The following is a 71,149-nucleotide window of genomic DNA, read 5'->3' on the forward strand; positions in this document are numbered from 1 at the left end:
TGCAGCATTATTCACAATAGCAAAGAGGTAGAAACAACACTAATATCCATCAATGGATAAGTAAATTTAATAAATGAAATCTATTTATGCAATAGGATAGAGTAGGAAGGAAGTTTTGACACAAGCTATAACATGGATGAAACTTGAGAGCATTACGCTAAGTGAAATTACAAAGACACAAAAAGATAAATACTGTATGATTGAACCTATCTTTAGAGTAATCAAATTTATAGAAACAGAAAGTAGAATGCTGGTTGCCAAGGGGTGGGGAGTGGAAGGGGAGTGGAGAAATGGGGAATTTTTGTTTAATGAATATACAGTTTCGGTTTTGAAAAATGAAAGAGTTCAGGAGACTGGTAGTACAACAATGTAAATATACTTAACACTTCTTATGTGTACATATAAAAATAATTAAGAGTGTAAATTTTATGTTTATAAGCAGTTTACAAAAATTTTTTAAAGGGGGGGTTGTTTCTGGATATTGAAGGAAGCTTTTAGTTGAAGAGAGCATTTAGGACATAATCTAAATTCTGAGGCTCCCAAATGTTTTCTTCCAACTCTCAAACTCCAAATTTATACTCATATCCCTGCCTGTGTACATCTCCACTGGAATGCCTAACAGGCATATCTAACTTAGAACATCCAAAGCATATTTTGGTTTTCCACCCAAGTCTGTTCCTCCCCATCCTTCCAATACCAGGAAATGGAGCTACCACTCATCCAGTTGCTCAGACTGAAAATCTAGGATGCATCCTTCACTTCCCTAAATCCCCATATCAGGTTCATCTTCAGGACTTGTCAGTTCCCTGTCTAAAAATATATTCATTAGCTTTCTTCCACTGCACTGGGCCAATCTGCCATCACCTCTCCATGAGGCGGCACTGGTGCCTCCTGCTTTCCCCCTCCCTCCCTTTCCCCACACACAGTCTCTCCTGTGTGCCTTTAAAAATGTGGATCAGATCCTGTTGCTTCTCCTGCATAGTTTAAAAGATGACGTGTCTCTTATAGAATAAAAACTAAATCCATTCCATGGCCTAAAACTCCCTTCCTGATCTAGCTCTTGCTTGCTTTTCCGACCTCATCTTCCCCTTGTATGGGGTGTCCATACCTGTAAAATGGGTATAGCAATCATATCTCCCACACTGTGAATGCCAGCTGTGTGCTAAGCCAGGCACCTTACACACAGCATCTCATATTGTCTCGCTTCAACCTAACAAGGTAAGTGTTAAGAACCCTAAGATCAAATGAAAGTGTATGGTGCTACAACACAGCAACCAGAGCCGGAAGAGTGAGTACTAGCTCTGGGGTGGGGATGGGGAGTCACAGGTTGCAGAAAGAGTTAATTAAGACACCTCTTCCCAAATCCTGGCCCTCCCCATCTCAGCATCTGCCCTTGTGGGTTTAATGAGAAATCCAGGCACTTCGAAGAGCCTGTACAAATAACTTCTAGGTTGCCACTAACTTATTGAGCAGAAAGAAACCCAGAGCTGCCAATGCTTCAGGGAAGATAGTGAGTGGAAAGAAGGTGGTTTTTATAGCGCCAGGCGGGCAGGATTTGCGTAGTTGAGTGTGGGCTCCACCCCTGAGGCAGAGCTGAAAAAGCCAGGATCCTGGCTCCTCAGCCCCTCTCTTCACAGTATTTGATTAGGAATTTGGGGGCGGGACCCTGGCCTGGCACAGACACTGACACTCTCAGTAGACACTCTCACTCCTCTCTCTCATACACACTTTCTTCAACCCAAGGAGTCCACAGACAGAGAGACGTGGTCACTCTCTGAAAGGTTCAGCTCCAGGTAAGTGTAGTCATTTTTACTTGTTTTCACGTCTTGTAGTTCAATAAAGAAAATAAAGAAGTGGGGCTGCTGGGGAGTGGGAAGAGGGAGGACTCATTCCTCATTTTCTGTGGACCATGACCCCAGGATGCTGGACGGAGCAAAGAGGAAGTAAAAAGAAGGGAGTTTCCAAATACTACCTTTTTCCTGCAGCTCTTTTCTGATTTGGGTGGGGAGTTGGGGGGAGGCTCCAGTTATCAGGCACTAAAGCGAAAGAAAGCCAGCTCTGCCCTACTACTACCCATAAACGCTACCAGCTTAGCCCCGTGTCCCTGCTGTCTCTCGTACAGAGGCTGTGTGAACTAAACACTACTATGGAGGAGGGGAGTTTTGCAAATTGTGTCTGAGTATGTGGGGTGTGTGTGTGTGTGTGTGTGTGTGTGTTGCTGGGGTAAAAGGGAAAGAGAAGTTTTGAGAGCTGATCATGTCCAGGGAGCTGTGAAGTATGGGTCTAGTCCAGGAAGGGGGTGGGTTCTGATTTGACTTCCTCCACTCTGACAGAAGGAGGTAGAGTGGTTCCCTAGAGAGGAGAAATGAAAGAACAGCAGTAACCCCTGAGTGAGCTTCCCCACCTCACAGAGTGCCTGTCCTGGGAACTTTCCCCCTCACAAAACTCTGAGTACAGGAGGGTCTCTAGCATTAGGGAATAATTTAAAAGTAGACAATCCTGGTACAACATTGCTAAGAGATAGTGGTGGGGCAAGAAGAGGCATAAAGTCTCCATCAAACGGTGTCAGAAATCAGGGCTCCTAAGGAGAGGCAAAAATGGGAAGGATGCATGCCCCTGGAAAGCTGTGTCTTGAAGGGGAAAGTGGTGCTTGTCTGCCAAGGTACCCAGTCTGGAAGGAGAAATGGAGACAGAGGCTCACTGTGCCAGCCTCCAGACAGCCACCTTGATCCTGCAGCAGCCCAGAGCTGTGCATGGAAAAAATGCGCTGCTGGCAGTGGGCCGCTTCATCAGTCTACTCTCCTGGCCAGACCTGGGCCCAGTCAGTAAGCCCAGGCAGTGGGCAATTTGGATTGACTTTCTGAAACACTATGGTTTCTTTGTCTGAGGAGGCCTCAGGCTGCTTGAGAATGAGCCAGGATGACTCTTCTCTGCAGCCCAGAGGCTGATGGGATGAAGCAGGCTTAAAGAAACTACTTTCAGGGGTCAGAGAGGTCTGGGAAGGGTGCTGGCCACAAAATGACTATATTGTCATAGATAGTGTCCTTCCCATTAGTTCTTCGGATTTGATGGTGGCTTTTAGATACCTGTCTTTCCCCTGTTCACAGGTACCAACCCCAGCAAGGCCCAAACAGCAATGTGAGAGATATATGTTACTTTTCCAGAACCAAGAAAGGTTCTGAGGTTTCGCCATCTAAGGGTGACACTCACACCTCTAGGAGGTACCCATTGCTCATAGGGCTATGCAGTGCTTTGCATGTAGGTATTCAGAGCAGGGTGTTCAGGCCTGATATGTAACCCCCTGGCCCCTCTTCTTCCATACCTTCAGCTTCCCCCTCAGATGACACTAAGCCTACCTCTCTCTCTAGGACAGCCTGTTCTCATCTCACTAGCATCCATATAAGCTCAAAAGCTGATGCCAGTGTAGGGGTCTTGATATGGAACCTTGTAATTCAAATGTCACCACAGGGAACTTGGGATGGGAGGGAGAATGCCAGAATCCCATTCTAAAGCCACGGTCCCTTGGGCATACATGAGATTCTTCAATTCCTAGTCCTTTTTTTAGTGTTCCTCAATTCATGGTTCCATGTAGCTCTTGCATATTGTCCGTGGTGCAGCATGAACAGTGCTAACACTTTACTAGACACCACAAAAGACAGCCAAGTGGACTGACTCAGACTCCATGTACTCAGCCACTCTAGAAGACAAATGCCATTCTTGGGTGCCAGTGTCCCCAGTCTGGAGGGAAGCTCTAACTCTTATATGAAAACCCTGTGCCTTCCAAGTTGCATATGTAACCACAAACTGCTTACCCAAGAGTTTTCTTACCCAGCAGAATGTCCTAGATGTTGGCACTTTGGAGGGTAGCCCAAGTCTCATGGTGGCTGCAGAAGGACCACACCACTTCACAAAGACTCAAAACCAGACTCTCAGACTTCCCAAAAGACCAGAAGATCTTTCCGAAGTAGTTCAAATCTTCCCCTTTGAGGTTTCAAGCTACTGGCAGAGATTTCCTGAGACATGGGAAAAGCCACAGGGCTTTTTCCTTGGACTCCTGAAAAATATTATTTCCCTGGGGAGTCCAAGTTGGACATTAATTCAGGCCTGAAAAGCATCCAAACCCCATTGCACAGGGATTCCTATGGGCTCTCCAGCTGCCCCAACAGAAACTTCAGGTTGCGATGAATCTGTCCCTCCAAAAAAAATGCAGCAGCCCCTATTCAACTTTCTCCCAATCTCAAAGACTCTGCCTCTGTGACTCTATGACCAGGGGAGCATGCACCTAGGTCTTATCAGGTAGCAAGCTCCAGCTGGACCCAGTGTGCAGAGTCAGCCAGGGAAAAGGCATGGAGAAAGTGAGTGCAAGCTCCTATTCTCAGGTGTTTGGCACTATATCAAGTCTGCTCAAAGCCTAAGGCTCGCCCATGCTGCCTCCCTAAAGCCTCACTCATGCCTGCTTGCTCTGTTCTCTTTCCCTTCTTGCAGAGAGACAAAATGCAGTGGGCCTCTGTCCTGCTATTGGCAGGGCTCTGCTCCCTCTCCTGGGCTCAGTATGATGAAGATCCCCACTGGTGGTTCCACTACCTCCGAAGCCAGCAGTCCACCTATTATGATCCTTATGACCCTTACCCCTATGAGCCTTATGAGCCTTACCCCTATGGGGTGGAGGAAGGTCCAGCCTATACCTACGGCTCTCCATCCCCACCAGATCCTCGAGACTGCCCCCAGGAGTGTGACTGCCCACCCAACTTCCCCACAGCCATGTACTGTGACAACCGCAACCTCAAGTATCTGCCCTTTGTCCCCTCCCGCATGAAGTATGTCTACTTCCAGAACAATCAGATCTCCTCCATCCAGGAAAGTGTCTTTGACAATTCCACCGGTCTGCTCTGGATTGCTCTTCATGGCAACCAGATCACCAGTGATAGAGTGGGCAGGAAGGTCTTTTCTAAGCTGAGGCACCTGGAGAGGCTGTACCTGGACCACAACAACCTGACCCGAATGCCTGGCCCTCTGCCTCGATCCCTGAGGGAACTCCATCTCGACCACAACCAGATTTCACGGGTCCCCAACAACGCTCTGGAGGGGCTTGAGAACCTCACAGCTTTGTACCTTCAACACAACGAGATTCAGGAAGTGGGAAGTGCAATGAAGGGCCTCCAGTCACTGATCTTGCTGGACCTGAGTTACAATCACCTTCGGAGGGTGCCTGATGGACTGCCCTCAGCCCTTGAGCAGCTGTATCTGGAGCACAATAATGTTTATTCTGTCCCTGACAGCTACTTCCGGGGGTCACCAAAACTGCTGTATGTGCGGTTGTCCCATAATAGTCTCACCAACAATGGCCTGGCCTCCAACACCTTCAATTCCAGCAGCATCCTTGAGCTTGACCTCTCCTACAACCAGCTGCAGAAGATCCCCCCAGTCAACACCAATCTGGAGAACCTCTATCTCCAAGGCAATAGGATCAATGGTGAGACTTTGGCAAAGGGGCATGGGGAGTGGCTGTCTATTTCATTGAAAAGATCCTATTCTGAGTGCTAGTAGCAACACAAAAGATGTAGCAATAGGGTAACTAGAGAACAAAATGAGGCAACCTGAAAACCAAGCCTTACACTTAAACTAAACAGCAATATTAATAAAATTCGGTGGGGAGTGGATTGGTAAGAAGACTTCCCCAAAGAGGTAAGTTTCAGTCTAGATCTTGAGAGATAAGTGGGCAAGGGTTAGAGGAACTCAGGACAAAGCCATCCTGGGAAGACAAATAGCCACTAACAAAGGAACCCAGTCATTGAACAAGTTGCCTGTAGGAGACAGCCAGGAAATTCATGTGTCTGAGAGGAAGGAGTCTTAAATTGAAGAGCAGTGAGATATGATTCTGGAAATGTTTGGGAGTGGCAGTTCATAGAGAGAAGGGATTTAAGTTGAACTCCAAGAATCCACCCTAGAAGGAAGTGGGCTAAGAAACCATGGCATATCTGTAACTACTCTCTGACCCAGAAAAGGATGAGCTTTCTGTTTCCACCCAATCTTCTCCTGCCTCTCAAGCCTGGTCTTGGGTTTAGGTGTTTGTTTTTCAAACATAACAGCTGGTGGACAAGAATATGCAGCCTCTCAGAGCTAAATGTAGTACTTGTTCTGGTCAGTTCTCTCTGGAGTTCAAGGACACCCTGGAAGTAGGGCAGAGGTCTCCCAAACGTAACATGAACCCGACTGAATATCACAAAGCCCTGAAGCAGAGGGCAAGGAAACTCAGCTTCTTGTTTTCCAAGGACTTCCTTGTAGGTGTCTAAAGGAACCAAAAAAGCTGCCTCTTTACCTCTAAGAACTGAAATACTTATTTTAGATTGGATTACCCAGTTGCTTTTCAGCTCTTCCTAAGAATCTTGTGTTTAGAACGTGCTTACATTACTCCAGGGCCTCTGATGTCTTAATCCTAGCTCGAAGGCCCTGAACCAGCATTTAACCTTCCTTACTGAGTCAGAAAATTTCCTCTCTCCCAGGGGAAAGAAAGACTCACTGATGACCACTAACAAAGGGTTTGGAAAAGTAGAGCCTGCTGAGAGATAACAGCATAGATAGGGATTGTGTCCCTCTGTTTCTCTTGATCATTTTTCTCCCTGTGCTCAGGGAACAGATGAGTCATTTGCCAAGATGTTAATGAACTGGATAGCTCTCTGAGTGAGAGAGACATCAGTCCTAGAGAATGACAGTGGGGCTGGAAAGGTGATGAGGTGTTTGGTACTTTAGTTTGAAGTGCAAGACACCATGTGCATTGCAAACTGTTTTGTCTTTAAAGTCTCTCTTTCTTTTGGGAATTTTCTCATTCCAAGGGAGGTGGTTTTCTAAGATGTTTCTAAGATGTTTCATACCACAAAGTATTTGACATTTACTGGTAGCTGTCCATCATTCCACAAATTCTACATAATTCCACCCAGAAGTCACCACTACTTACCTGCCACCCATTCTGAATCCAGGAGGATTGTCACACCAGAAATATCATTTTGTATGAAGCGCTTCATCAGAATTTGACCCTGAAAATGTGACAGCAAAAAACAGCTGTCACGGGAGAGAACCCGTTCGTTATTCCCTAACTGTGCAATCAGAGAAGCTTGGTGTGGAAACAACTCTATCACAGCGTCAGTCACCACTCTGCCCTCTTGCAGAACCACATCTGCTGCTCAAATGTTAGGTAGCCCACTCTTTCCAACAGCTCTGATGAAGATAAAATTACTTTACTAAAGTGTCCCAAGGTCTTACAAGAAAGTTCTCCCTTAAGTCAAACAACCTAAAAAATTGCATTGTCTACCCCAAAAGCCAAATCCTCTTTGTATAGTTATTAGTCTCTCTCCTAGTCTTTTCTATAGGCAAAACAACACCAATTTCTTATTTTTCTTAATTAGTGAATTAATAAATGGAAAGTACTTGGTCCACGGTCTGGCACATAATTGAAAAAGCAATTCACAGTTACTATTGTTAGCTTTGCTTCTTATTACCACTTTGAAGTTAACAGGCATAATTTTGTTTTGTTTTACTTTCTGATTGCAAAGATGGGGAAACTGAGACACAGAGAAGGAAACACAGTCTCTCCAGGTCACCCAAACACTGTAGGACAGCATCCTGAACCCATGCTTTTAGTGTCCAAGGACCTGGAACCAGGTGTCTCTGGATGAGAATATGAGGAGCATCTCTCTGATTCAGACCACCAGCAGAAAAGATTGTTGCCCTGCACAGAAAGTCAGGGACCAGGGGTCAAGGAGCTCTGAGGGAGGATCCAAAAGGGCAGGAACTAAATGGTGTGCAGGGGAAAAGCCCTGTCCCCTCTTTCCTCTTCCTTCTTCCATTAGCATCTTCCTCAGTTTTTTCAGCCTGGTAAAAGCAAGGGAACACAGCTTGGACTGTTATTCAGTAGCTTTGGGAATCCAGGAAGCAGGGCGGGTACAGCAGGAGGAATCTGGAAAGACTTATGTCAGTTTTAATGTGGGCTGGAAAGTGTCTTCAGAGTCTCCAAGCAGAAAAGCCCTGTCCTATTCATGAGCTTGGGGAAGACACATGAGTGTGTGTGTGGGGGGGGGGCGGGGGGGCGGTGTTGCTCATAGTGCCCAACACACAAGTAGAATCAATATACACTATGTGTCCAACAGCCCCCAAGGACCCCCATATTTATATATGCAGAGTTGGGATCCAGAATTTGAACAGATAGTCTGAGGGCTCCAAGCAAGGGTAGAGAATCTATCCTAGGATCTCCAGCACAGTCCCAAATAAGGCTGGAAACAATACTTAAGCCGGGCCACTTTACTTCTCCCCAGTCCACCCCATTCCACTCCTTCTGTGCAGACACCATAGACCCAGCCCCTGGCCCTTGCTCTGCCCCCAGACTACCCATTGGAGGCCATTTGATCTGTTTCCCAGCACCAGAAAGGAAACAAACAAAAGCAGTTCAGATTTTCTCTTAGCACTCTCCAGAGAGGGGTATTTCTCATCGCTCCACTGTGCCCAGTGTCTCATTATTCTTGTGGGCTGGACCTTTGCAGTATAAGTTAATTGGCTGCAGCCTCACCCTGTCTCCTCTTGGTCTGTTTCTAACAGAGACTGAAAATGATTCAATGTGCTAATTTAAAAACACGTTTTTCATCAACCTATACGTTCTCTATACTGTCTTCCTTGCAACCTTCATCTTCATCCTCATAAACTCTCCCTCTGCAGTGTCCTCTACTGTCCCCCCTGGGAAGGGAGTCAGATAGCCTTTCTCCCACTCCTGCTGCCCAGCTGCAGGCCAGCACAGTTCCTGACCACTGCATCAAGCTGAGGAGTGCCTCTGGTGGATGCAAAGGCAAGCCCTGCTCTGGCCAGCCTGTGTGATACAGCCCTTGAGGTGCACCACGTGGAACCTGCCCTTAAGACCGGAGCTATTGGCACTACCACTCACACAGAGAAATTCCTGAAGCTCACACACCACAGCGAAGGAACCAAAGAGGCCTCAGAGCTTTCAGTGGTGACTTTTGTTGTCCCTGCTGGATTTTTAACTGAGTACTTGGGATTGCTTCTTTCAAGTTCTTGACCTAGGTGATCCCAGAGAGAGGTGGTCGATTTGTCTAAGAAGACACCCAGAGGGATAAGGGGGTGAAAGGTAGCAGCAGAATGTATTAAAACCAAACAGAACTATTGTACCTATTAGGATTATATGGTTTGTGGGGAAAGCTTCAAAAGGAGAAAATTCTTTTGAGATGTTTAAATAACAGATAAACCATAACCACACAAAATGCAGGAGGCAGGGAAATTGTGTACTTTACTTTTGTTCACAGCAGCCTTATTTGTGGATTTTTGTCTCTGTGAACTACAGAGACTTGCTTGCTACTCCAGCAGCGATTGGAACGGAGCTCTGCCTCAAAGCTCTGGCACGCACAGACGTTTGCCCCTCTGCCCAGGATTTCTTACTTTAATTTCCTGCCACTTTCTTTATCTGCAAAATGGCAGGGGATATTCCATTTTCCTAGTCTTCCATCCCAAAGCAATTTAGCAAAGCCCTCTGAAAAGCTATCTATACTTCAAAGCTCCTAGGGTTGACCTTTGATTTCTTTCTGCTCCCTCCTACCGTACACAGATGGGAAGAGATGAGGTCCTGGCTGGAAAAACACTCAAGGGCGTTTCAGGGTGTTCAGGGTAATGTCCAGGCTCGGGGTGGGAAGGAGGCAGAGCGGCAGATGCAGTAGAGGTCCCGCTCGGTCCCTAGTTTTGCCTCCCAGGGGTGAGAGTCAGTATGACTCTAATCCTGTAAAAAGCTGGGTCCACCCAGCAAAGTTCTAGGCTTAGAGACTGTGTGGCTTCGTTGTGGATCCGGGTCGCTGATCTGGCCTTCTCCCACCCACTTCCGCCCTTCTTGTCCCCACAGAGTTCTCCATCAGCAGCTTCTGCACCGTGGTGGACGTCATGAACTTCTCAAAGCTGCAGGTGCTGCGCCTGGACGGTAACGAGATCCAGCGCAACGCAATGCCGGAGGACGCGCCCCTCTGCCTGCGCCTGGCCAGCCTCATCGAAATCTGAGTGGCCCTCGCATTGGGTGCAGGGCCCAGAACCCCCGCACCCTGCTGCATTTGGCTTGATGGTTTGGTTTGGCTTTTGTTGGAAGGTCTAGGACAGATCATGTGACAGAATTCCACGGGCTCCCCCTGTAGTCTTCTCCCCTGTAGGCAGGGTCCGGTGGGATGGGAGGATAGGAAGATTTTCTGCTGAGGTACATGGCCCAAACTCTTTTCCAGGACAGAAATGGCATCAGAGGGAGTAATCCCTGACAATGCCAACATCAGAAATCTCACTACCCTTAAGTTCTTCCCAGTGATCCTTGAGTGTAATACATAACCTACTTCAACATTCCTGATTCTGTGAGCAGTGCCTGACAGCTCTCCCCCCTGCAGGGCTGGTCATGCTGTCCCTCTGGGCTGGCACTTGCTGATCCTCGGAATATACTTCTCATCCAGCTGCCTCCTGCTAACTCCACCTCATCCACTCAACTTGCTCCACAGACAGTTCTTCTACACCTTAGGCAGAGGCAGGAAAGACCCCAAGGTACATGGGCATCTGCCTGCCAGAGAAACTACACCTGTGTCTGAAATTGGAAGGACACCAAAAGTCACCTCTGGGCCTCCCTAACCTCACTCCTTGAAAGCCACCAAACTGGAGGTCACCAGTATGATGACAATATTCATGGCCTGATGTGAGAGGATACAACTAACCCTTGGCTTCGATACGTGTATTGGGCTATATAGCAGTCAAGCAATTCTTTGAAGGTAGGTCACACTTCAAAAGAGGAAAGATCAGACTGATTTGGCTGGTCTGAGGAGTCTCCCCAGTAGTTCTACTCTTGCCCTGAACTATCTGCATTGCCAGCAGCTCCCAACTAGGGTCTTTATCCTCACAGGGAAAACCGTGTAGCTCTCAAAGCATGAGATAGTTGGTCCAATCCTCTCATCCAAGCAGGAAGGCCTACATCCTGATGGGAGAGACAGGTTCCAACCAGCCCTGCACTTGCCTGCTAGCCCAAGAAGAAGGCTGTGGCTCACCTGTATTGATTGATCTGTCCTTAAGGCACTGTTCTGTAGAACCAGCTCTGGCTGAAGATGCTTACTGGGTCTGTGAAGCTCAGGCCAGGCAGCCAACTCTTGCTTCTGCTTTCGCATCTCTGAGGTACGCCCTCATTACTGAAGGTGGCTGTGGCTTCACAGCTTGGTTGGAGAGCATTTCAGTCTTCCCATTTCTGAAAAGTAATGTTGCCTGGGCCAAACCCCCTTCCCTTTGGGGCACCATCAGGATGAAGACATCTGAGCAGCCCAGAGCAGGAACTGCTGGAAGAGAGATAGCCCTACCCTTGCCCCTGCCCAGGTGCCATTATGTCCCCGATACTATGTGTATTTTAAAGCAGCTTCCCTGACAAGTGAAAGGGGTAATCCTTGGACTATGTTCTTGCTTCCAGACCCTGAAATCCACAAAAGCCAAACCAGCTCATTTTAACAAAGTAGCTCTGATTTGAGGGGTAAGGCTGCCCCCTGCCCCAGGGCTCTTCAGAAAGCATTTGCATGTGAACACCATCATGCCTCTATAAAAGATCCTTGTTACAGGAAAAGCATGAGTGGTGGCTAACCTGACCAATAAAGATATTTTACGATTGCATCTGTAGAAATGGAGTCATTGAAAGCAGACACTTTAAGGGGAACTTGTCAGTCACATAGGTCTCAGACAGGAAGAGCTCACCTCATCTATTCTTGGGAAGATGTAGCTAAAGGGTTAACAAATTATCTCTCTATAAAAAATCTTCTGTATAAAAGTCTCTAGTTAGTATACTTTATGCACTGGAAGTTCTTCTGGAAGTCTAACTTCAATCTCTCAAGCTACATATTTCCTTCCATTTAGTCCTCAGGAGATAAAGAACAACTGACTTTTTTCAATCATTCTAACATTTTTCTTCTTCCACCATCCTTCCTTATCAACCATCCTTCCTTATCAACCTAGTAATTCTGAGTCTCACTGGTCCTCAGTATTGTTGTCTTAATCTCTCCTGCCCTCTAGTGACAACTGTGCAGAACTGGAGACAGTTAAGTACTGCAAAGTCCAATTGTGCCTAGAACAGGAAAATAAGCATTCATGTGCCCATTCAATCCTTCATTCATTCTCCCCATGCATATTTCCTAAAGGCCTTCAAGTGTCAGATGTTGTGCTCGGTGCTTAGCAAATGTTATGAAGTTAAGAGAGCAGACTAGGATTGCATTTTCAGGATGATCCACTGTTTTCTAATAGGGAAATAGTTTATCAAGCACTAATATATTCTGTGAAATTCTGTGCCAAGTATGTTACAAATGTTATAACTCCATCTGGAGCCAGAGTAAACTAATTTGATTATAAATCTCTGGAGCAAGAAGTAGGTAGGGATCAGAGGGAAATCATGACTTTAAGCACAGGCCTCTCTGCAAGGACAGCATGTTCAGCACATCCTGAGGGAGGTGGAGACGTGAACACATAGGCAGGGATCCAGCCAAGTTATAAGGAAGGATCCTCTGCCTCTAATTTGTGCTTCTTACTGGCTCCCATGAACATCCCAACCAGGACAGAGCAGGGGGAAGAATGGGAGCCAGACCCAGCCCTGCTGCAAGGTTGCCCTCTTTTCTACATCCAGTGCTTTTCAAGAGGGTAGCAAGAGTTAACTCACAACCCCTTAGGCTCAATCGGCTCTTTTTTCTTTAGGTACCATTTGATCCGTACCTACTATGTACTAGGTGCTTTCCTTGTGCGACTTCATTAGCATTCCTAATCATTCTATGCCAGAGGTACTATTATTTTTCATTATTTTACAGATGAGGAAACTGAGGCACAAAGAAGCTGAGGTCACCTGGAAAGGAAGCATTAATGCCACTGACCCCAGGCCATCTGTCTCCTGGGCCTGTCACTCTGGCTATACTGTTTCTACTGTGTGATCCTGATGAGCCCTGTGTTACTGGGGTTAGTAGGACCTCTAAGAGTATGGAGAGACTTGGCAGTAATCGGGGGTGTTATAGTGGAGGGAGGCCATCTGTCTTTATTTTTCCTGAACCTAAATCCATTCTGCTCACATTCACAGTCTCTTTATGAATTTTCTGATTCAAATTCATTCTTCATTAATAAGCGTATACTGAGTGCACTGGGGATACTTCAGAGAACAAAAGAAATAGCCCCTGCCCTTGAGGGGTTTATAGTCTAGTGCAGTGATAAACAATAAACACTAACAACAAAAAATATCATCCCTAGGAGAATGAGTTGCTAGCACAGAAGTACAAGAGAATTAACGAGAGGCCTGTCCTAGACTGGAGGTTCAGGGGCAGAAACTCAGATATGGAGAGGGAGTATAGTTATCCCAATGAGGAGATGGGAGAGGCAGTTCAGCAGAGATAATAGCATGTATTAACACCCTAGAAGGAGGAAGCTTCGGGACACTGAAAGAGAAAATGGCTGGAGCACAGAAAAAAAGAAAGAGATTTTCAAGCGGTAAGGCCAGGTCTGTAGGCAGGAGTAAAACCAACTATTGCCTTTATCCTCTATTGTCAGACATACGTACCAAGAAAACTACCAATCTCACAGTTCTACCTTCCAACCACTAGGAGGCAGCATTTCACTTAGCATCATCAAAGGCTTCCCCCACCCGGCAAGCCAGTGGTGGTTCCTGCTCTGGGTATCAGGTTACACGTTCAGTTCAGAGAAACTCCTCCAGTAGCAAACTATAGAAATGATCTCTGAAAGTACAGTCTTAATCAGAGGCTTTCTGAAACTTTAAAAAGGCTTCAGGTCGCTCCATGTTCTTCCAAACCTGCTCTAGTTAGCGCCCAGCCCCGCTGAACTCTGACCAAAAACCAAGGCCGCAGAAGGCACAGTGTAACCAGGGATCTTGACTGTGTGTGCAGTGAACCCCTTAGGCAGTCTGATGAAGCCTATGGACCTCTTCTCAAAGTGTTTTTTTTTTAAGTATTTTATTTATTTATCTTTAGAGAGGAAGGGAAGGAGAGAGGAAGAGAAACATCAATGTATGGTTGCTTCTCGTGCATGCCCTGCTGGGAACTGGCCCCAACTGGGAACTGGCCTGCCACCCAGGCATGTGCCCTGACTGGGAATCGAACCGCGATCATCTGGTTCACAGGCCCGTGCTCAATCCACTGAGCTACACCAGCCAGAGCTCAAAGTGTTTTTAAAGGCACAAGATAAAGTGAGTAAGTTTACAACTGAAACCAATTACATTTAAGTAGTTCTAAAATACATAAATGTTTACATAGTATATGTATTTTTATTAATGCACTAAGTTAAATAACAAGATCCAGCAACAGGTCTAACTAGCTACAGTCATTTTGAAGTGCTGATGAATGTAAATGGCATTTCTAAGTATTTTCAATAACTAATGTGATACAAAAATACCTATGATTTCAGTTGGAGACAAAGCCTCAGGTACTGCTAATACTGTTGTGGTTTGTTACCTTCGTCATAATTGACAGGAATACTAGATTTCAGTTGACTGTGTGAAAAATAAAAATACAGTCACAATTCATCACAATTCACACACTTCTCTAAGTTAAGCCATAAAAAGACAGGCAGAATCCTGGATCATAAAGAAAAGAAGGCAAGTCGTGATCTTTTCTCTCTCTGAGTATAGCTCAACTGTTCTGCACCTTTTAACTGTATGCAAAACCCTGAGCCAGACAACGCACCACTAGCTGGTATGTTCGGGATACAAAAGAATGAATGTAGACCTCTCAAGTTACTTGCTATGAAGTTTGATGGGGAGAATGATAACTAACATGCATTTTGCCTTAGCCACTTAAAAGATACAGTTGATTTACATAGAACCCTGAGGCAGTTTGATGTATACGTAAGTGCCAAAGGAAATATATGGAGAAAATGTCTTTCCATTCTTTTTGAAGAGGAATGAATGATGAGGGCTGAGGTGGTCAGCAGAGCTCCGAGGGTAGACCCATTCACCCTTTTCCTGGGGGTCTGAGAACCACCCCTTCATTTGCTGGCTCAAGCCATTACCACAGGCACTCAGGTACAGGGTCCACAGCTGAGGTGTGTCATCAGGATGCTCAGAATCCTGTGCAGACTTCCTCAAACTCTCTGAGACTTCTGCCTCAAACAGACTGATGGAATCGCCTACTACTAGCTGAGCATCCAGGTGACCCAGGTCGCCATGCTGTGCCTGGTGGAAGCAAATGCTCAATTCTATGGTGGCCTGAGTTCTTAGAACAGCAATCCTTCTCAGGAACTACACCCTGTCCTGGGGATATAGCCCACAAGAGATCTGAGTAGGACAGACACAGAGACTTACCAAGTCCTGGGCTTCCCCAGGTGGACCAGGGAGCAGAAAAAGGGGGGAAACTAGCATAGGAAGGCTGAAATAGACCAAAGAACCAAGCAAACCCTGACTAGTTATTCAGGGCTCCAACAAAAATTGCAAATGGTAAACCTAAATATGCTGTTTCCACCTACATATCCAGGTTGCTAGCTACACTTAGAAGAAAAAGAATTACACTTGACCCAGTTTAAGAAGTAATAACAGGAAATGGGTCAGAGGCCCAAGAGGAGATAAGTAAATCTACTTGTATAATCAAAAGCATTGGAAAACTGTAAGGTTAGTCTTGAGCACTCCTAAAACTCACCAGCAGAGAATATTCAACCTCAATAATCCCCACATCTCCTCTACAGGCATCACGCAGAGCCACGGGTCTTGGCAAAATAAAACTCTGGAGACAGGTTGGGACAATAACAGGTGCATGCCATTGGTGCCAGGCTTAGCTGGCAATTCTTGAGGTAAATCTTAGTCAACAATTGCAGTTTGCACAGGAAGATGTGGGGAAAACTGTTCCAAGAAAGAAGCCACAAAACCCAAATCCCAAAATGGAACAAGATGTATGTGGTCAAGTGTCAGGGGCACAATCAGCTCTAAGCCCAGGAGGAAAGGTGAGTCAGGATCAGATGGGGATATCATTATGGCAACATGGGAGTTGGCTCAGTGCATCCCTGATGACTTCAGCCCATCCTCACATGTGGCACTTTAAAAATCTGAAAAGCATCTCTCATTGGGCTCGATAATCACATTTTCTGAACAAGAATTATAACAGATTTCACTAAATATGCATGTGTTCATAAAACTTTGAAATAGAACACTTAAAACCATTTGTGTCCTTGGATGTCTAGGCCATGCAATCAATAAGGTCTATTTGGAAGACAGACCATCAGATAGAGAGAGGGGCTATGTTGATTCCAATCCTCTAGCAGTAGAAATTGAATTTAGCTGATCCAAGTAGAAAAGGAATCCATTTATTTGTTCACTTGTTTGTTGCCCCATTAAGGGGATGTCATATCAGGTAGCTCATAGACTCTCTAGGAAGGCTCTAGACCAGGCTTGAAGGAACAATGTTTCTAGGCATTTTTCTAGACCAGCCTGAAACAATGCCCAAGACCATGCCCATAAAAACTCACAGCCACGCCCCCAGGACAGAGCCCTTGGGGCTAGCTCCACCAGCACCACCAGTAGAGGATAGTGGATTCTTCATAAGAAGCACCAGTGCTCCTGCCTATGGAATCCAGATGTATCTGCCATCGATACCTTGTCCTCACCAGAGTAGGTTCCACAGGCCTCTTCTTTGATGCACCCCTAACTTTTAATTCAAGGTTAATTCTTGGCAGAATCAAGCCATCTACTAGTAGTCCAGAGGTAAGTGAGGCTGGGAAAGTGAGCACCAGCATATTCATCTTCAATAGTAGGAGTCAGGCTGTGTCACATGGTAGGGAATGACCCTGAATTAAATAAGAGTTCAGATCCTGAGTGGTCAAGCTAATGGCAGAGTCTCCTTCTGGGAAATCTGAGGATTGGTCTCCACACCTGCTTCCATGGCAACTTTGTGGAGCTGAGTAACAGAACCCCGCAGGGGTGTAGGGTGTCCCTATGTAAATTAGGACTACTGCATGTAGATGCCTCCTCCCTCTTAATCTAGAAATACTTTATTCTGGCTAATACTGCTTCGAGTCTGGTTTCAAGTCTACAGACCCCATTAGTTTCCTAGGGCTGCTGTAACAAAGTATTACAAACTGGGTGACATAAAACAAATTTTAAACTTTACTTCTTCTCTAGAAGTTCTGGAGGCCAGATGTCTCAAATCAAGGTACCAGTAGAGCCACACTTCCTCTGAAGGCTTTAGGAAAAGATCCTTCATGGTCTCTTACAACTTCTGGTGACTCCTGATGTTCCTTGGCTTGTGGGCACATCACTCCGATCTCTGTCTACCTCCATCTTCCTATGTCTGTCTTCCCTCTGTGTCTCTGTGTCTGTCTGTGTCCTCTCCTCTTCTTAGAAGGACTCTAGTCATTACATTTAGGGACCACCCTAATTCATTATTATCTCATCTTTATCCTTAACTAATTTCATGAACAAAGACCCTATTTCAAAATAAGGTAACATTTTCACTGTTTGAGTGGGGACGAATTTGGGGGACACTGTTTAGTCCATCATAGCGTCTAAAGGAGACTTCCCTAAGGCAGACTGAAAGAGCTTCATCTAGGATGTCAGACAGATACTTCCGGGAACTTGGGTATGGAATACCAGCCACGCATTATAGACTCAGGTCTTGCCCTCTGGTGGATGACATTCTGACAACAGCAAAAACAGTCCAAGGTAGGCATCATATAAGCACCAAACCAAACAAGAGAGAGAAAGTGGGGAGGACATCCTTCTGGGTAGGTGTACATGAAATATATATCCTGAAACTTACAAAAACAAAGAAAGCAATATAACAAAGACCCATGTGTTTACCATCCAGATTTACCAAATGTTATCATTGACATGCTTGCTTTAGAGGAATTTTTCAGAAAATAAAACATTGTAATGCATTTTAAGTCTCCTTTTACCTCTTCTCATTCCTGTTTCTTCATCTCCAGAGATAAACTCTTGCTGAGGTTTGTGTGTTGTATCATTTTATTGCCTATTTTTGTATCTAGAAACTAAGTAGAGAGTTGTTTGTGCCTGTAAATTGTATATACTAGTACTTTATATGTCATGCTGCTTCTTTCACTGACTGTTTTGTGTTCAAGATTTATTCATATTGATTCTTGTAGTTCCAGTTAACTCATTCTAACTGCTGTATGCATACACCTAAGTTTATTTTTCTATTCTCCTTTGGAGGGACTAAAATCTAAAATAATTTAGATTATTCTCAACATTTTACTTTTAGAAATAAACAACGTGGTGAACACTCTTTCACCTGTCTCTTTGGGCTTGCATTTGAGAGTCTTTCTAGTGCATACGTCAAGGTTTCTCAATGGTGGTGCTATTGGCATTTGGGTCTGGATAATTCTTTGTTGGGCAGAGGCGGGGAGGATGGAACAGTTTGCATTTAGCAGCATCCCTGGCTGTTACCCACTAGATATCAGTAGCACCTGTGTCCTCTCCAGTCAAAATTAAAAAATGTCTCCAGTGTTGCAAAATAGTCTCAGTTAGGTGGAGGCGGGCAGAGACTGGGGAATCCACCAGGTAAGAGCCACTCATGTATTTGTCCAGGAGAGAGTTGCTGGGTTGTGAAGTATGAACAATTCTCCTTGCCTCTTGCTGTTAAACTGCTCTTCAAGGAGTTGTACGCAGGTACTCATACCCACAATACATCAGCGACCCCACGTCCCTACGTCCCCACAATGCCAAATACTGCTTCAGAACTGAATAATTTTGATGGTCTGATGGGTGAGACTGTAACAGGGCACAGCCAAGAGGGGAGTCACAGAAAAGGATTTGGGATGGGGTCCAGAACTCAGGGTGTCCAGGAAATATTAAGATGTCCTCACTCCCCTCCACCAGGTATCAGTTGGGGAAGGGACAAATGGAGCAGGACCATTGAGAGCTGTTTTGCATAGCAACAGTTTTGCAGCTAAACTCTGGAATGATTATTTAATGTATCTATAACCTTTCACTGGTTTCATAGATATGTTAAATAGCTGTGGCCAAGTTTTGGGCCAGGGAGGAGGGAGTACAGAGGAAGATTGGTGCAGAGATTTAAACCCAGACACAGCCTCCACTGGAGGGAGAGCCACGAGGTTTTAGCAGAGTGAGGACTCCCCTCTTGCCCAGGTGAAAGGGAGCTACTCCGCTTTGCCAGAGTGGGGACCTCTGTAACCAGGTGAAGAAGAAAGCCTTGTGCTTTGGGCAAAGTGTGGACCCCTGCAGCTTTGCTAGAAGAGGCCCATGTGGCTTTGGGATGCTCCTTTTGGCCGCGTGGCCTGGGAAGCAGGAGAGACTTTGCCTGGAAGAAGGGTGAAAGAACTCTGCCTGTGGACCATGAGAAGCTGGCACATGACTTTGGAGTAATTAGAGATCCTGCCTAGATGGCGACCCACCGGATGATGGCAGCAACCTGAAACACGGGCGTGTGCTTCTTTTCCTGAGATACAGTACCCCGAATTAGGGCAGGGGGAGAAGGAAGCACTGTGGGCGTCTGTCGTTATCTTAAAGGACTTTGAAATATCAATGGGAACATTGGGTCACTACTTTAAGTCTGTATAGCTTTGAATAAACCTTTCCTTTCCTTTTCACAAATCTCTGGCATTGAGAGATGTCTTTCCTCTGGCAGCGGACAGATGAGCCCAGTAGGTATTAGTATACCGTCCTTGGGAGGGGCCCCTGTTGTTCTGTAGCAGTTTTTGGCATCCCTCAGTGGGTCAAATATTGCCCCCCACCTTGGACCTCTGTTTGGTAACAAGACTTGGTTTGATTTTTATTTTACTTGGCAATGCCTCACCTTTTCTTTTCAGATAGTACTGAGCTATTCATTCTCAGAATTTATGCTGAGCCTTCATTGGCAATCCCACAAAAAGGAGAGGGCCTAAATCTGCTAACCCAACACTGGGATCTGTGATTGGACTCTAGCTACCAAGCATGCAACAACCAAACTGACCCTCCACCAAGAAGCCTGGGGTAGTCTCTGAATGGGGCCATAGCTCTCTGTGCTGTGGGAAAAGTTGAATGAACACCTTGCATCTTTTCTAGTCTACCTGGTGGGAGGGAGGCAAATGCAGAAATTAGAAGGGCGCACTAGCACCCTTCCTTCTCTGTGGAAGGAAGAAGAGAGGTGACCTCCCTTGTCAAGAACAGGATGAGTGGGAACAACAGCAAACACAGTGTCCCACCTAGGGCCCACCCCAGAGAAGCTGCTGCAGCTACAATAGCTGTGATGGCATTTGTAAGCAAGAGCAGTGAGTGGGTACAGGTGAAAAAGCATCAGGAGTAGGTACCTATATGACTGAAGGTGAAAGGCAGCATCAAAGGTGAGCAGGAGAGAAAGCCCCAGTGAATGCAGGGGTATTTCCCTAAGCCCAGGAAGGCAGCAGTGAGTAGCTTATAAGTTCCTGTGTTCCTCCAAGGTTGGAAAGGGAGAGGTCAGAGGCCCACAACTGTACTGGTTAGAGTGGGACCCATTGCCCATTGGCCCACTGTCACATCACCAGATAATCCTTTCCTTGCAGAATGCAGTAGGATTGGGCGGGGAACTATCACTATAAACTCATAGTCAGTAAGTGCCACACATCAATGTTTCATGTGTTAGTTGAGCAACCTGGTTAGACTGTAAATTCTTTAAAGGTAGAGATCATTGTCATATGATTCCTACCATTCTGGTAGCACAGAGCTGGGTTCATAAGTTTTTAATAACACTTATTGGATCATATAAAAGGATCATATTCTTTTGGGCCCAGTGAAAATACAGGCATGAAATAAATTTTAATAGCTCATTACCTTCCCCACCCCAAACACACCTTTTTTCTTGGTCAAAAAACATAAAATACTCTCAATTGCATGACCTCATTTCTCTTCCTAAAAGATTCATATAGTAAGGAGACAGGTAAGATTCACCCATTTACAGGTAGGGTAATTAAAACATACCACTTTTGATTGACTTGACTATAAAGGCATAGACTCAACACTAAAATCCAGGCCTACTGGCTTCTCATTGAAACATACCCCAGTGCTCTGTGCTCCCTGCCCTCCTTCCTATCCGCATCATCTGGCACCATGGTGGGCCTCAGGTACACCATGGCTTTTGTTCTGAACAGTGCGAAACACCAAGTGAGGCCCCCATCTGACATCAATAGTGCCCAGCAGGTGGCAGAACTGGGCAACCACCAGGGGTCTGTGAGCACGGGATTCTCTCTGTTCACTGAAGATCTGTGTGCCAGTGTGTAATATTAGTGGGGAAGACATAGACTACAGAAGAGAGGAGTCTTTCTCTGGGTGACAAAACAGACTTCAGAAGTTTGGGAAAAACTTACAGTCTCATCACATTGTTAATGTAGGTAGAACACTCCAAAAATCCATGAAAAAGGGAGAATGTGAAATCCTATTAACATGGAATTTATTATAAATCCTCAGGTGCTGCTGTTCTAAAATTTTCAAGAGGAAGAAAAAGGGGAATCCTGTCTTGCCAAGAGATTTCTCCCATGGTAAAACTCAAGAGCTAAAGGCAGGACACGTGCTAAGGTGGGGGCTGTGAGACTGTTACAGAACACAGGCCAAGGTGGGGGGGTACAATATATTATTACGGAAAGGAGCCCCCACTAGGTTCACATTGTGCACTGCCAGAGGATAGACGTCTCTCAATGCCAGGGATTTGTGAAAAGGAAAGGAAAAGTTTATTTAAAGCTATACAGACTTAAAGTAGTGACCTAATGACTTCATTAAACTATCAAAGTCCTTTAGGATACCCACAGACACACAGAGTCCTTCCTTCTCCCTCTGCCCTAATTTGGGGTACCATATCTCAGGAAAAGAAGTAGAAGTCCCTGATTCAGGCTCCCAGCACCATCAGCTGTGTCGCCATCAGGATCTCCAGCTTTGGACCCCAGTTAATCCTAAGTCATGTGGCACCTTCTCATGACCCACCAACAAGAGTCCTGTGGCCCCTTTTCTTCCAGTCAAAGTCTCTCCTGCTTCCTAAGCCAGGTGGCCAAAGGAAGCACTCCAAAGCCGAGGGATCCCCACTCTGCCGAAACTGCATGGTTCTCTCTTCTCACCAAGGCCACGTGGTTCTCTCTCACCAAAGCTGCAGGGATTCCCCACTATGGCCAAAGCCGTGTGGTTCTCTCCCCTTCACCACAGCCGCGTGGTTCCCCCTCTCCATGGCTGCCAAATCAGGGTTTAAATCCCTGAGCCAATCTTCCTCTGCACCCCCATTTCAACTCCTACAATCAGTTACACCTGCCAGCATTCCTGTATTCTTCCAGGTTTACTGGGCTGCCATTGTGAGTCTGGGCAGATGTGGCCCCATGTCATTGAGCCAATCACCTCCAAGCTTTCATGCAGATGCTGTAACCAGGGGGAGCTGCCCCCCAGTTATATCTTGGGTGGAAGTCCCTTCCATACCCCTGGCTGAGGGCATGGCCACAGCTATTTAATATATCTATGCAACCAGTTACAGGTTATAATATGTTAAATGACCATGCCAGAAGTTAGCTGCAAAGCTGCTGCTGTTCAAAACAGCCCTGCATGTTCCTTCTCCATATGTCCCTTCCCCTAATTCATACCCGTAGCAGGGGAGGGGTGTGGATATCCTACATATCTTTCTAATATTTCCTGGACACCTTGAGTTCTGGACCCCATTCCAAATCCCTATTTGGGCCCCCTCTCTGGGCTGCACTCTGTTTTTATTCTGACTTTTATATTGCTTTTCTGACAGGAATTTTAAATGTCCCTAGAATCAAGTGTTGCTCCAGAATGGAGGGCTGTGATTAAATGTGGGAAGGAAATATTCCCTCCTTTGTTATTAATACCTAAAATAATATCATCACTTATCAACCAGCACTGAATGCCAAGCATTCTATCACAGTAATGCTATGGGAGGTAGGTGCTCTTATTGTTAACGTTTTTCATAGGAAGAAATGGAGCTTCATAGATGTCAAGTAATTGCTCAAGGTTGCACAGCCAACGAGTGGCAGAGGCTGGAGTGAAACCCTTGTCACTATTGACAAAGTTCTAATTTTGATGCTACTGTGCTAGGTTCTTTGAATCTATGTGTATGTGTGTGTATGTATGTTTGCATCAAGGTGTATGTATGTTTGTGTGCATCAAGGTCAGGGAATGAAATTAATCAAGATACTTTCTTTTACAAAGCTTAGAATCTATGTCCTCGGAAAACAATGTGAGGCTCGTGCCAGTGGGATCAGTATAATGAAGGGGTCGGTTATTTTGGCTTTTAGAGAGAGGGTGAGGGTTAACGCTGCTATAAGGGAGCATGAGAGCACAGACAAGAATAAAATGAAGAGGGTCCAAGTCACAAACCTGGGGACACAAATGCCCCCAGTTCGGAGAGATTTACGAGAGAGGGCTGGTAAACGTAAGAGGTATAGAAACATGGACCTGTACAATTAATTGCTCCAGAATGGCTGGTGCAGGCCCTGGGGACGGGGACAGAATGAAATAAAGGGTAGGGATGGATAACCGAGTTTTAGAGACCGAGATGCACTGGCAACAAGTGGCGGGCGGGAGGGGCTCCGGGTACAGCCAAGGACCGGCCAAGGTCCTCCTCCTTCCTCTCCTCTTGCGGAAAGGCTCGCCCCTACCCAGCCGCTACGCTCAGTCAGAGCGCGTCCCCTAGCACCAGGTTTCGCCCTCCTCTGCCGCGCCCATAGCGTCAGAGTGGACGTTCACCGGCCTCTCTACCCGAGACCAGCCAATCAGCAGTCTGTTGCCGAGGCGAGGCGAGGCGGGGCGGGGCGGGGCGAGGCGAGGCGGGGCGGGGCGGGGGCGGGGCATGGGCGGAGGCTGAGCGAAGTGAGCTACCTCCGGGTTCTGGCCCGCTGCTAGGGCTGGGACTGACTGATGTGGAGAGCCGGTGGCCCAGGGCTCCCCCTTCGAACCGCATCCAGAAGGGAGGCACTGGACACCTGGCGGCCTTAGCCCCGAGGCCGGCCCTTGCTGCTCAGACAGGTTCCAGGCGGCCCGCGGTGGGGTCACTTTAACCTCAGCTGTCCTGGGCTGAAAGGCGTAGCTGTCGTCCCCAGGCACGTTGAGTCCTGGAGAGCTGCTTCCGTTGGAAGCAGCAGAAGACAAACCCAACCCGCCGCCACGTTCGGGGCATATAACACTAAGAAATGAAGATGGACAAAAGAAGATGTCTTGCAGTGCGTGACCCACAGTGACCTAGTGATTACCTCATGCGGGGTGGGGCTAACAGAATGGGAAAAGCCCCAGGTAGCAGAAGAATGAAATCTTAAGGCCCTAGCCATTTGAGTAGGTCATTCCATCGGTAAAATTGGGCTAACACAGTGCCAAAATGGCCACAAAGCAAGGTGTAGGAGCCCAAGGCCCTAAGGCTGCTGGGTCAGTGTGATGGAAATACCAGCAGGGTGCAGATGGGAGAGTGGGTTACCCGAACAGGACTACTCTTGTAGGAACAGAGAGTAGTCAAATCAAAAGCTCATTACAAACGGGAGAAGGGTGGGAAGCCCATCTATACCCCTCACTCCATCCTATCGTCCCTACCCAGGCAAATTCTCTTTTGGCCTCATACCCAATTCCCAAATCCCTGTTTCTCTGTTTCCATTGTGTGGTTGGTAGAAATGCCTCCCAATCTGGTGATGATGGTGATGATGGTAATATTTAGTAACATAGTATGTGTGTTTACTAAGAGCCAGGCACTCTTCCAAGTGCTTCACATCTGCTAATCTTCTCCACAGTACTGAATGGGAACTGTTTTTCATCCTCATTTGATAGATGAGAAACCGAGGCATTGAGAAGTCTGGTAAGGTACCTGTGGTAACAGAGCTGAATTTGAACCCAGGTTGTGGGTTTCTACCCCATCTGCCTTTGCTCTTCAAGAGGTAACGCTACCTGCAATATTGTGTGAGAAAAGGGCTTCAAATGGGTTACCTTCTGAAGCAGCACGTGTCCCCAAGAGCAGGGCCTCCAATTATCCACCTTGTCAATTTTCCCAACAGACTTGTTGTGTGGTCTTACCAAATAATTTGAAACCAGATAAAATGATGAATTTCATGCTATATGAATTTTACCACAATTTAAAAAAATGAAGCCACAGAAAATTCTCCGACCTGTCTGCCCAGTCCTGGTCACCAGTAAACCAATTTGGAGCATCCTTTAGTGCCAGAAGACAGGTGAAAGAGGATGACCCCACTCCCACCCCATTCCCACGTCACGGATTTATTATTTCCAAAATGGATCTTGCTTAGGGCAGGCAGGACTGGTGAAGTTGGAGAGTGGTGGGCTGGCACCCTGCCACCAGCTGGTGTAGGGAAAGGCCATCTGCAGGGCCTGCTTGGGTCTGGGGGGCAGTGTCTGTTTTACTTCCATCCTCCATTCTCTTGGTTATCTCTCCCTCCTTTTACCACCCTCATCCTCACTTACCCTGAAACCATATCCCAGCTCCTTGGGCACACCATCTGCCTATGCCCCAACCCCTTCCCCAGAGACTTAGCTCCTTTTATTGAGACCTTTAAATAATTAAATATCCCAAAGCCTCTCTGACACTGACTGCAGCCCCTGGCCTGGGGTGCTATTCAAAGACCAAGAGCTGTGCTGGAGGACTGCCAAACCCCCCCCCACCTCTGTTTAGCTCCTTTCTTTTCCTGTTCAGCCCCCTGGCAGCTAATGAGCTTTTTTTCCCCTACTTTGGCCCCTCTGCCTGCCAGACCACAGAAACCAAACAAAAAGAGAACAGCTGTAAAGGATTGATGGGGGTGGAGAGAGCGGAGGACCCCAGGCACACCTACATTGGCAAAAAGATGGGGACAGAGAGGTCCAGAGCACCTGTCCTGGTCCCCATCCCTGTGGAGGGGCTAGGGCCACCTTCGCTAATCTGGGAGTTGTTTGGCTGCAGCAGGGTGTGGAATGGATGTGAAAAGAGGAGAGGGCTGAGGTTGTCGATCACTTGAATGGTCTGGGGTTTGAGCAGCTTCCTAATGCAAATTATACCAGTGAGTCACTGAAAGTTTGTTACAGACTCAAAGAAACTGCTTCTGTCACTCTCTACCTCCCTTCATTTCCTACATCAACACCCCCTCCTTCCCAGCCAACTAAACAAAAGGCCCAAGCCCAGTGGTGCACAAAGTGAATGGTCCAGACCCTCCAGACAGATGGCAACAGTTGCCCCACACAGTTGCAAGCCTCCTTTCATCCATCTCCCAGTCAAAGGACAGCGGCCCCCATCTCTCCAGAGCCTATTGGCTCCTCAGAGCCAGCCCAAAGACAGAAGGGGTAGGAGGAGACTGCCAAAGAGCAGGAGATAGGAGGGGAACTGACCTGGATGTTAGGCTGGAAAACAAAAAGTTTGTTCAAAGCCCTGGCTCTCGCACCAGCATGCCCATCTGCCATTCTTTGGGCAGGCTCTAGCCTGTGCTGCTTCTGGGCTCATGGCCAGCTCTGTGCATAGCCAGGACCTCTGGGAGGGGAGACCTCAGTTTGGAGCAGCAATGCTATGTTGCAGTAGTGTGGGGCATTATATTTTCAGGTTCTCCTTACGCAAAAATCCCTTGACTGGGTATTGTTTTACCTCTTTGGAAATAGGGTTTAAGTGAAAAAATCCCAAGCCCTGGGGACAGATGGAGAAGAGTGGGGTCTGGGCCCTTTGCCATTAAATTTACAGTATAGTTAGAACGGGATTCCTTCAAAATAATTTACCTGTGTCCTCAAACATTAAAAGGCTAAGTGAAAAGAGTGGACCAGGAGTCAGAAAACCAGCTTCCACTTTCAGGTCACCATCTGATTACTATATAATTTGGGGCAAGTTGCCCAGGCTGTCTGAGTCCCAGTCTACCCTGTGTAATTTGGGGGTAAAATCACCCACCACCTGTACTCCCATCATGTGGAGAGTAAGATGATTGTCATATGGTGCTCTGTAAATGGAGAGGCTGTGCAAATATATACCTCTGTTTTCAATTTCCTTACATTCATACCTCCCAGGAGGTAGGATGGGCATAAAATTTTAAAAGTTTTTCAAAGTACTTCACTCTATTATTGGGTTGGCCAAAAAGTTCCTTTCATTTTTTTTCTGTAAAATAGAAGACCCATTTTTCATTTTTACCAATAACTTCATTGATTTGGATATTTTAAGTATGTCAGCTATCTCCCACATGGTATAACATTGATTGTTCTCAATTAATGTCTTTTTTAAAAGATTTTATTTATTTATCTTTAGAGAGGAAGGGAAGGAGAGAAGGAGAGAAATATCAATGTATGGTTGCCTCTTGTGAGTCCCCTGCTGGGAACTGGCCTGCAACCAAGGCATGTGCCCTGACTGGGAATCGAACTGTGATTGTGTGGTTCGCAGGCCCGAGCTCAGTCCACTGAGCTACACCAGCCAGGGTTCAATTAATGTCTTAATTTGATCAATATCAACTGCAACTGGTCTACCCAACTGTGAAGCATTGTCCACAGAGAAATCTCTAGCATGAAACTTCACAAAACACTCTTGGCACATCTGATCCATCATAGCACCTTCTCCATACACTGCACACATCTTTTTTGTGTGTGTGTATTTCAGTTGTGTTTTTATCTTCCTTGAAATAATAAAGCATAAAATGTTGCATATTTTTTCCATCCTCAATGTTAAAATGGCTACACAAAAACTCACCAATTTTGATAAGTTCTTTAAAATGTACACTGATATGAAGTTGCCACAATATAATCTACAAAATTGTTCTGAATGAAATTAAAGACGACTAAGGGCTACTAGAACTATTTTATGAAAAAAATGAAACAAAATTCTTGGCCAACCCAATATTTTGTGAGGCAATTGAGACCAGAAAGATCCAAAGCAATGCATAGATCTCTCTTTTTAAAAAATAAAGTAAGGGTAGAGGTTTCCCTCTTCTTGTTCTCCCAGTTCCTGAATCTCCCATTTTTGTCTCCCTCATCCTGTTGCCTTATAGCATCAGCCCAGCCTGATTTGGGAGAACTAGTGGGAACTGTAGGTTAAGATCTAGATCTTGATAAATTTAGAATAAAAAGGAATAATTTCCTGTGTCTTAAAACAGTGAAAAGGTATCCCATATACTAGTTATGATTCTGAGGCCAAAGGCAGGTGTTCTGGACTAAACTCCCTCCCCTGCTTGCTTTTGCTGCAGAGGGGCTGAGCTGGTGGTGCTGGGTTGCAGAAATGGGGGAAGGGAGGAACGGAGTGGCTGGGCAGGGGACAGAAGTAAGAGAACTCACAGCTCCCTCCTACCTGGCTTCAGGCCCTGCTCTTCCTCCCACTCACTGGCTTCCAGTGTGTGTTGGCCAAGGTGCCCATGCTCAAAGCTGGGCTGAGTTTCTTTTCTCTGGCATCCGATAGTAAGGGCATTTCTCAAAACAGCTTTCTTTCCCAATTTTTACTCAAGCTAACCTCACCCATCTCACATAATTTTTATTTGTCTAGCTATCACCTGAACTTTTGTGTGTAATGTATTCTGCATAATTCCATTAGTTTGCACTTAATCCTCTGTTGTCATTGTTTTATGTATTCTCATATATAATTATTCCTTTACCTCCTTTGGGCTGACAAAGCCCTAAGAACAAAAACCCAGTTCTCCTGTCTCTGCCCTACTACCCAACTTGTGTGTCTCACAGGGATCTGTCTTTAGACATAAGAGGGCTCTCACTCCAGGAGACCCACTGCCTGCTGACTAGACAGAAGCTGAAAACTCAAAACCATAAAAATATCTTTCAAGCTACTGCAGGCAGCTGGCCCTGTGCTAGAGGCCAGATACAGACACTGGACTCCAAGACAAGCATTAATCCACTTCAATCCCTCACATTCAAATAAAATTATAATCCTAACAAGTTTTTATATCCTGTTCCACCCACCAGGGTATCTTTGAGTCTCATCCCAGGACACAATTAGTGTTCCATTCTTTTTTTTTTTCCACCTGGGAGGTGCCGTGGGAAAAGCCTATTGGTCAAGCAGTGACTATAAAAGGGAGATTATTTTACTTTTGTGAAAACAAAAGATGCCACTGAGGCCTAAGCCTCCACCCTGGAGAGTAAGAAAGGAAGTGGGTCACAAAAAACACAAGGAGTCTCTGTGTTTTGCACCAGGGCTGGGAAATCAGCAGCTGAGGGTAAAGCACTCCATCTGTCTGGTCCACGTCTATTGGATCAGGATTCTGGGTATGCACTCGTGTGTCTGGACTGGACTGCCTGGTCCCTGAGACCTTCTTGCTGTCACATTTATACCCAAGTGTTATCTTAGACTCAGGAGCTATGGCTCTTATTGAGCAATATTAGAGTGATATCTAGGACCTTATGTTGAAGTTGAAGTAAGACATATAAACAAAATAAAATCCATGAAAGACCTATGCATACAAAATACCACATGTATGAGTGAGGATAGGATCAGTGACTTCTTTCTAGAAGAGTTCTGAAGATTTTTGTAAAATCGCTTAAGACTAGGATAAATGTCAAGGATTTCACAGAGGAGAGCTTGGATATAAAAGATATATAAGACTGAGAATTCCTGAGTTCTTACCTTTGCTGTCTATGCAATGTGAACTGTGACTTGGTGTAGAAGTTCCTGGAATCCAAAAGGCCTGAGGGCTAACGGTGACAGGGAGAAATAAAAGAAACCCCGGTTCCAGTTTTGCCTTAATTTTTTTCTTTTTTTTTTCAGTCAGTCCTGGATTGGAGTGTGACTCTGCCACCTACTCTGCCACAGCAGTGTGCTGTAGGTAGTTTGTTTCACCTTCCCTGAGCTTTAGTCTCTTCATTGGTACTCTAAGGGTAATAGTATCAACCCCATAGGGTTATTCTGAGGATTTAATGAGATCATGTACATGGTGAATGCTCACTAAGGCTATGTTTTATTGTGTTATTTTTTTAGCTCATCACAAATATAAAGATAGAAAAGGATTAAAGAGGTAACATTCTCATTCATTCATTTACAATATCGTTGAGAACCTACTTTGCGCCATGCCCTATGTAAGCATGGGAGATACTATGTAGCATCAAAACAGACAGTTCAGCTCACCAGAGCCAACGGGAAGATGTAGAAATAGTCACACAGATGAGTGGATTGTTTCCATTGAAATGGAGAAATGAACTGAAAAGACTGCCCTGCCTTCCTGGGAAGAGTGGCCAGAGAGAAACCCAAGACAGTGTTTTTGTACTGACTGGCTGGGGTTGGGGCGTCTTGGAGAAGATGATGAGTGGGGCAGTTTCAGGTCTGAGGTAAGAACATGGAGGCTTTACCAAGCCAGCCACTGTCCACTCTGGACTTTTTCATTGAGAGGCAACTGCCATTTCACATAGGGCTTAGAGTCCAGGGTAACCAGGCTTTTGCTCTGGGGTCCCTGGAGTGACCCACACTTTAGGCCCTGACCCCACCCCTCTCCCTTGGGGAAAGGAAATTGGGGTGGGAAGCTTCCAGACATCTCACTTGTAAAATGACCAACCCCCTCTGGCCTGACCCAACGGAAGCCCCTGTCTTGCTCTGCTGAGGAAGCCTCTTCCTTTTTGTGCTCTGTTACTATGGACACGCTTTCAGAAAGGCAGGTGTCAGGAGGCAGCTGCTGCTTGTGGTCAGTTCTCTCCAGATATAGGAGTGCCCTGCCTCCCCCTCACAGGCTGCCATTGGTTCACAGGAAGCCAAAACAGACTCCCTCCACCTGCCCTCTGCTACCCAGCCAGAAAACAGAGAGAGTACAGGAAACACCTGGAGGAGCAGGCAGCTGGTGAGGGGAAGCTCTGCCCAAGAGAACAAAAGGCTTTGTGGGGTACTTAGACTCGTGAGGAGTGGGGAGGGGCTTGGGCACTTAATCACACTTCTCTTGGCACGTACCAGCTGCCGGGAACTAGCAGCTGAGTAGCTCAAATGTACTGTCTCTCCCATCCCCACCTCCAACCTACATAGTAAAGGGATCATTCCTCTCTAGTCTCAGCTTTTCTAGAGCCAGGACAAGAACACTCATAAAAGAAAGGCTCCTAGAGGGCTTTGCCTCTTGTTCCCCTTTGTTCCTCCCATGGCCTCCTCACTCTCACCAGAAAATCTGATCCTCTTTAAACCATGAAAATTTAAACCCACAGTCCAGGCATGAAGACAGAATCCTTACCCTATGCATTAGCCTATGTTACATAAAAGATTATTCCAAAAACAAGCCTCCATTTGTTTCTCAATGTATTTCTCTAGATCTATGTCCACGTCTGCCCACTCTGCTTTATATTTTAGGTTGTTGTGGTTTGGGGTAAATGAGACAACCAAATGAAGCACTGTCATCAGCATCCACCTAGGAACATGTTTGCTAGTGTGTATTTATGCAGGGAGGCTCAGCTCATAGGGTTTGCTCACCCCTTAGAAAGAGGGCACTTTCCTTTTTAGGTGCGGAATGGGAGGAGAGAAGGGGACAGTGAGGAGAGGGGACTTGCCTGCCCTGTGGCCACCTGTGGGAACACCACAGTTTTCACAACCCTTATCTTTTAATTTAACAGCTAGTGGACTTAGACTGTCCTGGACCAAGTCGCAGACACCACATGGGAGTATAAAAAGAAATAATTCCATGGGTCCTGCTATGGAGGCTCATATGGTAACAACTAGAAAGGGGGCGTGAGCTTGAAAAGCTATGAGACATCAACCAAAATTAATAACTGAAAATTTGCTGGCTGTATTTGTTGTAAAAGTGTGATTTTAAAAAGTGTGGTCAGTTATAAACCATGTGTACATATCATTTAGAGACACTGGAGTAAGAAATAAGTGATAAAAATGTGAGCAGTTTTAAAGCACATGTGTAAATGTTGAAAAGCCTTGAAGTAAAGACGTTTATGAAGAGAACAATGAAATTATTCAGGGAAGACATCCTGAAGAGGCAGCAGGTAAAGGGAAAAGCATGAACTCTGGAGACAGTCACAACTAGGTTCCAAACCTGTGTCTGCCTCCCTGTCTAGTTACTGGTGCTTTGCTTTTCTCTTCTGTGAGCTTGAGGTAGCAATACTCCACAGTGTGTTCATGTACATGAGAGAGCCTGTGTGTGAGCCACCAAGCAGAGTGCCTGGCAATAGTGGGTGTTCAGCACCCACTAGGTGCTCATATCCTAGAAGAAAAGTATGTCAAACTAGTTTTACAAATAGTTTTGGGTCATGAAAATCGCAAAATAGAGAAATTTGCAAATGTGGGCACAGCTGCAAGGAGAGGTGAGCAGGAGAGAACTGACAAAGTGAGGGGTCTAGGCATGGTTGGTTTGGCTTGGAAAGATTTGGGAGAACCTTGTATTCCCATAGTAGGGCTTCCAAATGGCAAAGAAAGGTAGCGAGGAAGAAAAGGTATGATGCAAATAGAGTTGGGGGTTGGCCCAGGCTCCCTGGGCTAGTGCAGCAGGTAGAAGGCTGATGTGATGTTTTGAGAGTGATAGAGGCAGGCCCAGGACTATGTGCTGGCCAGAAATGAAACAGAAAAAGCAGAGATTTTCTTGTTCCAACTGGAAATGGAAATGGAATGCTGAGAGATGGTTTAGTATAAGTGACTCATTTTATTTCATATTATTTTTTTGTTATACTCAACTGTGGAGATTTTTTTATCTTCACCCAAGAGAAGAAGGGAAGCACCAATGTCAAAGACAAGCATCAATTGGTCACCTCCCACATGTGCCCTGACCAGGGAGAAACTGCAACCTAGGTATGTGCTCTGACCAGGAATTGAACCTGTAAACTTTCTGTTACAGGACAACACTCCAACCAACTGAGCCACACTGGCCAGGGCCACAAGTGGCTCATTTTACAGATGACAAAACAGTAGAAGCTCACAAGTGGAAGGGGCTAGCCCAGGATGTCAAAGACATGTATTACTAGTCATTGTTAGGCCTGAAGCTAGGCTCCCTACTCCTCGATTTCTACGCCCAGAGCTACTTGCACCAGCCCCTTCACAGTGGCCTCCCGAGGAGCCAGTAGGAAGGATGATTCCTGTGGACAGGATCAGTGTTCAGTAGCTGTGGAGTCTTTTTCCTGCCACTTCTGTCAGAGTACCTTCCTGATAATCCAGCCTTTCTTTCTCCGCACAATTACCTTCTGGGTAAAACTACTTAGGAAGTTAATTGATAACTAAAGTTCTCCTACGTTATGATTTAAAGTGTGTCCACTCCTCCCTAAGTTACATTTATATATAATAGCAGGTGCCTAAAGACAGAATAGCCTGCAAGATTTTAAAGATCATTTTCTTAACAAGGTACAGTCCATAACTTGGCTATTTTGAGCTGGGATTCCTCACTGGCAGATCCTGAATTGACCTGATTGGTTTTTCTTCCACCAGATTTAAATCCCTTTCATCTATTAGGTCCTTATTCTTGGCATTTATTCAACCTGAATATTCACTATAGTCACTAACACGTATGAAGTGCCAGACACTGCTTGTCAGGGTCTGAGGTCCACATTTTAGCTAAGATTCAAAATTATAAGGACAAGGACAGAGGAAAGAATCGAGTATCATGGGAACACACATGGGGAGGGGAGAGATGCCAGTGGAAAGGTGCCAGGAAGAGATGGTCTGAATCTTGAGCGATGAGTTAACCAGACAAAAGTGAGTGGGTAGAAAGTGGGCAGGGCATTCCTTGAGCAAAGGCCCAGGGTCTGCAGTCCCAGGCACAGGTTAACGAGCACCAGCTGAGTGAGAGTAGGGAGAGCTGCTTCCAGTTGAATCTTTGTGGAGAAGCATAGGCCCCGCGTGTGCCTTTGTTTCTGTCAGGAGCATGCTGGATGCTTCTTCCTGAGACCATGGCCATGGTGAGAGCCTCCTTCCAAATATGTATGTGGGAGGGGACAACTCAGAAACCCCCACATCTCCACACTCAGGAGGTTCCGGCTGCATCATAGGTCACAGAATGGAGGTCTATGAAGATATGTACTTAAAAAATGTTTAACACTTAAAAATAGTTACCATCATTAGAACTTAGGGAGATGTCAAATGAAAGTATATTTCAGGTTTCTCTTGAAAAATCACAATATCTGGTATCACTGGTCCCCCAGGATGACAGTGGACTAGAGCTAAGGAGTGAAGTGGGGTCGGATGGGGAGTTTAGATAAGGCTTGAGCTTGTTCCCCAAGTTTAGCACGGCCTCTCTCCAGCCATCCTCACTCACTGATCTCCTGGCCTCACCTTCTATCACCTGGTGCTCACTGAACTTTAAACAGCTCCTCCCTGTTCGTGGTGGTAAATAAAGTCAGCATTGCTTCAACCTGCCCAGCTACACCCTTCTTATCTGATGTGCTGTGGGTGGCCTGTCAGGTTTACTGGACAAGGGTTGAATAAAGGCCTGCTCTTATGTATGGGACTGATGGTGGGAAGTAGTACAGCCAGGTGTCAGGTGGGAACAAAATGACTTGGAGTTGCTGGGGCCAGAGAACCAGGCTCCTATCAAAGCAGATAGGACTGGCTGCACACCCTGGGTACACTTGTTTGCACAAGATGGTTATCCAGGGCCCTAGTAGCCTCTTAGGCTGAGCTCAAAATGTTTTTCTTGCCAGTTCTGTAAGAAGTGATATGGAGAGAAAGCCAGAACTCATCAAGCTTACACCTCTCAGCTTTGTCATTTCTCTCTCTTCTGGGAAGGGAGAGCAGGTGGGTATGATTCCACAGTTGGGCAGAATGGAGGTAAGCAAAGTTGTTAGAAAATCCCCTTCCTGTCCACTTTGTGTGTGAATGAGCATGTATCCCAGTTTGGTACTAATCCACCAGCAGGTCCAAACTGCTCTGTGGCCAACAAGATCAATTTTCTGGCAAGGACACCACACATTTCAGCAAGGATGGCAGAGGTCAGACATGAGTTCATTCATCCAGCAGGTTCTTATCGGCTACTTATAACACTAGGATGGGTTTTCAGCCTGTGAAGTTTTTAAACAAAGGATTGAAAGTCATCTATGGAAGAAGAAAACACAGACTTGCTTGGATGGTGTTAACTGTAGCTATTTTGGAAGGTGCTAGTAGGAACTATGACTTTTAATAATGGTTTCCTTCCAGTTATCAGAATAACAGAGAATCCTTAGTCATCTTAGGACCAATTTGGAGCACCTGGGAGAGATGAAGTTAACTACTACTTAAAACTACAATTCTCATTTATTGTGTACTTAAATGTGAAAAGCACTAATTCTAAGTAGTTCACTGATCTCATTTAAACCTCATAACAAGACTGAGAGATGGAATCTATTCTTAATCCACTTTTACAAATGGGGAAATGGAGGCCTAGTTGGTGAAGTGACTTGGCCTGGGTTGCACAGCCTGTGGGCAGGTGGTAGAGCTGATGACATCCCTTCAGCCTCACACCAGAGCCTGAGTGCCTCATCTGTTTGCAGCTGCCTCACTACCTTGGACACTGAAAACCTATCAGGCAGGAGTATAATACAAACCAGAGAAGATTATTCTTGTACTTCCCAGCCCCCCAAAACCCCTTTCAACTCATCTAATTGAAAATGATGATAATCATTGTGCTAATTTACCCTACAGTGATTGCTGGGATAATGGAGATGATTTAGAATTCAAAAGCTGAAGAAAGGAACAGAAGTTATTTAAACCAAACCCCTAATTTCTGAGACAGGAAAATTGTGGGGCTTGTCCAAACACAGCTGGTTAGGAAGCAGAATCTATACTATCACCCATATATTCTCTCTGCCAGTCCAGAACTCTCTCTAGTGTTCCATGCTTCGTTGGGTTAGGGTGCTGGCACTGGCCTGGAAGCCAGGAGTCCCATCTTCTCTTAACAAAGTTTGCTAAAGGATTGGCTTTCAGACTCACAGAAGTGGGTTTCTTCCTCCTGGGGCTCCTTGTTGAAGCATCATGGACTACTCCGCCCAAAGCTTTTTATCAGGAGCCAGGATAGGCCCTTAATCTGCAGCTCCCAGGGCCTTGTCTACCCTCTTTGGGAGGTGCATTATCATCCACAAACAGCTGACTGCGCACAGGTCTCCCAGTGCTCAGTCAGGCTGGCACTGTTTACCAACTGGGGAAGCTGGGAACAGAATGACCAACTAAAGCTCAGTCCCTGACACATAAAGCTACCGCTTACAGCTCTGGGGACTGCCCCTGTACCTCAGCTGGCTAGGTGGCACTCTCCACCCATGGTGAATCTGGTCAGATCTAATGCAAGTAACATATTCCTTGATCACAGACCCCTTTCATGTAAATTGAGGCACTATTTAGTCTGCCAAGAGCCAAGAGCAACCCCAAGATGAATCTGCCACTCTGCAGTTTCCCTGGCTTGGAGACAGGAATGTGTGATGATGTTATATATCATCTCTAGGTAATGTGTTACACATTACCCTCTAGATAAGGTTCGGTGAATTTCAGGCTTTCTACTAAATGAAATATATTTTCTTAAGTGAGGCCTATTAAGAAACAAGGTAGATGGTGACTTTGTACCAAAAAAGAAAATAGCACTCTTGGATGGGCAAAAATGCAACCTTAACCCTGGGTCCTTACACCCACAAAGGGGATCCTCATCATGCCTAGGACATTTGTATTAGGAGCTACAAATGAAAATCAGAACATTTATTTAAATAACCCCTCAACACAAGTGGGTCTCCATAACCAATTCTACTTATGATACAGATAAGCTGGCTTCCCCCACCCACATATCCTAACTCACCTACTCTCCAAGTGCATCACACAGAGCTTCCAAGGCCCGCCTACCCCCTAGGACACCTAGGCTGAACCACAAGCTTGTTGAGGAGAGTTGTGGAGGTGTGAAATGAAATGTGTGTTGTGGGGGGTGGATCTCATTGTTCATGAGTCAACATGTTTAAAATGTAAAAACAGCACCTATGGCCAAGAAAAATTTTTAAAAGAAGTAGCTCAGGTCGAAAATGTACTTGTGATGTCACTGGAAACTACTAATGTCCGACTTTTCTTGTCTAATAAGACAAGGCTTATTAGACAAGTGGGCAGCAAAGGGAGCGGCTGTACCAATAATTCCTAACAATTTCTGCCCAACCTGGGAAATGGCTTGGTGTCTCCTGCTCACCACCTCGGTCTGTGAGAAGACAAGGAGTGTGTCATAATCACCTTTAATACTTCTGGTGCCCAGAACTTACTGACAATATATTCCTGCTAAATGAAAGGAGTGAATACAACTAAGGCCTTGCAAGAACAGGATGCATAAGCTAGGCCCTGGCTGAATTAAGTGCTTTGCTACTAGAACACTGTAAACTGTTAGAATATGCATTAAAGGAAGTAATAAGGAGATGCTTCCTGGGGAAGCGGGGATGTTTAGAAGCGCCCTTACCACACAACTTAGATTTTCTTTTATCTAGCCACATGATTTAGGTCTTCAGAGTGCAACTGAAGATACAAAGAGAGGATGTGGATCAGAAAGACACCCAAATTGGCCATGTGGTAATTTCACCTTCTCTGCGTCACACACTGTGTCTGCTACAGTTTTATTAAAGTAACAAAAAAGTGTACATTTGTCAATAAAGCTGTACATTCTTCCATATAAAAACACTATTAGACAATTAGTAACCCTTGTCTTTTCTTTCAGAATAGCTTACAAAAGCACTATAATTTTTTTACCTAATAGGAGAGACAGGCCTGCTCAACAGTCCAGCTCTGGGCATTTTTATTTTTTTAAAGTGAACATCAAAAAGAAGAGAAGAGAGAAAAGATTAAGCATGAGACCATGAGGCTGTTTCTAAGAAAGCAGGGGCCTGTTTGCAGACAAAATGCAACAACATAATCTTCGGTGATTCACAGCTTCGTTTCAACCCACCAGCCAGAAAATAAGCTCCTGTGTCTGTGGGCCCGAAGTTACCTTTAAAGCAATAAACATTGTAAGCAGAGTTTGGGAAAACAGCTTGGATCTGGAGAGTTGAAAAGGAGGCAAAACAGGCAGGAATGGGTTGGGAGAGTGTTTGTTAAATAGCACCTCTGAGTCAGAATGAGTAGTTAAGAAACTCAGGAAAGAGGGAGGGGACTTTAAGAGTGATGGTGGGTCAGTGGGGAGGGGGAGGTTCCTCACTAAAGGGCAATGGCAGGAGGGTAGCCTGGTTAACCAGATGTTCTAGCTACATCCTTTTTAAAATGGTTCAGGTTTAGGAAACTCAAGGTCTTCTGAGGACCCCTCACTAATGTCACTGAGAAACCAATGGTAGTTTTCCATTTTTTTTTCTCCAACCCAGAACAGTAAATATTGCACAAGACTACAGATTTGGATTGAACTCAGAGAGTCAGCAACCTCTCCCACAGGTGTTCTGAGCACCAGGGAGAAAAAACAATGCCCAATGTTTGGTTTTAGTGTCAGCTGCATAAGAATACCAAGTAGTCCTATAGAATTTGAGGCTTTCTCTCCATCAGCCAAGGGATACCTGAGCAGCCAGCTACGGTTCTGAGGACAGAGAGAGAGATGGCTCCCTCAGCATACCAGAGCACCAGGAGGCTCTGAGGGCTAGATTTCTATCCCCTTCTGGGACTGGGAAGCCATACTGCACAGTGACTGAGAACTCTTGTCCTAGAAAATGGGGTATTTCCATGACCCAACCAGAGGGAAGAAGTGGGAAGAGTTAGAGAGGAGTTCTGTGCTTTTTAAAAGAAGGCAGTAATAAAAGACCTGGTGTTCCCCATGGCTTTTGAGCCACCTCTCAGAGAGATAATGGCAGCAGCATTAGGACTTTCATATGGTTCCAAAAAAGAGGATTTGGGCCTAAAAAAAAGAAAAAAACCCAGTGGATACTCTTTGGATCTTAAAATTCCATTGCAAATCACCCCCAAATTATTCACCACAGTTACACACAAAGCAGCACATTGCAGAGCAACCCTTGCCTTACTCACTCCCTTCACCCCCACAAAACAATAAGCTTTAGATTCCTGGCTGAGAAGCAACATCTACAGAACCCTGGTGATAGAATTTAGTGATGATTTTAAGAAAAGCTGTTTAGGATAGAAGGAATCACGGTCTGCCCAGGATCTCATCAGAAAAACAAAAGTGAATATTAGGCAGCATGAGTTTAGTTCCTGAAATGTCCCTGAGGTCAGGGATGCAGGTTGGGAGAGTGACAGATTTGAAGCAGCCTCCCCCAGAGCTCCCAGGGCAGATCTTGATCTATCTCATTTACAGCTGTTAACCTTGCTTGCTCCCTCTCACATCTTCTTGAGGTGCTGGCCAAGCTTCCTTCACCTCACCTTGGTCAGGCCCACCTCTAAACACTCCCCACTCCCATTGGCAGACACTGGCTCCCAGACTGAAGTGCACAAAAGTTGTCTCCAAAGGCACCTGGGGTGGCTGCTTCCAAGCACCACCCTTTAAGGATTTTTTTCTTTAAAAAATCTTCAGGTGTTTTTCCTCCCTTTTTCTTAAAAAAAAAAAAAAAAATATATATATATAAATAGCTCTTCATTTAAAATACAGTTTCCCAGGTTGAGGTATGATGTGGCCTCTTGTCACCTCAGGATGAGTACAGTAGAGTGCCAGGTGAGGGTGGCAGGGGAGCTAACTGGAGACGGCCATCACATAGTTCTTGGAGGGGCTGCTCCTGCCCAGCATCATTTGGTTCTTGCAGGTGAGAAGCCCATAGGAAGTGAACAACGGGGCCTCCTCATACAGGACGCAGATAGAGCCATCCTCCCCTATTCGGTAGGATACCTCGTAAGGGTCCACCCACAGGGTGAGCTCTCTGGGCAGCAGCTGGTGAAGTTGGGGCTGGCTGAGTCCAATCTGGCTGGCCACCTTACTGATGATGGGGTCCATCTTGTGGTTGATGCGGATACAGCGGTAACCAGAGCCCCTGGATGGTTTCTCAGGAAACCAGTGGTGTTTGTAGTGCTCTGTGGAGACAGGTCAAGGGGAAGATGTCTTGGTTAGAACAGGTGGACCAGGGGTGCTACTACTGCAAAGGAGGAGGAAGGGACTCAGTGACTTTAACTCAACAAGGTGGTTTGTCATGACTTCCAGTTTCACAGCCAGGAAGGCAATCATCATGGTTGGATCCATGATGACTAGATCCACAGCAAATTACTGCTCCTCCCACCCTGGGCCCCAGTCTCCTTCTACCTCCTTTGAAGTAAGAGCCCCTTAGCAACTAGCTAGGTAAGGAGTCAGAAAGGGTTGCTTCAATGAAACATATGTTGCTCCTCAGAAGACAGAACCTGTGTGAGCACATTCAGAGATGGCTGTCGCTGCACAACAAGGCCGACCAAGGGGCTAGAAATAGTTGGGAGACAGGTCTCTCCCCAGCCAGCCGCTGCCTATTTCTTCTCCACCTCCCTGTCTCACGCAGCCCCCACCCCACAACACACGCTCCTACAGAGCACAGTTACTTCCTACAAGGCTCTCGCGGCATCGTGATAGGTGGCAGATGGCTTAGGGGTCTAGACTCAGAATACAAAAGGAGCTCCAATTTAGAGCAAGTCAACAACCCGTACAGGACTAGCGCCGTGCGCACAGCCGGAAGAACCAGGCCTGGGACTCCAGTTGTAGAAAACGCTCGAGCGCACCTTCCTCTCCCAAAAGAGTTGCTCTCGCTGGCCGGGATTTGTCACCCGCAGGGTCCTCGAGAGTCTCAGGGTCCAGTGAGGAAGATGAGCTCTCAGTCAGACCCGCAGGTGCCCCCTTTCTCCGGGCATAAGCCGGGGGAATCCGAATCGCACTGCAGCACAAGAGTCTGTGCCCGCTGCGTCCCCCAAGAATAACCACAGATCAAGACCTGAGCACAGGGCTGCGAAGAGAGAGGTGACCAGGGAGCTGGGGACCTGCGGGCTGCCCCCCGGGCCGGAGGGAAACCGAGACCCGGAGCTGCTCGTTGAGAAGCCCAAGGGGAAGGAGGACAGGTAGGGAGGGGGGCTGAGCCCGGGTGGCGGGGTGTGAGGGGGCCTGGACCCTTTGGCGTGGGCTCACCTGTTAGTGCCTCCTGGAGAGCCCCGCTGAACACCTTCAGTCTCTGCTCGCTCACGCAGCCTCGGGTCCTCAGGAGGCTGGAGAGGAAGCCGACGGCAGCCGCGATCTCCGGGAGCATGTTTGTCCTCTTCCTGGCCCAGGTGGCCTGGCTCATATCGTGCGCGGTTCGCCGTGCGGCAGCCGACAGACGCGCGAGATCTCTGAGGGTCGTATTCCTCCGCGGGATAAGCTCGCTCGACCGCGGCTGGGGCTTCAACCCGACTGCGTTCTGGTTGCGCCTTTCATACCCTGCGGAGAGGCGGGGTAGCCGGTGGCCTCGCTCATTGGTCGCTGCCAGCGGATGGGGGCGGGTCCGAAACCCGCGCCGCTTCTCCGGGTGCTCACCGGGAACCTGCCCCTGCCGCCCCCACAGCGCTGAGGTCATTGCCGGCTGACGTCAGTGCTGGGAACGTGAACCCCGCGCTGACTCCTAGAGAGGCGGGAAGAGAAAGGGGAGCCTGGGAGGGGCGAGAGGAGAGCGACGTAGGAGGGCGGTGCTCGGTTTGCTCCTAGCCGGGAATTCCCCGACCTTTCCTCTCCTCCCATCCTTCAAAAATTAGGTTAAAGCTACCTCCTCCAAGAAGCCTTCACTGATAGCACCTCTCCCATGAGGTCTCCTTTTCTGATTCCCACATTCTCCAACTACACACTGTCAGAAGCATCCACTGGGATGCTCATTATTTTACCTCTTTGCCGTGTTTCTTAACTAGTGGGAACGGGTTCTTTTTGGCTCTTCGGAAATTGGACTGCCTTCTATTTACTTCCACAATAATCTCCCTTCCATTAACCAGTTCTGCTCTACAGCGATGCTTTTTCTCTAGCGTAGAAATATCCAAGTCTCACCTATTTGGTGCATGAGTGGATGGTGTGGGGGAAGTTTGCAAGGCTTTTCTGTCTCAAGTTATTTTTCTAGTTCTCGCTTTCTTTTAAGTGCTTTTATTTATTTATTTAATAAGTGCTCTGTTTTCAACTGTATACATTTTTCCATCCACTCCCTCTTTCTTGTCCTCCCCTCCTTCCCCACCCCTTCTCCTTTCTCATTGTGGACTGAAGCTTTCAACCTCAGAATCTCCCTCTTCCACATGCAGGTGTGTGCTCTGGGCCTGGCACTCTTAGAAGTCTGGGGTAACTTCCAACCAACATCCCAGGGGCTGACATACATGTATGTTAAATAAACCCAATGGCTTCTGTAAATTCTTTGTCATGCACTCTTGGCCCTGCAGACCACCTTATTCTGAGTGGAAGTCTCCTCTCCTTTTCTGTGACAGGTACAGTCTTCCCTGCCTCCTTGGCTGGATGTCTTCCTCCCTGTCACCCACCCCCACCCCCCACTGCCACCAGCACCATTCCCTTACTATGTCCACCCCTGTTCCCTTTCCTCCCCACTTTGTTTCCTCAGGGAAATCCTACTCATGTTGTCCATTTTGATGCTTACTTTTTTACAACTGACTTTCACACCTGTACAATCTATCCTTGTGCTTTATCATGCTGCTCCTCCTGTTAGCCATGCCTTTCCTCCTATTGGATGGCCAGGCACCAACTCAGTGTCAGTCTAGGCCAGTTCTCTTCCCCCAAACCAGCTCCTTCCTGATCTCCATTCTGTCAGAGATACTATCATTTCATCACTCACTCCACCCACAACACTCATAGCCTTTTTTGGCTTTTCCTTATACTTTGCTCCTCAATATAGTCTCAAGATCTGTTGCTTCTTCTTTCTTAAAGATTTTATTTTTATTTATTTATTTTTGACAGAGAGGGGAAGGGAGGAAGAAAGAGGGAGAGAAGCATCAATGTGCAAGAGAAACATTGGTCTGTTGCTTCTTCCACCACCTCCCCCTGCCCCACAACTGGGGACCTGGCCTGCAACCAGGCATGTGCCCTGACTGGGAATCGAACCAGTGCCCTTTCAGTCCCCAGACTGGCACTCAATCCACTGAGCCACATCAGCCAGGCTATTGATTATGCTATTACAGTTGTCCTAATTTTTCCCCCTTTCCCCCTCTCTACCCAGTAACCCCCCTCCCACCAGTAATCTCCCCCTTGGTTCATGTCCATGGGTCATATATATAAGTTCTTTGGCTTTTTCATTTCCTATGCTGTTCTTAACTTCCCCCTGCCTATTTTGTTCTTATCAAATATGCTCCTTTATCCCTGCATCATTTCCCCATTCCCTTCTTCCTCCTCCTAGCTGATAATCCTCCAGATGATTTCTATATCTATGATTCTGTTCCTGTTCTGGTTGTTTGCTTAGTTTATTTGTTTTTAGATTTAATTGTTGATAGTTGTGAATTTGTTGCCTTTTTAATGTTCATGATTTTGATCTCCTTCATTTAAAAAAATAAGTCCCTTTAACATTTCCTGTAATAATGACTTGGTGGTGATGAATCCCTTTAGCTTTGCCTTGTCTGGGCAGCACTTTATTTAACCCTTTCATTCTAAATAATAGCTTTGTTGGATAGAGTAATCTAGGTTGTAGGTCCTTGCTTTTCATCACTTGGAATACTTCTTTCCAGCCCTTTCTAGCCTGCAAAGTTTCTTTTGAGAAATCAGTCGACAGTCTTATGGGAAGTCCTTTGTAGGTAACTATCTGCTTTGTTCTTGCTGCTTTAAAGATTCTCTGTTCTTCTTTAACTTTTGACATTTTATTGTGATGTGTCTTGTGGTCCTCTTTGGTTCCAACTTGTTTGGGATTCTCTGTACTCCCTGGACTTGTATTTCTACTTCCTGCACCAAAGTAGGGAAGTTTTCTTTCATTGTTTGTCAAGTAAGTTTTCAATTTCTTGTTCTTCCTTTTCTCCTTCTGGCATCCCTATGATTTGGATGTTGGCATGTTTGGAGATGACCCAGAGGTTCCTAAGCCTATCCTCATTTTCTTTTTTGAATTTTTGTTTCTTCATTTTGTTCTGATTGAATGTTTATCTCTTCCTTATGTCCTAAATTTTTGGTTTGAACTCCAGCTTCCTTCTCTTCTCTGTTGGTTCCCTGTGGATTATTCTTCATTTCAGTTAGTGTAACCTTCATTTTTTCCTCTATTTTTTTTGTTGTACTCAAGTTCTCTGAGAATCCTGATAGCCTGTGTTGTGAACTCTGCATCTGATAGGTTGGCTATCTCCATTCTGCTTAATTGTTTTTCTGGGGTTTGGTTTTGTTCTTTTATTTGGGCCATATTTCTTTGTCTCCTCAATTTAGCAGCCTCCCCATGTTTGTTTCTGTGTACTAGGTAGAGTACTTTTATTCCCTGTCTTAGTAGTGTGGCCTATGTAGAAAAGGCACTTATAAATAGTATGGGGCAGAGCCCTAGGTGATTGTCAGGGTTGATTCCTTGCTTCACCACTAAGTGGCTGTGTGGGGAGGTCTTGGAGGGGGGACAATGCTGCCACTTGGCTTCTGGAAGTTCTCCTGTGCTTGCTCCATTTCCAGTCACTTTGCTCCCTTCCCAAGTGTGACTGCTGCCCTTCCATCTGCTTCCTGGTGCTGAATCCTGGAGTGGGTGGGTTTGTTAATGTTCTAATACTGTACTGGCCCTTTAAGCAGCAAAATCTGGCAGTTTCTTCTGCTGCCTCAACCCCCACTGGTTTTCACAGCCAGAGGTAATAGGGATCTATCTTCCTGGTGCTGGAACCCTGGACTATGTGGTCTGGCCTGGGGCTGGGATTTGTCGCTCCTAAGGTGTCCCTCCCTTATACACTGGTTTCTCTGCAGATTGTAGAAATCTTTTGCCTGTTACTAAGGTATCCCTCCTGGCCATTCCACTGCCTCTGCCACTGCTGCTGCCACTACCACCTTTCAGTGCCACACTACTGAGAGGTGGTGACTCAGCCCCTCCTACTTGTCTGGATGAATGTGTCTTATTTAAATCCTCGGTTGTTTGACTACTACACATCTCAGTTTTCTGACAGTTCTGGGTGCTATTAGTTTTGAGATCTGGTTGTAATTCTTTCTATGATTGTGTGAGGAGGACAAGTGTGTCTACCTATGCCTCCATCTTGACCAGAAATCCTATTGCTTCTTCATACCCAGATGACTGCAGTGGACTCTGTCAAGTCATCTGTCCCACTGTTAGTACAGTTCTGTGTTTACTTCCTTTTTTTTTTGCTCAGATCATCTGAGGTACCTACCTTCCCCATTTGTCTACTGCATTAAGTCTGGACCCCTTTGCCTAATAGTTAAGATCTTTCCTAATTTGGCCCGAGCTGCTTTTTTAGGTTCTGTCACTTTGTGCTCTGGGGCCATTCTCCCTAATGTTCTCTAAGCATCACACCAGCTTTGCAGCCCAGAGCCCTCAACATTTTGTCCATGATCCTCATTCCTGCCCTGTAACATGGTCCCCAATGCATGCATACCTGAATGTGCCTGGCTCTCCTACACATGGCATAATCTCATAGATTCCTTGCTGCCTCCTCACTTCTCCCAACCCCCCGACACTACTGAAGACACAGTTTAAGCTTTGTTTTCTACCTTGAAAACCTGCCCTGCCCATTTTCACACCACAGAATTAATGTTAGCCATACCACCCATTTGGCATTTATAATCTATAATTTGGTATTGATGGTGATCTTTTTAGAAGTTCATATCTTGTCTCCACAGTTTGCAAGCTGCTTGAAAACAGGTTACTATGTGCATATGTCCTACAATTCCAGGACAGTTCAGTTTTTAAATACCCTGTTCCATAGCTTCATGCAGTCATCAAAATGCCCTGGAATTTTCCTATTTGGCATTGAACACATCTCCTTGCTGGTTCTTCATTGGCTCCTTCTCAAAGCTGGGTCAGTCAAGATGAGACTCTTTCTTCTGCTTATTGAAGGAGAAAAACTTGTTACAGGAAATAGGCCTGGAAGAACAAGATGACCTAGAAAGCCTCAAACCAAAGAGACCAGGTATCAGCAAGACCAGAATTTACCAAGATCAAACACAAAAGAAGTCAAGAAAACAGGTAAAGATTTAGACAGGTGTACAGTGTCATTCAGCATCTAAATCTGAAAACACTTAACATCTGCCTGGGTGTACAGTTGACAGGGAGGGATCTTGTGACTAGGACTTCCTTTAGTCCAGAATTGATGGGGAAAAAGTATTTTTGACAGGATATCACCCATTTCCCCCACTTAGGAAATAGAACTCTGTTCTTACGTAGATTTTCGTACCACTCAATAGGTCACATAGCTGCTTCTCAAAAAGCCAGGCCCAGGACCAGATCTGCTGACTTTAAATTGGACCATGGAGCTCCTGTGTTGAGATAGTGTGCATTTTGGGGACAGGAGCAAGGAGACCTTATCACCACCCTTTCATGTTACCCAGGGTGTGATATAGCTTCATCATTTGTTACTAGTTCCTGAACTTTGTAAAGAACATAGATAATCAATGAGAACAAGAAGGCACTGCTCCTGCTTTCTCATACTCTTCTCTTTCTTCACAAAAACCTAGAGAGAGGAAGCTTAATTTAACTCACATTCAAAGCTCATGAGTCACTACACAGTGTAATTGACCCAACTCACAATTTGGTTTCTCAAATCAGTTTCTTTTTTTAAATTATATTTTATTTATGATACTATTACAGTTGCCCGAATTTTTTCCTTTCCCCCCTACACCCAGCGTTCCACACCTTCTCAGGTAATCCCTACATCATTGTTCATGTCCACGGGTCATGCATATAAGTTCTTTGGCTACTCCATTTACTACACTGTGCTTCAGATACTCATAGTTATTTTGTAACTACCTATTTGTACTTCTTAATTCCCTCACCTGCTTACCCATTCCTCTACACCACTCCCCACATCTGGCAATCATCAAAACACTCTCTGTATCCATGATTCTGTCTCTGTTCTTGTTTGCTTAGTTTGTTTTTTAGATTCAATTGTTGATAGATTTTTTTTTGCCATTTTATTCTTCATAGTTTTGATCTTAAATAAGACCCTTTAACATTTCATGTAATAATGGCTTGGTGATTATGAACTCCTTTAGTTTTTTTTCTTGTCTTGAAAACTATTTGCCCTTTGATTATAAATGATAGTTTTGCTGGGTAGAGCGATCTTGGCTGTAGGTCCCTGCTTTTCATGACTTCGAATATTTCTTGCCAATTCCTGAAGCCTGCAAAGTTTCTTTTGAGAAGTCAGCTGACAGTCTTATGGGAACTCCCCTGTAAGTAATTAACTGCTTTTCTCTTGCTGCTTTTAAGATTCCCTCTTTACTTTAACCTTTGACATTTTAATTCTGATGTGTCTTGGTGTGGGCCTCTTTGCATTCATCTTGTTTGGTACTCTCTGTGCTTCCTGGACTTGCATGTCCATTTCTTTCACCAAATTAGGGAAGTTTTCTTTTATTATTTTTTCAAATAGATTTCCAATTTCTTGCTCTTTCTCTTCTCCTTCTGGCATGCCTATGACACAAATGTTGGACTGCTTGAAATTGTTCCAGGGGCTGCTTACACTGTCCTCATTTTTTTGGATTCTTTTTTCTTCTTGTTCTGATAGTTTGTTTTTGGCTTCCTTATGTTCCAAATCATTGATCTGATTCTCAGCGGCTTGATCTCAGACCCAGCGGCCCTGCCATGGCCCCCCTGGTCATGGATGCCCACCTGTGTGGCCACTCTAGAGTGACCCAAAGCATCTCAAACTGTCCTTGTGAGATCAAATGCCCACTGAGAATGGGGTCCCTTTTTTCAGTACTCAGCTCTGACCCTGTTCGTAAAGTCATATCACATGCCTTGCCCTCTACTCCCTGGAAGGAGCAACAAGAACATTGTATGTGTCCCTTGTCTTTACCAGCAACCTGTTGGGCCTGCAGGGCCTTGGCTTGTTTGCCAAGGTTACCTCCCAGTCTCCTGACCATGTGTAGAAACCTGAGGTTTATAAAGCTGATGTGCAGGCAAAGTCTTGTCTGAGATATCCTAGGAGGATGATATCAACTCTTACACGGCATAGTGTGTAGTTTTTGTAGGTCTCTGACTTTGTGTATGTGTTTGTGTGTGTGTGAGAGAGGAAGGAGGGAAGTGTGTATGTGTGTGTGTTGTGTGTATATAATTTGAGTGAGTATATTTGTTTAAATGTGTACGTGTGTGTTTATGGATAGGAAGGGCTAGACATGTGTTTGCAGATGCTAACACACACTATAATGGTGTCTATTGAAGGATATCATTGTGAAATGTGGATATTTTGGTGGGTCGTGTTCAGTCAGAAAAAGAGTCAGGTGGTCCCAGGTGTTTTCAGCTGTCTCTCTCTGAGAGACATAGGTTACTATAGGTAGCTAGATATTAACAAAAGAAGGGAGCAAAGGAAATCATACATATAAGCATAATCAACTAGGAAGCATAGATCTGCTTAAGCACAAAGTTACAGCTTCACTCATCACCCAGGAAACCACCAGTCCGTTCAACATAGATTATTGGGGGGAAGGACAGAACACTAAAGGGGAAGGTAAGAGCATGTGCAGTAGGAGCAAAAATGGGGACCATAAAGACCTGTCAGTCTAGTCTGGGAAAAGGATCAGGTTGGACAAGGTATACAAGACCCCAGAAGATCTAGGAAAGGGATTGGTTAGGGGGGTATCCAGTGCCAGCCTGTGGAAGTTTTGGGAGTTGATTGGTTAGTTTGAACAGAAACAAGCCCAAGATAATATAACCCAGTTTAACAAAGAATCTCTTTTTCCTTCCCCTCCCCTCCCTTTCCCCCCCGCACCCCCACCTCTCCTCTCTTTCTCTCTCTCTCCTGGTAACAAGTACCTAGCTGTTGCCTGGGGCCTGAGGCAGACTGTGTAGACTCTGAAGGACTAAGCTGTAATACAGCACAAAATATCTGGACACTAGCCTGATTTCTAGGCCTGATGAAGTCAACTTGGACTTTTTCCACTCATAAATATAAGATATTAGAAACCTGGGGATAGTCTTTTATTTCCACACAAATAACTATTACCACTAGACCTCATCCTTCCTTGTGGGTCCCTGAAAATGCTTTTCTTGTGACACCACAAGCACCCTACTTTTACCAGCAACACCTCCTGCATTAGAGTGTCTGGAAGCCAGGTGGGTCCCCTGTCAAAAATTCCTGAGTGGAGAGGGAATGTTATGAGGACTTTGGGGAGGTTGAGCCACCAAATGTGAGCAGAATGATGATCTTAGTGGTAGTGTGGAAGCTCCCATAAAGATGCTCCCTGCTCCCTCTGAATTCAAAAAAGGGTCTGGTGTAAATAAATATTCTTATGTAAAAACAACAACAACACTGTATAAATCCAGGAAGATTAACACCCCCTCCAGCCTTGGCCTGGCTCAGGAAGAGGGGAACTTACAGAAAGGAGCATAGGAGCCACGTCAGAAGTGTGAGTGAGGGTTAGAAAGAGCCGAATTACTCTGTAAAAGAAAATAGGAGGAATCTGCATTTTTGCTATTGAGGAGAAAAGCAAAAAATGGGGGAAGTCGTAGAAGAGAGAGCTAAGAACTTGAGTGACATTAAAGTGGTATAGGGTTGGGGCTAGAGCCAGTGTTATAGAGGAAACAGAGGGCATTTTTTTAAAAAGATTTTATTTATTTATCTTTAGAGGGTAAGGGAAGAAGAGAGGGAGAGAAATATCAATGTATGGTTGCCTCTTGTATGTCCCCTGCTGGGAACTGGCCTGCAACCTAGGCATGTGACCTGACTGGGAATCGAACGGCCATCTTTTGGTTCGCAGGCCTGCGCTCAATCCACTGAGCTACACCAGCCAGGGCTCAGAGGGCATTTTTAAGAATGGAAATGTCCAACAGTCTTTTTGAAGCTATTTACAGTTCTGCTGCATTAACCCCTCCATTGGCCTCACAGGGAGTTCACTTGTAAGGAAAAGGGCTGAAATCCACAGCTCACAACAGCAAGAGCACTCATGGATCAGCAAGAAGATTCCTAAACTCATCTGACTTGAGAAAAATACAAACTCTAAGCTAGAGGCAGTGATGAGAAGGAAAGTCCTCCCCACCTTCCATCCTCACTCCCAGAGAAATCATGAAATTTTGAGGAAGGGCATTTGATCTCCCATAGATCTGAGACTGAATCTTTGAACCAATTTTAGCCAGAACCTCAGAAGCAGTTGACTTCATCTGTTAAGAGGACCTTATCTGTAATGAAGACAGTCACCTCCAAAAACAGGGTACCTGCCTGTTCATTGTAGTCTCATTCTCAACAATTCAGCAGCTCCTCCCTGGCTAGGGAAGGGTCTTGTGGGGATCACTGAAGCCTTGGGTGAGGAGGAAGCTTGAGAGGGTGAGCACTGTAAAGACTCTCCTTATCTGTTCAATGACTAACTGCCATTTATATATGGGTCATAATTTAATCAGTTGATTCTAGGATGTGAACACTGTTTGTCCTCCTTGTTTTTGAGAGACTGAAAGAAGGAGACTTGTGCCTAGCCTCACGGGTGAGGGCTGTTCTGTCTGGTTTGGAGAGAAATGGTCTGTTCCTTTAGGAAACTCCAAGTGCTGGAGGAGTAGGAAGCAGGCACACAGAGGACATACATGCAAAGTAACCAGCACTCAGAGAAATGTGGGCAGATGAGCCTTGGGAAAACATAGTCCAAAATTAATGGAGGGACTGGAATGGAGATACCAGGAGTGAGCCGGTGTCCAGTAGGCAACTGCTTGTTGGCACTGGGAATTCTGGGCCTGGACTGGATTTGGAAGGAAGGAGGTCTGATTAGGAGGCACAGAAGACAGACAGGTCCTGTACCGTATCAAACACTGTATGAGACATTCACAGAATGCTCATCACTGGCTTTTAGCAATTCTGGTTTCCAACTTGGTGAACTGGGTCATCTCAAGCAGGTTCACCACTTGCTCACTAGCAGAGGCGCCAACAGCTGTCCACAGTCAGGGGAACAGAAGGAGGCAAACACCAGATGACTGCTTACAAAGCTTAAGCTTTTTGTCAGGGTCAAAGCGCCTTGCCAGAGCAGCTGGGTGAAGGCACAGGGAGATAGGTTCTGTAAGCCCAGTCCATCTCTGAGACTGTTTCTTCTTTTCCTCAGAAGGAGCACCTGAAGAGGTTCCTCGGGACATATAATGACTCTTAAGCCTTTCATGCTTACAAAGCTGTTTTACACCAACAAGTGGAAGGCTCATCTGTTCCTCATCACTCACTGGCAAGTATCCTCTATATTTTATAGACAAGGAAACTCAGGCCTGAAGCCATTATGAGGCTTAAGGTCACCCAGAGGAGTCATGGCTGTCCTTTACACTACCTGACACTGGCCTCTGGCCTTGGACTTTAAGGACCCAGGACATCAAGGGACTATCTGATTGCATCTATTAAAGGCCAATTCGTCATCTGTATTTCAATCTGGCTCTGACTATTTAATGAGAAACTCAAAGAGGGAGGATACAAGGAGCTGATATCTGAGAAGGCTGCCCACATGGGCCTCCAGCTCTCAGGAGGAAAGCGGAAAGCCACAACCTTTGCCCTGACCTGGGAATCGGTTCGCTATCCTGAGCCTGGCCAAGGGCAGCCTAATAGCTCTGTCGCCCCGCCCCGCCGGAGTCATCGCCCTTACTTGGGCAGCGCTTCCGGTCGGCGGGCCTTGACGTCCCGAGGGTCACGTAAGCGGCAGGAGGTGGGTGGCGGGTGGCGGGCGGCCGGGTGGGGCGGGCTCAGAGCGCGTAAACGGCGACCTCGGGCCGCAGCGGGGAGGGGGAAGGGAAGCTAGGGGAGGCGGAGGCTGAGGGGAAAGGAAGTCGGAGAATGAACGGGAGGGAGGGCGGTGAGGGAGAGGCGGAGTGGAAGGGACGGGAGGAAAGGGAGGTGGGTACCCCCGTGCCCGCTGCGCCGCCTTCCCACCCGCGGCGCCTGGCCAACCTAGAGCCTCTATTTTCCCGACGGCATAGGGTCGCCTGCCCTAGTACTTCTGCCCCTGCCTGGATGCGGATATGTGTGTTATGCGGTCTATCTAGTCTTTGGACATCCATATGTTTTTTGCAGTGTTTTACCTGAAGTGTGAAGGATGTGCGTTTCACTTCCCGGCGAAGATCTGTGGTTCTACTCCGGAAACTGGCGAGAAACTTAGCGATGGGTGTTTAAAGACATACACACATCTCCGTCTTTTTCTCGTTAAATAAGCGAACAATAGACCCACTTGGTTTTGTGTTTCCAGAGACCCTTAGAAGTCTCACAGGAGGACTGGCTGCCCTTCTACCAAACCGCCTCCCACAATCGCTCCCACCAAGTGAAATAGAAAGTAATCTGGCCTGGGGGCCGACCGGGGAGACGCCCGAAAAAAACCGTGGCAGGACGCCTAGTGCCAGGCAGAGGTCTGAAAACAGGACGGAAGAGAAGTCACAAGGAGAGAAGCTCGGGCTCATATTTCAACCAGGTTTATTCATGGAGCCTTCCTGGGGTGGGGGTGGCGGTGTTCAGCTGTGTTCTGGTGAAGCCTGGTAGGTCCCCTTTGTCTCACCTGAGATTCTGTGTGTATGTGAGCCGGGGGGGGGGGGGTGGAGGGGGAATCAATGAGTCATCACAAAACGATTCCTAGATTAAGGGAGAGGGGTGCATCACAGAGGGTGTGAGATAAATAAACTAGGACTTGGATCTGAAGAGTCGGAAACCCAAACAGAGGCTCAGGCCCGTGGTATGTGGGGGAACTTGGCCGCCCTGCCTGGGGGAGGAGCTCAGACGTAGGGGAAAGTCCCCCTGGCTGTCCAAACTGTCCCTTCACACCCACGGTGCTTACCCACCCCCTCTCCCTCCCCTATCTGACCCACTTCCTCGCTCTACTTCCCCTGGTGGAGAACTGCGTGGGTAAAAACCTCACCCACCCCAAGCTCTGGGCGCAGTGAGAGAGTGGGAGTTAGAGGCCTGGGAAGAGATGGTGGCTCTCCTTGGCAGGGGGTCTGCCCAGGCTGTTGCCAGTTTGCCTTGGCTACGGACACCTTCCTCAGGCCTAGGCTCAGGAAAGCTGGTCAAAATGGTTTTAAGCCTGGGAATTTAAGAATAGGCTTCAGAATAGAGGCCTTCTTCCTGGGGGGGCCAGCTCCTTGGGGCTGGATGATGCGGAAGCATTGAATGAAACAATGGGGCAGCAATCCTGTTCCACCTGGGAGGTGTTTTCCAGTGGCTATGAGTTTGTGCTTTGCACTCTTAATCCTGCCAGTCTTGTGAGGTCTCAAGCAAATCCCTAACCTCTCTGAATCTCAATTTTCTTGTCTGAAAAATAGAAATAAAAGTTATTTGTAGTAGTAACAGTGATCAGAGGAGTGCTTTCCAGGACACCCCTTGTGAAGTTAGCCAGAATCACCAGGTGTTCCTGGTTTGCCTTTGGGGGTTCCCTAGCCCTCAGCTTCTCCCTCCAAGGTACCTCATCACTTTGCTACCTTCTCCATCCTGATCGCAACTTGGCCTTGAAGAAAGAGCAGTGAGCCTGGATGTAAAAGATAGGTGTTTACATCCCAGCTGTACTCCTACCTGTGCTTCAATTTCCTCATCACTGAAGTGGGGAGAATAGTTTCTGGCTGTCTTCCCTTATTGTGTGAGTGGAAGGAATAAAAGTTTGTGATAACACTTTGAAAACTGCCCGCAGTACCAGTTCTTCAGTTGGCCTGTTTTTCCTTCTCAGCCTCACCTGTTTCTTTTCCTCCTCACCCAGTGCTCCCCCCTGTGGGTTTTCACAACTTCCAGCATTTTGTCCACAGCTCTTGATGGCTGCCCCCTTACCCTGTAATTCTCATAGTTGTTTAACTCTGAATTTCCTGATGGACAACTCCTCAGGGCAGGAAATGGCTTATTCATTTCATTGTGTGACCACAGTGCCAAGCCCAGGGAAGGGCGCATAGCAGGGCTCAGTGAAACCTAGTTTCCTTTTGTCTATCAGCAAATCTGATTGATAGGCCAGAAGGAGGCAGGTGCAATAATTTGGGGAAGCAGGCTTCTGCTTCTGGGAGGGAGGGCATAGGAAAGAGAGGCAGAAGGAGGGAAGCAGAAGAGTCTGCCCTGGTATTGTTCAGACTCAAGGATTCCTGCTCTTCTCATCACATAAAACCAAGATCACCCACATCTGGACAGGGAGACATTGTGCTGACTGGTTTCAGGGCTGAGAGAAACCTCTGAAAGCCTCTAGACAGGGTTGTCCAACCTGAGGCCAATGCGCTGAATGTAGCCTAGGATGGCTATGAATGCAACCCAACACAAAATTGTAAATATACTTAAAACATTATGAGATTTTTTTTGTGATTATGTGTTGCAATGTATTTAGTGTGTGGCCCAAGACAACTCATCATCTCCCAATGTGGCCAAGAGATGCCAAGAGGTTGGACAGCCCCTGCCACTATACTCCAGGGAAGTCTCTCTGTAACAAGTTCCACTTCCTCACAACCAGAGCACTAAACCAACTCCACTCCTTGTGTTCTCCTGCACTGCATCACAGGCAACCAAGTTTCCTGTTCTGCTGGCTCATGAAGACAAAGAACAGCTGTCCTGCCTTTGGTTGGTTTAAAAATGAGAGTTTTGGGTCTAACATTTAAGTCTTTAATCCACTTCAAATTTATTCTTGTGCGTGGTATAGGAAGGTCTAGTTTCATTTTTATGAACATATCTGTCCAATTTTCCAACACCACTTATTGAATAAACTGTCTTTAGCCCATTGTATGTGCTTGCCTCCTCTGTCAAATATTAATTTACTATAAAGGTATGGATTTATTTCTGAGTGTTCTGTTCTATTGATCTGTGTCTTTATGCCGCTTCCGTGCTGTTTTGATTACTATGACCTTTATAGTTTGATATTAGGTAGCGTGATTCCTCCAACTCTGTTCTTCTTTCTCAAGATTGCTGTTGGTATTCAGGGTCTTTTGTGATTCCATATAAGTTTTTGAAATATTTGGTCTAATTCTATGAAATATGTCATTGGTATATTGATAAGAATTGCATTGAATCTATAGATTGCTTTGGGTAGTATGGATATTTTAATGATAACTCTTCCTATCCATGAATAGGAAGTAAACATAGGCAGTAAAATCTCAGGTATTGCTCAGAGCAATATTTTTTTCTGATTTATCGCCTTAGTCAAGGGAAACAATAGGAAAAAAACCAACTAGGAGTACATCAAATTAAAAAGTTCTTACATAACAAAGGAAACCATTAACAAAATAAAAAGACAGTCCTGGCTGTTGTAGTTCAGTGGATTGAGCATGGGCCTACAAACCAAAGGGTCTCTGGTTTCGTTCCCAGTCAGTGCACATGCCTGGGTTACGGGCCAGGTTCCAAGTTAGGGGCACACGAGAGGCAACCACACAATGTGGTTGATGTTTGATGTTTCTCTCCCTCTCTTTCTCCTTCCCTTCCCTTCTCTAAAGATATAAGTGGAAAAAATTTAAAAAAAATACAAAGACAATCCACGGAATGGGAAAAGATATTCACCAATACATCTAATAAGTGGTTAATATCCAAATGTATAAAGAATTTATAAAACTCAATGCCAAAAACCATACAATCCAATATAAAAATGGGCAAAAGACCTGAATAAGCATTTTTCCAAAATTTTATTTTGGAGAAATAAACATTTCTCCAAGGAGGACATACAGATGACCAATAAGATATATGAAAAGATGTCTAATGTCACCATCAGAAAAATGCAATGAGATATCACCTCACACCTGTCAGCATGGCTATCATCAATAAATCAACAAACAAGTGCTTGTGAAGCTGTGGAGAAAGGGGAACCTTTTGTTCTGTTGGTGGGAATGCAGATTGGTGCAGCCACTGTGGAAAGCAGTATGGAGATATCACAAAATATTAAAAATGGAACTGCCTTATTACCCAGTGATTCCTCCTTTGGAATTTATCCAAAGAAACCTGAAACACTAATTTGAAAGAACATAAACACCCCTATGTTCATTGCAGTGTTATTTACAATTGCCAAGTTTTGGAAGCAGTCCCATTGTCCACCAGTAGGTAAGTGGATAAAACAACTATGGGACACTTACATAGTGAAATACTACTCAGCCTTAAAAAAGAAGAAAATTTTACCCTTTGTGGCAGTATGGATGGAGCTGGAGAACATTGTGCTAAGTGAAATAAGCCGGTCAGAAAGACAAATACCATGTGGTTTTACTCATGGAGGCTCTAAGGAACAAACTGCACTAAGAAGCAAAATAGAGACAGACTTATATAGAGAGAGCAGGCTGACAGCTCTTAGCTGGGGTTATGGGGTGGAGAGATTGAACAAAAAGGTAAGAGGACTCATGGACATGGACAACAGTGTGGTGATTGTTGGGGGAGGAAGGGGAGTATAATGGGGATAAATGGGAATGGAAAATTTTATTTATGATAAAAAATGAGAAGACAAGCTATATCTAACCCTTACATCTGGTGACTAGAAACCTCTGCACACAGTCAGACTTTCCTGAGGCTTAACCCTTCTCCTGGACACAGTGGCAGACCCTTCTCCCTGGTGTTCTTTGCTTGCCACTGAGTCACTCCTGTTCTCTGTGGGAGGTCTGCTCAGCTCAGTCACTGAGTACGCCTGGATGTTCCTGCTGCTGTCCGGCCACCAGTTCTCATCAATGTGGCCCCTGCCTACTCACTTTTTACCACCATCACTTTGTGTCTGCAGTGGAGACCTTGAACAAAGCTGGGAGGAAGCTGCCTCTGTAGGAGGAGTCAAGGTTTTCCCGTCCTGAGGCTGACCCTCGGAGGAGACAATTGCTGAGACTTCCTCAGGCAAACTGCCACCTAAGGGAAAGAACAAGAGTCAGAATCCCTGAGTTTAGGCCCTGGATGGTGTGGCTCAGTGGACTGAGTGCCAGCATGAGAACCAAAGGGTTGCTGGTTTGATTCCCAGTCAGGGCATATGCCTGGGTTGCAGGCCAAGTTCCCCAATAGGGGGAAGCCCTGGCTAAATGTGTGAAGTAACCACACATTGATGTTTCTCTCCTCTTTCTCCCTCCTTTCCCCTCTCTCTAAAAAAAAATAAATAAAATCTTTTAAAAACCCTGAGTTTAGGGACACTCATAGCCCTCACTGAGCATCAGCTTTCTCATCTGAGAAATGAGGGTGGTGAAGCCTGGGTAGAGTGGCATCGGGGCAAAGTGAAATGTGGCTGTGAAGGTGTGTTGCAGATAGTGCCTGCTACCCCCACAGACCACCAGCTGCCATCTCCCCAAGGGGCTCTGCCTTTTAAAACCCCAAGTCAAGTCTCCCCTCTTTGGTCAACTAAGTGCATCCCACTCTACCTCCTCAGAGCTTACTTATTCAAGTTGTGCCACAGCGAGGTACACCTGTGTTTGGGGATGTGGAAAATCACATCCAGTCTTTTTCTGAGTTTCACATACTTATCTGTTCCTACCCTCTTCTTCCTGCCATCAGGAGAGTAGAAGCTCGTTCCCTGTTGATCCGTGGCTGGTACCTCTTTGTTCCCCACAACACCAGGAAACAATAAGTGTACTGAATTGCAATGTGTACTTGGGAGAGAGTGCATAGCTAGATGGGTTCTTGGGGCAAAACTTTATTTTTACCACATAGGACTTTGTAGACAAATCAGTTACTGGCAACAGATGGGTTTTGTGTATTTTCCTCTTGTGAAACAAGCTAATTTTGGATTCACTGGGCATTCAAAAAGCCTGCAGAAGGATCCAGGGAACTGAGCAGAGCCAAGCCCTGAGGAGGAGGCTTTGTGCTCCTTTCAGAGGAGGACAAAGGCCTCAGGTTTTCAGCTCTCAGCAGGCTGTCCTTCCCAGACCAGCTGGTCTCTCAGAGGTGTGGCAGAGGACAGGCATGCCAGGCAGCTTTCCATCTAAAAGCTGCCTGGCCTTGGTCACCAATGTCAGTGGGCAAGTGAAAATTTGAGGTGGGAAGCCTCGCCTAAATGCCCCACTACTCCAGGGAACAGAATATCTGGAAGGCGCCACAGAATTCTAGGTCTGGCCTATCAAGCAGACCTAGAACCAGGAAGAAGAGAGGCTTTGAATCTCCCTCTGAAGGTCCAGAGAAGTGTCCTTGGTGCTGGTCATTATAACAAGAGTTAACTCACCTGGAAAGCTCCTCAGGTGGTCTTTTCTAGTGTAATGAGGGGCCAGGGGTTCAGGCTGATGTGTTAAACTGCTTAGATTCAAACCTGAGCCTGAACAAGCTACCTAATACTCTCTGTGCCTCTGTTTCCCCATGTGTCAAGTGGGAATTAAATAGTATGCATCACATAGGATTATTTGTGCCTTGTGAGTTATCATGAGAAAGACCTTACTTAAGAAACTGCCTAGTCTATTTCTCTACCACTGTGTAGAGCCAGAGATTTTCTCTCTGGTCTGACTCCTTTGAATCAGGCCAGTATATATATATATATATATAATGATAGATGAGGTCTGTCCAGAAGGTATCCAGCCATGTCTTATGAAAAATAGAAACATTTATTGAAGAAGATATAAGATAGAAGCAACATTGTACACAGGACAATGATGCCTCAGTCTGCTTCAAAGTAGGCATCTTGGGACCTCACACAATTCCCCCAATCACCTTCAGCTGCCTTGTCATATTTTCCTGAATCTCATCATGGGTCTGAAATCTCTTCCCTTTCAAAGGTAATTTTAGTTTGGGGAAAAGCCAGAAGTCATTGGATGCCAAACCTGTGCTGTAGGGAGGCTGAGTCACCTGGCTGATTTGATGTTTTGCCAAAAACTCTGCACAAGACAATGATGCATGAGCAGGCACATTGTGGTGATGAAGCTGCCAATCACCAGGTGCCCATAGCTGCAGCCTTCTGAATTATCTGAATAGTTTCAGTGGAGGAACGTTCAAACTTAACACAAAATTTGAAGCAGATTCATTGCTCTACTCGCACATTTTGAATGCAATGGCCACACAGTACACATGCTAACTCAACAGTGTCTACAGTCCCACAGTGACTAGTGCAGGGTTCACACACACACATTCCAGTCTACTCTCCTTGGCTGCCAGGTTACATCAATGTTGTGCAAACTGTTCTTGTTATATTAACAATGGCTAGACTTTTTCTGGACAGACCTTGTATTTCTTACACACACACACACACACACACACACACTTCTTCTGACCAGGTTCGGCAAGAGGAGAATGCTCAGTTCCTTCTTTGCAGATGAAAATCCCATCAGATCATACCAGTTGTTCTCCACCAATATTGAGATGATAATAGCTAGTTTGGGGATGAGGAGTGGAAGGTCTGAGAAGCTTTTAAGTGTAAGAAACCTGCCTGGCCAAGTGTCCCTAACTTGATTTATTCAATTTCCTCACCTGCCAAATGTTTTTTTTTAGTGATAATGTTTATCTCCCAGAACTTTCACATTTATTGTTATTTAATTCTTCCATGGATCCCACAGAATAGGTTGTAAAGATCTTATCAGAAGCCAGCTGGATCTCCCTTCTCCTGACTCCCTGTTCCAGCGGTCTACCCAGGAGTGATGAGGGTCCCATCCAGCTTAGGGTAGGGTTGGCTGAGGAAGCCGAGAGGTGGTTCCACGGGGGCAGAGTTAAGGGTCCCACAATGATAAGGTGACTTGGTAACAGGTCGATTAGGTGGGTTATTTGGGGGCAGATACTATACAGAAAAAGGGCTCATCCTCTCCTCTCTTCAAACATTCTCACACAGAGTCTAGGAAGTACACAATGCTATTAATGATAGAGCCGAACACCCTTCCAGCCTTCAAACAAGAAATTCCAGGTGCCTCAGGGTGGCACTGCTGGCCCGGACATCCAGAGAACCACCTAGGTCCAGATTTATCCTGAAGTGAGTCTATTTGTCTGTCTGGAGGTCAAGCACAAAAGCTTGCTAGGTATACCTCAGTAGGAAGCATGATCCTGCCTTGCTCACAGGAAAGGGGGCAGACCTGTTGGTAACAGCCCTAGCTCTATGGCATGGAGCTGGTGGGCAGAAGCTCTGTCACCAACTTGGGGGGCTCAGTCCCCCTTGATTATAGAGTGAGTGTGTTGGGCCAACTGTAACTGAGGTCCTTGTGAGTTTGGACAGGCTGCGATTAACTTCTCTGCACAAAATTACCTCAATTTCTTCCATCTTTGGTCATTTGCCTTCAGTTTATTGGTCTCATTTGCATCCTTTTAAAGTTTTATTTTTTCCAATTTAGTTCAATTCAACATTCTCCAAGCAACTATTATATGCCAGACCTTCAGCTGGGTGCTGGAAAGTTAGTGGTGCCTCAGATCACTGTTTTCAAGGTGCTTCCCATCTAGTGGGGGGACAAGCCAACCAGTAATGATGCCAGGGTCTCTGGAAGCCCCTGGGGACAGACAGGATGTCCTGAGGAGATTTAAATCTGGGAAGACACTCACCCCCTTTTAGAAGGAAAGGGAGGGGAGGCTAACCTTTGAAAATCACCTCTCTTGGCCAAACACTGTGCTAGATAACTTATATATGCTATTTTATTCATTTTACCCTTGTAGGAACCATTAGAGTAGGTATTAAGCCCATTTTACAAGGGAAAAAAACTAAGATTCAGGTACATAAAGCCAGACTCTGTGTTGCAGCTGAGACTCAAATTTGAGTCTGCCTGACTCCAGAACCTACGCTCTTTCCCACCCACATAGCAGGCTTCGAAGAGCACAGGGAGTTGACACTCTGAAAACTGCTCAGGGTTTGGGCACTGAGGGCTTTCTCTGAGTCCTTCTTTTCCCTCCCTGTGGCCAGCAGGAGAACTGCTTTGAGAGACACAGCCCCTTCTCAAAGGGGTAGGTTTCCATTAATTTTTAATGGCCCCACTGCTGTGGTTTCCCCTGCCTCCTTCATATTAGCCAGGGAGTTTCTCTGCTACTGAGCACCGTGCTCTGACCTGTCCATGTTTAATGGCACCAAAAATCTTATCTGTTACTCAGGTTGTTTAGATTAACCTGACACAGAGAGACCTGGACTTGGGAAGTTAGCAAATGGCAGATTCATCAATCAACCTGGTACTTGTAGAGGGAGGAGAAATTATTGGAGCAAAAGGGGTGAGAGGGAGGGTAATATGAAGGTTTGGAGTGTTGGGGGTGGTGGGAGTGGTGGGGGAGACACTATAATGGGGACAGAGCACCCAGCAGCACATCTGTGTAACTCTGGCCATGGTCTTCTCCACTCTGCCTCTTGTCAATGATTTCTAGCAGCAAGAACTCAGTGAGCACTGCTCAGGGCAGTGCTCACTGCTTACTCTCAGCCTTCCAGGGAGACACAAAACATGGGGTGGAGGGAGCACTAATGAGTGGATAAATTTCTGTAGGGCTTAAATGCAGATTTCCTTTAAACCCACTCTCGTGTACCCTGAGCATCTGAATTTCTGCTTATTTTTAGGGAAAAAAACACAGCGATATTTGTCATTCATTTAAAAAAATTTATTTATTTTTAGAGAGAGGGGAAGAGAGGGAGAAAGAGAGGAAGAGAAACATCAGTGTGCAAGAGATACATCCATCAGTTGTACACTCCTAACTGGGGACCTGGCCTATAACCCAGGCATGTATCCTGACTGGGAATGGAATCGAACTGGTGACTTTTCCTTTTACAGCTGGCACTCAATCCACTGAGCCATACCAACCAGGGCAATATTTGTCATTCTTATGAACTACTGAAAACAGGAACTTTTAGTGCCCAAGGAACATAGGCAAGTTGCAAAGGTCACAGTTACCACACCTTCAGCAGAACCCTGACATATGCCTTGAATGGGGAGGTCCTCATGCCCTGGGTCCTGGCTCTGTAGTACCTTAAATGGGATGCACAGGTTCTAGTCCCTTCCTTACAGGCCATGAAATGCTTGGAGCAGATAGTCAATATCTATTTGGGGAGTGGAATGTCATGGTTCAAACAAAGCTCCAGAGGCCACTCAGATGTTATTTACAGACCTTGTCTAATGAACTAGCCTCCATGTAGGGAATGGACATGCTGCCTTGTCCAACTTCTCCTGCTTTCTGACTTTCTTATACCCTGTTACAATTACTCAACTTCCCACCTTCTTTCTACTCAGGAGCCCCTGGTTCTCCTGTACCTGAGGAGAAACAGAGCTGGGAGCCTCCTGTACTCAGAGCTGGGAGCCTGGAGAGAGTATTCTTAGGACAGAGGGAGGGGCTTGGGAGTTGGGTAGAGGGCTCACCAAAGGACCAAGAGGGTTTCCTAGTCATGGGGCTGGGGGCGGCAGGAAGGGGCTTACAGCTCCATGATTTGGATAGAAATGGATCTGTTTTATAGGGGCTCCCACTCTGGTGGGAGTTAAAGTAAAAGAGGGCAGGATCCTTTTGTAGGAAGATTTCTGTGTGGTGGTAGGGGTGGTGGTGGGCAACAGGACAGGTAATGGTGATTTTGTAATTATTTCACTCCTAATTCAAATAGGAGGAAAGCTTGTGGAACAGATCAAAAATGGTCAGCATATGAGACAAATGTTTGCAAAGCCTGGAGCATTGACCCCTAGGTTGGTTTTCTGAAAGTTGAATTTTTAGATAGTGAAATCTGAAGGACATTTCCTGAGACTTCATGCTATCAAGATTGAAGGCATGATAAAGGTGAAACTGGATCTCTCTGCTCCCAAAAAACTGAGGCTACCTCAGGTGTCCCCGGGGTTTCTGTGCTGATGAAATCCCTCTTCCTGTCTTTTTACTCTTTAGCATAAATGCTTGGCCTCTCCAACAACCACTTCATAGCCTTTAACCCCCAAATAGCACAGGCCCTAATATGTATGCACTATGTATAAAGGAGTCCTTATCTCAAAAAGTTATGAGAATTAAATGAGATCATCCATGTGAAATGCTGAGAACAGCACTTAGCACTCAGTAAACACTAAAAAACTGTCACCTGTGGTTACCAGAAGTAGTAATAAGAGAAAAAATGTGGGCAATTTAGCTCCAACATTTTTGTGCCATCCCTCAGTCCACATTTACACTTCACATTAAAATAAACCCTCCTGTCGAGCCCCTCTAGCTGTAGCATATACCAAGCCCCTACTATAACTGTGTTCTGTGTGTTTTTCTTTTATAAAGCTGCAGATTTGTGACTCACCGAGTACCTACCATGTTCTAGGTATTGGCAAATAAAGGTGTATAAGATGGGGTCTGTATGGTCAGAACTTGCAGTCCATGTAGGGAGGCCAGAATCTCTGTGAAGAGTCCATCTCTGTGGAGAGTCCACCACACAGCAGCCCCCTGACCATTGAGTGCTTAGATGATAGGCTGGGCCCCTGGTGTTCCTGAGAGCCCAGAGAAGGAGCCAGGCCTCGAGCAGCCTAGGAAGGCCTGCTGGAAGGAAGGGGTCAGAGGATTGGTAGGAATTGTAAACACAACAGGGAGGAAGTCTTGGGAGAGGGGAAGTGTGCAGCTTGTTTTAAGGCTCCATTGCAATATGTCCCTACTGTGTGAAAAGTGGTTCAACATCAAGGCAAAAGGCAGAAGATGCCTATGTGGCTTATTGTCAGTTCTAGGAACTGGAGACACAACAGTGAATAAAACAGATAGAATATCCATTCCTGGTGTGTTGGGTGGGGTGGGGCATGGTGGGTAAATGTGTAGAATAAGTGGACTGTTAGATTGCCTGTGATAAGTATTAAGCAGGAAAATAGAGCAAGGGAAGGAGTGGGAGTTGAGACAGGGCAGCTGGAATGTGAGAAGGACAATCCCTGTCCCAGGGAGGTTACCATCTGATGGGTGGCCCTCAGGTGAGTATAGTGAAGAATCTCCTGGTGGACCTGCAGAATGCAGATGTCCAGGCCCCCACCTCAGAGTCTTCAAGTTAGCAGGCCTGGGGTGTGGCTCAGAAACACAACACCATGAACTCACTCTAAGGAACACTGCTTTCTGAAATGGAAACCAAATCCGAGAAGGATGGCACTGATTTTTCTGCTACGAAGACCCTGTGGGAAGTCCCAAGAAAACTGGACAAAGGGAAGCTACCAGCAGTGTCACTTCCCCTTCTAGCTGCAGAATGTGTTCACATGCTACTCCCTCTTCCCCCAGGCCTCAGCCCTGTGCCCATTTCATCCAGATAAAAGGAGGAGCTTGGAGTCTCCAGCCACATCCTCCCCACCAGGCACAGCTGGGTTGAACAGGAAGAAGAGGAAAATCCAGTCTGAGGACAGAGCATGGTTTGAGATTCTGCCTCCTGAGTCATGGTACTGATCGCCCAGGGCAGTGAGGAGTGGCCCAAGTCCAGCCCAGATGCTGCTGTCCCAGTATTTTACAGCAATCTGAACCCTTCTCTTTACCCTCCCCTTTGCAGTCATGACACCAAGCTCTTACAACGGAGAAGAAATGGGCCCTAGCAAAACTTCTTGGAATGATACATTTGTTCAACAATGTACTAACTGAGCACTTACTTTGTGCCAGTTATTATTCTAGACGTTGGGGTATGGCAGTGAGCAAAACAGACAAAACCCCCTCCTCTCTTAGAGCTTACATTCTATGGGGGATACAGAGAGTGAATAAGATAATGAATAAAAAAATATTTTTATGAATGATAAAGACTACTAAAGAACATATATATTTATATTAATAATGAAGGCTAATAAGGAGGAAAGTGGGATAGAAAAGGTCTCTGGTGAGCATATTATTGAAAATTTAGATGGAATGACCAGTGAGGAACTCATGGAGAAGGTGACTTTTGAGTGAGGTCTTTAGTAAGCAAGGGAGGTGTGAGGATTTCTGGGGGAATAGAATGTTAGGCACAGGAAATAGCAAGTGGAAAGGTCCTGGGGCCAGGAGGTATCTGTCAGGTTTGAGTTATAGCATGTGATCCAGTGTGGTGCCGGTGGGAGGATATGGGGAAAGTGAGGAATCAGAGATAGCCGGAAAGGGCCTCAAAGGCCATAGTGAGGACTTGGACTTTCACGCTCAGTGAGCTGGGGAAGCCAAAGGAGAAGTTTTAGCAGAAGAGTGACCTGATTGGACACACACTTTTAAAGGATATTTCAGGCAGCAGTGTTGAAAATAGATGAAGTAGGATGAGAGTGGAGGCAGGGAGACCAGGTAGAAGGTTATGGAAGTATGTATGTCTCTGGAAAATAAGGGTGTTTTGAATTGGACTGTTACCAGTCAGAATGTAATAAATGGTTGGATATTGTAAAGGAAAAGCCTACAGGATTTACTGATAGTCAAAGTGTGAGCTGAGAGAAAAAATTATATGGCATGTGCCAGGTGCTGTGTGAAATCTTTCTATGCAATATCACTAAAATTTCACAATAATCATATAAATGAGGTCCTATTGTTATTTGCTCCTCTACAGATTAGGAAACTGACACTTAGAGAGATTAAGTAGCTTGGAAAATCTCGTGGCTAGAAGCTGTAGAGCTAGTATTTAAACCCAATCTTTTACTTAAAGCAGACCCTGAGCTCTTAGCAGCTACATGGTAAAATTCACATGTATTTAGTTAACAATTCTCCATTGCCCAGACACTCTGCATCAGACACTGAACTAGATGTTAGAGATGCAAAGATGAATGAGACATAGTTCCTGACCTTGAAGGAGGCAGATATGAATAGAAATAACAACAGGGACGTAGGTGTTCAGAACTCTAAGCCCTCGGACAACTGGGTTAACTAAACAGTTAGCCCAAGAGAAAGAGGTGAGAAAAGGCACAGAGAGGAGATTATGTGTAGAGAGACTAAGTAGGGCTCTGCCTGAAGAATAGGGAATGGAAAAACATTTCTGGCCAAGGAAACTATGTGTGCCAGAACCAGGAGGTAGAAAGCAGTCTGGTACAGTCAGAGGACTGTACCTATAGTACTGTGGTTTGGGTGGTGTGCAAGGAGGCCTGGGAGGCAGAGGTGGGCTGGAGTAGTCAGGCCTGGGAAAGAGCTTACCCTGGGGTCAAGGGGCCATCACTGCAGGCTTTCAGAGCAGAAAGAAGCCATCAGATCTATTTTTCCTAAGATCTTCCTGGTGGGTAGATGCCAGGGAAAAGAGAATATCGTTTTCACTTTTTCAGGATGCTACCTGAGAAATGTGGTAAGACATGAGAACATGCATATGTTTCCAGGAAACAGTACTTTCCTGGGTGTGCATGTCTATAAATATACTTAGTTCACTTGGCTGGAGTCTCAGGTCAATGACAGCATCTTGCCACACTCTCTGAGCTGCCACCGCCGCCGCCTCCTCTCCTCCTCCTGGCAAGATTTAGTCCTGTGAGGTACTAAATTTTACCACCTAACAGGCAGGGCCAGTATCTGACTCCTGTCTTGCCCTAATTTCCCAAGAACACCAAAGGGAGTGCTTACACTGCAACACAAAGATGTGTTTGGCCAAAGGAAGAAATATGGAGACTGCTAAATCCAGGCTGAGCATGAACTGACTACCCAGTGGAGTAAGAAGTGAGATTTTAAGTGAAAATCTGACCCACATCCAATGATTCAAGGGCCATCCCTTGTGCTCATACAGCTCCATAATCCTTCAAGGCAGATTAGTGGAGAGAAATGGAGATAAAGACAGAAATATATGTGGTCTGCCCAGAGGGTATCCAGCCATGTCACGTGAAAAATAGAGACATTCATAGAAGATACATAGATACATTGTATCAATGTATCTATGTGTAAGAAACATTGTAACCACTGTATCTATGTATCCATTATATCTATGTATCTATGTATAGGAAACATTGTACATAGGACAATGATGCCTCAGTCCCCTTCAAAGTAGGCACCTTGGGACCTCACACAGTTCTCCCAATCATATTCATTTTATTTTTCTGAATCTCACCAAGGGTCTGAAGTCTCTTCCCCTTAAAAGGTTATTTTAGTTATGGGAAAAGCCAGAAGTCACAGGACACCAAATCTGTGCTATGGGGAGGCTGAGTCACCTGGCTGATTTGATATTTTGCCAAAAAATTCTGCACAAGATGTGATGATGAAGTTACCACTCACCAATTGTCCATAGCTGTGGCCCTCTGAATCATGTGAATAGTTTCTATGGAGGAATGTTCAAGCTCAATGCAAAATTCGATGCAGATTTGTTACTCTACTCAGTATTTTGAGTGTGACAGCTACACTGTACACATGCTTACTCAATGATGTCTACCACCCCCACTGCCTAGTGCAGTGAAGTTGTCATTGCTCACGCATGAGCATTCTAGTCCACTCTCCTTGGCTACCAGGTTGCATTGATATCATGCAAACTGTTTTGTTTGCAGCCATTGTTATATTAATATAACAATGGCTGCACTTTTTCCTGAAAGACCTTGTATATCTACATATACATTGTATATTCTCTCTCCATACATATATACATGAATATAAACACAAGTAGGCACACACATGTCTGTGTATGTATGGAGAGAGACAAAGACAGACAGGAAACAGGGACAGAGACAGACACACAGGGACAGAAAGACAGGGCAACCACATGTGGGTTTTAACCATGATATTCTTCAAGGCCCCAGCTTGGGCAGACCTATTAAAAATAGTACATAGAATTAATGTTGATATGCAGTGGAGTCCAGCCAGCTCTCCTTCCACATCCCCAGCTCAGAAATTTGTACCAGTTTTTTCCTTGTTGGCTCTGGAGAAAAACATAAAAACAGAGGAACAGTGAAATAGGTAAAACCCAGACTCACAGGAATTTACACAAAGGGAAAGTCCATCCCTAAGGGCTTACTAGCTCCTTCTGTGCCAAAAACCTGGAGCCCAGGTTTTTGGCAGCTCTTCCTGAGGCTGAGCCCCATTCCAGCACTAAGGGCCTGGGTAGGGGAGGGCACTGGGTACCCACCTGCCCTCTGCAGTACAAGGACTTGGCAGGTCTCACAGAGCAGCTAAGCTAAATCAGCGTATCAGCCAAGCTGCCCTCCTTGGCCTCCCAGCTCAGCAGAGGAGGGCAGGGGCCTCACTACTTGGGAGAGAGCTGACTCCTGTTCTCCACATGACTTTAGAGTAAGGGAAACAATTCCTACCCTCTTGGGCCCCAGTTTTCTCATCTGTACACTGGGAATAAAAACATCTGCTACTCATACATAGAATGAGTATTTCACTCATATTTCACTCATACATAGAATTTAAAAGAAAACAAACAAACAAAAAATCAAGCTCATAGAGAACAGATTGGTGATTGCCAGAGGTGTGGGTGGCAAAATGGGCGAACGTAGTCAAAAGGTACATATTTTCAGTTAAAAAAATAAGTAAGTCCTAGGGGTATAATAATGTAGAGTATAATGTCCATGGTATATAATACTGTATTACATATTTGAAAGTTGCTAATAGAGTAGATCTTGAATGTATCACAAGAAAAAAATACTTTTATCATATGTATGCATGGATGTTAACTAAACTTATTGTGCTGATCATTTCACCACATATACAAGTATCAAGTCATTATGTTATATACCTCAATAAAAATATTAAAATTAAATAAGCCTACTCTCCCATCTTACAGCTGATGAAGCTGAGACACAGAGAAGTGAGGTAACTAGCCCAAGTCACTGGCCTACCCAGGATTCTAAGCCTGTCTCTGGAGCCTATGCTTGAACCACAGTCCTTCACTGCCTCTGTACCACCAGCATCAGTGAAGGACTGCTGCAGGGTGGTGGTGAAAGCTCTTGCTCGGGACTCCAAAATATACTGAGTAGAATCACTCACTTTGACTCTAAGCTTAAATTCCAGTGCTCTCATTTGCAAAGACTGTGGCTTCCATGTTGAGCTTGGTACAAATCTCTGTGTTGCCCGAATGCTTGAATGCCGAATCTACCACAGCGTAGACGCCCCTTCCCCGGACCCAGAGCCGTGCACCTTGGAGAATGAAGAGGCAGCAAAATTCACAGCATTAGGCAATTGAGATGGTTGAATACAATCTAGAATTTGGTGGACCTTTAATTAAACATTCAAAAAACCCCTTTGACCCTGTGGTTTAAGAATTATTAATAAAAGTTTCTGAAATACAAAACAAAAAACCTTCATCAAAATAAAGCCAATAATAACAAAGCATCTGTTGTGTTTTCCTCCCAGGACTTCTATGAGCAGGGATTAGGGTACAGTCCTCAAAGGACTCTGTAAGCTGTCTTGGGCACCGTGAGCACAAGGGGCCACTGTTCTGCTTGTTTCAGGCTGGTGCCTGCTTCCATTGCCCCCAACAGGCTCAGATTGCAGCTGGGTAGGGGAGCAGGCTTGAATGTGCTTTTCTGGAGCTGTGCCTAAATTGGGTATTCCCAAGAAGACATGCTATGTCTCTCAGGGGTTTATATACAGAATGTGGAGAGATTGGGAGGGGGCTATTGGGGAGAATAAAATCTCTTCAGAAAGGCTTAGTTCTCTGCCCAACCGGGCTACCCATAGCCTTTTCTCTATTCACCCACCCCCCAAATCTCCCTACTCAGTGGGGAGCCTCAGGCCTCCAGGTGAGAAACATTCTTGAGGGTTTCAGGGAGCAGATGACTCTGTAGAGTATCCTTCTCCCTTTCCCCTTTTCTCAGCCTCCATGCTCTGCCTGGAGTGGATGTCTGAAAAGGGGGACCAGTGAGATTTCAGACACTGACTTGAGGGAGGGCACAGGACAGGAGACACACAAGCAGACCTACTTCAAATGCCTGTAGGAAACCTCCCCTATCACCCTGTTTGTGAGGTTGCTCTCCACCATCCATGGGCTCTCATGGTGATCCATGTATATGGTCTTGTCATCAGTACACCCTAGTTACTGTTACTCCTAGATACATAGACAAGATCTCTACACTTGAAGTTTATAAAACCCATATCATTATCATGATAACAAAACAGTTACAGTTCATTAAGTCCTCCCACATGCTGAGCAAGGCATCAGACATCTTAAACATTTCAAGTCTAATCCTTCCAACCCTAGGGGTGACTGCACCCCAATTTGGGAAGGATGGTCACATAGTGGCCCTTCAGTATGTGTTTAAAAGGGGGGCTCTGGGCTATCAGGAAGCAAGAAGAGAGCCACTAACTGGGCAGGAAGAAGGGCCTTGCACTTGGTCTACTTCACAGTTTGAGTTCATTCTCTCTGCCAGTATGGCTACAGGCCTCTCTAAAAAAGCCTGAATTATCCTAGTTACAGTAGTGAGTATCCCTCTCTTTCACCACCTGAAGGGAGGACATTTCCCCCTCAGGCCAGAAGCTGGGACTGAGGCCAAGCTTCACTATCTGCCCGTATCAGACTGACTCCACCTGGGCAGGATCCATTCTTGGGTCTCAGCGGGTGACCTAGCCCAGGCTGGCTAATCTGACTTGAGCAATTACTTAGTTCTGGGTAAGACAGTGATCTTGCTGACCTTTTGTTTTGTGTTTTGTTTTGCCTTCTTGTTCAAGAATCTAAACACTGTTTTGCAACCTTTTGGCCTCTTTCCTCTGGCCAGAAAAGTGAGCAAAACTTCCCCTGTCCTGGACCCCCAGTGTCCCGGAGAGCAGTACACAGGGCAGCGCTGCCTCCAGGGAAGATCTCGGGAGGCCATCCTAGTGGGTGCTCCCCATTGCAGGACCTACAGAGCAACTCCTCTCTGGGCCACAGAGGCGAGTGAATCTGGACCTTTCCACAGCACCAGCAGCACCCTCTCCAAAGCACAGCACATGTCCTGCTTACATACTTCAGGAGAAGCCCCTCCCACTGTTGAGGACAAAGCCCAGAGACAAACATAATCATTCCCCTATACTTAGAGGGCTCACAAGCTCCTTTGGCCTCAAGTACTTAAACCCACACATTACACCTGGAGGAAGTCAGATGGCAAGAAATGGTGAGTGGCTTTAAATAATCACCATAATCTATTTTAGACCTCTGGGGACTCCGTGTCTTTTCTGAGCTGCAAGAGACAGACTTTTCCTGGAGCAACACCTGTAGTTCAGACGGGACTTTCTCAACTCCCAGCCCTGCTCTGAACCAGGGCAGCTCAAAAACCAAGACAGAGGCCTGCCTCCCCCTACTGGGGAGTCTGAGTACCTGCCCCAGGTTTGACCATCTCCAATGTGCCTGGGAAACTCCTCTGCACTGCATTCTCTGGAGGTACAGAGAGGAACAAGAACTCTTCATATCTTTCTCTCTCTCCTTTTCTTCCAGGGAGCCAGAGACATTTACTTCAGTGCAGTGTGGAGGGAATGATATGGCTTAGAAAGTTTATCGCTCTCTGTGGATCACACAGGAAGTTAGAGCCTCCTTCCCTGCAGATCCAATAAAGAGGCAGATGTGCCCACTGACTGTCACTAGGACTGCTGGACTCCCACAGGGGGACCTCACTGTGTATTCTCATTCCATTGGCCAAGACTTATTCCTCAGCATGTTTTCCCATTTCTGTTCTCCAGGCCTACTCAGTGAGCATCTAGGCTAAAAGACTTGCTGATATTCAAAAGATATGCAGCCACAGAGATGCAGTGGGGCAAGGTGGGCTAAGTGCCTAGTGGGTAGGGTCCCTGGTGTTGGAACTGGG

At 45.9% G+C, this 71,149-nt stretch overlaps 2 protein-coding genes, 1 long non-coding RNA gene and 1 pseudogene across 3 annotated transcripts; 2 read left to right on the top strand and 2 right to left on the bottom strand.

The window, feature by feature from the left end:
• Positions 1-1,593: 1,593 nt before the first annotated feature.
• FMOD (fibromodulin) lies at positions 1,594-11,673 on the top strand. Its single transcript, XM_037067148.1, has 3 exons — positions 1,594-1,793; positions 4,486-5,473; positions 9,893-11,673. The coding sequence occupies exons 2-3, from the start codon at positions 4,495-4,497 to the stop codon at positions 10,042-10,044; spliced, it is 1,131 nt and encodes a 376-aa protein (XP_036923043.1). The 5' UTR covers positions 1,594-1,793; positions 4,486-4,494; the 3' UTR covers positions 10,045-11,673.
• A 1,991-nt stretch (positions 11,674-13,664) lies between these two features.
• On the bottom strand, positions 13,665-13,773 carry LOC119001730 (uncharacterized; annotated as a pseudogene).
• Positions 13,774-38,102: 24,329 nt separating this feature from the next.
• BTG2 (BTG anti-proliferation factor 2) lies at positions 38,103-41,214 on the bottom strand. The gene is made up of 2 exons (XM_037067088.1): positions 40,834-41,214; positions 38,103-39,764 (listed from the first exon to the last, which is right to left on the bottom strand). The coding sequence occupies exons 1-2, from the start codon at positions 40,985-40,987 to the stop codon at positions 39,430-39,432; spliced, it is 489 nt and encodes a 162-aa protein (XP_036922983.1). The 5' UTR covers positions 40,988-41,214; the 3' UTR covers positions 38,103-39,429.
• A 9,944-nt stretch (positions 41,215-51,158) lies between these two features.
• On the top strand, positions 51,159-52,611 carry LOC119001648 (uncharacterized). Its single transcript, XR_005069611.1, has 2 exons — positions 51,159-51,435; positions 51,801-52,611. It is a non-coding gene; the product is annotated as an uncharacterized LOC119001648 (long non-coding RNA).
• Positions 52,612-71,149: the final 18,538 nt, after the last annotated feature.

The sequence above is a fragment of the Sturnira hondurensis genome, unplaced genomic scaffold (assembly GCF_014824575.4).
Source record: "Sturnira hondurensis isolate 20B ecotype Veracruz unplaced genomic scaffold, ASM1482457v3 Scaffold0017082, whole genome shotgun sequence".
Taxonomy (NCBI): Eukaryota; Metazoa; Chordata; class Mammalia; order Chiroptera; family Phyllostomidae; genus Sturnira; species Sturnira hondurensis.

Coding starts and splice junctions, on each gene's coding strand:
- FMOD (XM_037067148.1), top strand. CDS start 4,495: ATGCAGTGGGCCTCTGTCCTGCTATTGGCAGGGCTCTGCTCCCTCTCC. Junction 5,474..9,892: donor CCAAGGCAATAGGATCAATG/GTGAGACTTTGG, acceptor TTGTCCCCACAG/AGTTCTCCATCAGCAGCTTC.
- BTG2 (XM_037067088.1), bottom strand. CDS start 40,987: ATGAGCCAGGCCACCTGGGCCAGGAAGAGGACAAACATGCTCCCGGAG. Junction 39,765..40,833: donor TCTCCAGGAGGCACTAACAG/GTGAGCCCACGC, acceptor CTGTCTCCACAG/AGCACTACAAACACCACTGG.